Source organism: Lepidochelys kempii, chromosome 1 (assembly GCF_965140285.1).
Source record: "Lepidochelys kempii isolate rLepKem1 chromosome 1, rLepKem1.hap1, whole genome shotgun sequence".
In the NCBI taxonomy this organism is placed as follows: Eukaryota; Metazoa; Chordata; order Testudines; family Cheloniidae; genus Lepidochelys; species Lepidochelys kempii.
In genome coordinates, this window is record NC_136380.1 from 31,102,424 (window position 1) to 31,174,512 (window position 72,089).

The window sequence follows — 72,089 nt, forward strand, 5'->3', positions numbered from 1 at the left end:
CACATCTTGTATGTATGTAAACTACATTTTCTGTTGCTACATATGACCTCGTAGTTGGCTGTATTAAATGCATCTAACTCATCTGAGCCCCTTTTACCAAGTGATCCAGACAGATCTGTATAACTGACCTGTCCTCATTATTTATCATTTCACCAATTTTCGTTTTCCCTACAAATTTCTCAAGCAATCATTTTATAGTTTTTTCCAGATCATTGACAAAGATATTCAATAGCACTGGGCCAAGAGCAGATCCCTGTGGGACACTACTAAAACCACTCCCATTAAGGTGATGCTTCCTAATTTGCAACTATTGTTCAGGCCAATATGTTTGTAATTCATACTAAATGGATTAAACACTTTTTTTTTTGCATAGTGCTAATTTTTATCAGAATGGCATGCAGGACCGCATCAAATGCTTTATAGAAGCCTAAGTATGTTATGGTAACAGTTACCTTTATCAGACTTCTGATCTCATCACAAAATGATATCCAGTTGGTTTGACAATACCTATTTTCCATAAAATTATGTTGATTGACATTAATTTTGCCACTGACTGCATCCTAGATCAGCCTCTCCATGACTTTGCTTGAGATCAATCTCAAACTAACCAGCCTATAGTTACCTGGATCATTCAGTTTACCTTGTTTAAATTTGGTGTTTTCTCTGTATTAACCTCCTTTCCTTCCACTCCTCTAATACCAGGCTCCACCATGCTTCATTGTGTAATCTCACCTCTTTCGGTTTATTTTTCCACCTTGTCCATTCCTGCCATCTGCATCCTCCTTCCCACAGCTCTCTACACCTCAACAGTTCTACATTTCACTTCAAATCTCAGCTAAAAACCTTTCTTGTATGTCTACACTTCTAATTTTGCCCTTGCTCTGCTATTTTTTCCCCTCTGAGATGGTGGTGGTGTTCAACTCAGCAAGGTTCTTTGGGATACATTTGTATTGTATATTGCTGCTAGAGTTCATAATATACAGTACACTTATCTGCACACCAGGAAACTGATTTAGTTGTAGGGATTATTCATGAAGTCTGCGTTTTGGGAAGCCAGGAAGAATGCAAGTTAACAGAATTCCTGTTATGTATGCATTAGATATTTTTGGCCTGTTAGGCCAAGTTGTAGCCTGTCCTTTTCCTCTAAGCTTCAATCTTCCATTTTCTGGACTTCAACTCCACCTTGTGAGTCTCTTCTAGAGGAGGAAAGAGGTGGATTGATATTTAATTGAGGGTTGTGGTACTCAGGATCACTCTTGTAGAGTAATTCCATAATACAAGGAACACAAGTTGTTGCCTTTCCATTACATGTTGACCTCTTCCTCTGATTAGGTTCTGCCAATCATGGAACCATGGCCTGGGATATTTTAGATTTTTTTCAAGTCCTGGATTGTCATGGTTTCTTTTTGATTAGAATAAGCTTCCAAGGCCAAAATCTTACCTTACTGAAATCACAGGGATGCAAGTAATGTGCAGACACAATCTGGCTTTTCAACATTAGTATCTTGCTGTACTTATCTATGGGGGGGGGGGAGCACACAAAAACCCCCCAAGTTGACTAACTGTAACTCCATTTCTAGAAAGCCAGAATTTTGTTCTATTTTTTTTCTCATGTCAGATATAATTGGTCCCTTACTTAGTGTAGGATCATGAGAACCTTACTGGGAAATGTGTGTATATATTTTGATATTAAAATAACTCCAGCTCACTGCCTAGCTTCAGATTTCCCCAACCCCAGAGATCTTTGTTAGCTGGCACAGCGTTAAAAGTATAGCTTCAGGTCTGTCTCCTACTTAAAAAGACTTGCATAAAGAAGGATCTTTTACATGATTTAGTTTAGACTAAGCAAGTCATTTTTTTGGTAAACATCAATACTGGTATTTAAATGAACTGACTTCACTAACATTTTTTACACTCTCATAGACATGGCCTGAAAAAAAACCACCTTCATGAATTGGTTGGAAATATGTGATGTGAGGGTTTTGCTTGTGGCAAAAAGGAGAAGATAATTCCAATGCATATTGAAATGCCATTGGTTTTAGGGAAACAAATTTTATTCAGATAAAGTGTGCTTGGGGGAGGGGGGAACTAGAGTGCTCATACTGTTCTTGCATACAGTTATTTAATCAGATTCTGATTTTAATTACAATGGTGCAAATCCAAAGTAGTTCTATTGAATTTGACTTGGTGATTCAAAGATATTGGACCAATACTGGAAAACCTAGCATTTCCTGTATAAAAAGTCTCCTCTCATTCCTCTTGCCTGTAGACATTAAGAGGAGTGAATACCATGGGCTGGGGATCAACCTGTAATTGAAGTTTTCTTACATGCATTACTCTTATAGAAACAGTACAGTATATATTGTAGGAGCAATTAATATTAGAGCTGGTATTAAAACTATTATTTCTAAATATTTCTCAGACGTGGCCAGTTAACTGTGCTATTATTCATAGTTTGTGCATTTTGACCAGTCATCTAGTGGGTATATTTCCAGTGGGGTCCACAGGGATTGGTTCTTGGACCTACGCTATTTAACATTTTTATCAATGACCTGGAAGAAAGCAGTCATCACTGATAAAGTTTGCAGATGACACCACAGTTGGGGGGAGTGATAAATAATGAAGAGGACAAGTCACTGATTCAGAGCAATTTGGATCACTTGGTAAACTGGGTGCAAACAAACAATATGCATTTAAATACCGCTAAATGCAAATGTATACATTTAGGAACAAAGAATGTAGGTCGGCCTTACAGGAGGGGGCACTCTCTCGTGAAGTAGCAACCTGAAAAAAAACCTTGGGTTTCATGGTAGATAATCAGTTGAACATGAGCTCCCAATATGATACTGTGAGCAAAAGAGCTAATGCTATCCTGGGATGCATAAACAGGGAAATCTTGAGTAGGAGTAGAGGGGTTATTTTACCTCTGTTTGGCATTAGTATGACCACTGCCTTAATAGTGTGTCCAGTTCTGGGTCCCACAATTCAAAAAGGATGTTGATAAACTGTAGAGAATTCAGAGAAGCACATGAAAATGATTAAAGGATTAGAAAACTTGGCTTATAGTGAGACTCAAGGAGTTCACTCTATTTAGCTTAACAAAGCAAAGGTTAAGAGGGTGACTTGATTAGTGTCTAAATATCATCCACATGGGGAGCAAACAATAATTGGCATCAAGCAGAGAAAGGTATTACTCTAGCCAATGGCTGGAAGCTGAAGCTAGACAAATGCAGACTAGAAACAAGGTGTAAAGTTTTGACAGTGAGGCTAATTAACTATTGGAACAATTTACCAAGGTTTGGTGGATTCTCCTTCACTGGAAATTTCTAATCAAGATTGGCTATCTTTTAAAAATATGCTCTGTGGAATCATGTGGGGAAGTTCTATGGCCTTTGTTAGACAGGAGGTCAGACTAAATGATCACAATGGCCCCTTCTGGCCTTGGAATCCATGAATTTGTGAAAATGAGCAAGTCTCTCAATTGCACGTGTGTTAGTCCCAGCTACAGGAATCATGACATTGCATGACATATGTCTTTTTTAAATTTAATTTCAAGCCCTAATGATTACAAAGAAACTCAAACGTGAAGCAAGCGCACCCTAAAGGTTCAAACAAGAAAGGAACTAAATCTTGCTATTAAGTGTTGGGTTCTTTATTTTTTTGAACCAGCCAGATTGTGAGGGGACAGTTAATGTTTTCTGAACATTTGAAGTTGGCAATAATGAGTCCACAAGTCCCAAAAAGCTTAATCACAAATGGTTGGTCCAAAACCTCATACTATGGATTATTCCCTATGTGTAAGGGGACTGTTGCCCCCTTACTAACATTCAGTGGGGGTGTTTTGGTTGGCTAGCTCCCAGTTCTAAAAGGGGAAGGGTCTATGGGAAACCAGGACCCTGAGACTGAGAGTCCCCAGGAACAATGAAGGGAGGCCAATGCTCCAGGGCAGCCTGAATGACAAGGCAGGCAGGCTAATCAGAGAGTCAGGAGGCTAGGGAGGTCCCGTCCTCCTTGTGAGCTAGATTTGCCTGGGTCAGACAGAGTGGGGCCAAGCTAAAGAGAAAGCAGGGGCTCAAGCTGAGCTGGGGAGCAGAGCTGTGCCAGATCCAGAGAGAGCAGACCCTGTCCTGGGAGCAGAGCTGCAGCCCCAAAGCCAGAGGCACAGCCCAGAGAGAGCAGACTCTCCCTGGGAGGAGAGCTGCAGCAACCAGAGGGGCCAGAAAAGCAGCCCAGGAAGCTGGAGGCAGAGCAGCAGCAGTGCAGAGATGGAGTAGTGGAGCTGGGGCTGGAGCAGTCTGGAGATGGTTGCGGTGAGCAGCTGGGGAGACCAAGGGAGACCCTGGGCAGCAGGCCCAGCATAGGGAGATGCCTCAGCCAAGAGGCTCTGCAGGCCAGGCTTGGATCATAACCCCGACAGGGTGAGGGCAACACTGGGAGGAAGGGTCCTACCACTTTGAGCCTGGAGTGTGTGGCCACCACCAGAGCAAGTGTCCAATCCACAGCATCGCTGCAGCACAGCCAGGGCCTGAGAAGGAGGCCTGGGACTTACAAGAAACAGACTGTGAACTGCCCTGACATTCCAGAGACACTGTTTGTGATGTTCCCTGCCACAGAGCAGGTTGATGTTTCCTTTAACCTTTTTCCATTATTCCTTTTTAAAATTAATTGTTGATTAAATAACTTGCTTTTGCTTTAACTTGTATATAATGGTCAGAGAAGTTCCCAGTGCAGAGAGAGTACCCCAGAGTGGGGACACCCTAGCCCCTGTCCTAGGTGACCACAGCAGGGTTGGGGGTCAAGCCCCCCAGGAATCCTGGGCCCAGCCTTGTTGGGGTTACGAGGACTCTGCCAGACAGGAGAGTGGAAGGGGAGCCCTCAAGGGCAGGGAGGCCACTGGGTAAAGGAAGCAAGGACTCAGATCCTTTCGCTAGCCCACTTCACTGGGGTAGTGCAGAAGCCAGGAAAGTTTCCCAAAATATCGGGACTATTCCAGGCCTTTGCGTAGGTGTGAATTTCACACATATGTAAGAGGGGGAACAAGACTTGGGTTGTATTTTAAGGCCTTAAGTGATACATAAGTCATGTTTCAGCCCTCTGTACAGGGGTTATTGTATTGTCCTCCCGCTACTGTAGTCACTTGGATACTACACTGATGTGTGCTAATATAAGCACTGGATAGCCTTAATCTTTTATCCAGCCAGGGAGCAAAATCAAGACCATTCATGTTCATCCAGAGATCTGAGTTTGACTCTCTCTCAATTTTCACTTTGTTGAACAGAAGATTCAGGCAGCCAACTTATGCTGTCTACCTTGAACAAGAGATAACATCGCTTTTAATGTAGGATATTACAGCTCTTTCCTCCCAGTCATTTTTGGGACAGGATACACAGCTTTCAGTTGCAACAAGCCTACACCATAAGACTAGTGAACTAGACTAATACAATTGGATGTAAATTTTAAATTCGACATGCTACAGATATTGTGAACACGAGTAAATGCTTCCACTGATCATTAAAAAGTAACCATAATAGTTCCTCAATGTCTTGTCAACATCAGAGCAATATTCTGAAAAATTGTTTTTAATAGCATACCACTGGCGATAGAAGTATCAGATAAAAGGGTCTAATATGACAGATAAATGCTGGATGAGCTTGGTCTTAAAATGTTTTTTTTTTTAATTCTCTGTTGCATAGGAGTCTGATTCATGGTTTTGTTTTGTATTAGATTTTAGTTTTTGGTCTCTGCTTCTAAAATGGAAATCTTCTCTCCTCCCCCCCCGCCCATTGTCTCTTGGATCTGTTCCAGCAGCCTGTCCTGTGGTCTTCTGCAATTGCAGATAGTGATAAAGACCCCTTTCAAGAGGACAAAGTATCTGTTCTCTGGATATAATTGCTACCAACATCAATGGAAGTTTATCTTCTTGGTACAAGTTTGGATTAGAATTGGGACAGAGCCATAAAGTTTAAATTTAGATCCACCTCTTCTAAAGTTCCAGGATGTTCACATGTCTGGTTCAGGGGCAGCTGCAAACAATGACACCAGACTGGAGGGCAGAAGTGGAATGTGTGGTGGGTGTGAGTGGGTGGAATGGTCAGCTTCTTCCCTAAGAAGGGAGAGGAGGAATCTTGCATCCTCTTCAGTGGGGAAATATTAGTAGGAAACAGAGTTTTAAATTAGGCTTCTCTTACCTGATTTGCCTGAACACAGGATCATAGACTATCAGGGTTGGAAGGGACCTCAGGAGGTCATCTAGTCCAACCCCCTGCTCAAAGCAGGACCGATTCCCGACTAAATCATCCAAGCCAGGGCTTTGTCAAGCCTGACCATAAAAATATCTAGGGAAGGAGATTCCACCACCTCCCTAGGTAACGCATTCCAGTTTTTCACCACCCTCCTAGTGAAAAAGTTTTTCCTAATATCCAACCTAAATCTCCCCCACTGCAACTTGAGACCATTACTCCTTGTTCTGTCATCTGCTACCGCTGAGAACAGTCTAGATCCATCCTCTTTGGAACCCCCTTTCAGGTAGTTGAAAGCAGCTATCAAATCCCCCCTCATTCTTCTCTTCTGAAGACTAAACAATCCCAGTTCCCTCAGCCTCTCCTCATAAGTCATGTGTTCCAGTCCCCTAATCATTTTTGTTGCCCTCCGCTGGACTCTTTCCAATTGCTCCACATCCTTCTTGTAGCGTGGGGCCCAAAACTGGACACAGTACTCCAGATGAGGCCTCACCAATGTCGAATAGAGGGGAGTCATCACATCCCTCGATCTGCTGGCTATGCCAATAGTTATACATTCCAAAATGCCATTGGCCTTCTTGGCAACAAGGGAACACTGACTCATATCCAACTTATCGTCCACTGTAACCCCTAGGTCCTTTTCTGCAGAACTGATGCCGAGCCATTCGGTCCCTAGTCTGTAGCTGTGCATTGGGTTCTTCCGTCCTAAGTGCAGGACCCTGCACTTATCCTTATTGAACCTCATCAGATTTCTTTTGGCCCAATCCTCCAATTTGTCTAGGTCCCTCTGTATCCTATCCCTACCCTCCAGCGTATCTACCACTCCTCCCAGTTTAGTGTCATCTGCAAACTTGCTGAGGGTGCAATCCACACCATCCTCCAGATCATTTATAAAGATATTGAACAAAACCGGCCCCAGGACCGACCCCGGGGCACTCCACTTGACACCGGCTGCCAACTAGACATGGAGCCATTGATCACTACCCATTGAGCCCAACAATCTAGCCAGCTTTCTATCCACCTTATAGTGCGTTCATCCAGCCCATACTTCCTTAACTTGCTGACAAGAATACTGTGGGAGACCGTGTCAAAAGCTTTGCTAAAGTCAAGGAACAACATGTCCACTGCTTTCCCTTCATCCACAGAGCCAGTTATCTCATCATAGAAGGCAATTAGATTAGTCAGGCATGACTTGCCCTTGGTGAATCTATGCTGACTGTTCCTGATCACTTTCCTCTCATGTAAGTGCTTCAGAATTGATTCCTTGAGGACCTGCTCCATGAGTTTTCCAGGGACTGAGGTGAGCCTGACTGGCCTGTAGTTCCCAGGATCCTCCTCCTTCCCTTTTTTAAAGATGGGCACTACATTAACCTTTTTCCAGTCATCTGGGACCTCCCCCGATCACCATGAGTTTTGAAAGATAATGGCCAATGGCTCTGCAATCACATCCGCCAGCTCCTTTAGCACTCTCGGATGCAATGCATCTGGCCCATGGACTTGTGCTCGTCCAGCTTTTCTAAATAGTCCCGAACCACTTCTTTCTCCACAGAGGGCTGGTCACCTCCTCCCCATGCTGTGCTGCCCACTGCAGTAGTCTGGGAGCTGACCTTGTTTGTGAAGACAGAGGCAAAAAAAGCATTGAGTACATTAGCTTTTTCTACATCCCCTGTCACTAGGTTGCCTCCCTCATCAGTAAGGAGCCCACACTTTCCTTGACCACCTTGTTGCTAACATACCTGAAGAAACCCTTCTTGTTACTCTTAACATCTCTTGCTGGTTGTAACTCCAGGTGTGATTTGGCCTTCCTGATTTCACTCCTGCAAGCCCGAGCAATATTTTTATACTCATCCCTGGTCATTTGTCCAATCTTCCACTTCTTGTAAGCTTCTTTCTTGTGTTTTAAGAGCAGCAAGGATTTCACTGTTAAGCCAAGCTGGTCGCCTGCCATATTTACTATTCTTTCTACACATCGGGATGGTTTGTCCCTATAACCCTTAATAAGGATTCTTTAAAATATAGCCAGCTCTCCTGGACTCCTTTCCCCCTCATGTTGTTCTCCCAGGGGATTTTGCCCATCAGTTCCCTGAGGGAGTCAAAGTCTGCTTTTCTGAAGTCCAGGGTCTGTTTTCTGCTGCTCTCCATTCTTCCTTGTGTTAGGATCCTGAACTCGACCATTTCATGGTCACTGCCTCTTAGGTTCCCATCCACTTTTGCTTCCCCTACTAATTCTTCCTGGTTTGTGAGCAGCAGGTCAAGAAGAGCTCTGCCCCTAGTTGGTTCCTCCAGCACTTGCACCAGGAAATTGTCCCCTACATTTTCCAAAAACTTCCTGGATTGCCTGTGCACCGCTGTATTGCTCTCCCAGCAGATATCAGGGTGATTGAAGTCTCCCGTGAGAACCAGGGCCTGCAATCTCGTAACTTCTGCAAGTTGCTGGAAGAAAGCCTCGTCCACCTCATCCCCCTGGTCTGGTGGTCTATAGCAGACTCCCACCACGACATCACCTTTGTTGCTCACACTTCTAAACTTAATCCAGAGACTCTCAGGTTTTTCTGCAGTTTCATACTTGAGCTCTGAGCAGTCATACTGCTCCCTTACATACAGTGCAACTCCCCCACCTTTTCTGCCCTTCCTGTCCTTCCTGAACAGCTTATATCCATCCATGACAGTACTCCAGTCATGTGAGTTATCCCACCAAGTCTCTGTTATTCCAATCACATCATAATTCCTTGACTGTGCCAGGACTTCTAGTTCTCCCTGCTTGTTTCCCACCTTCGTGCATTTGTATATAGGCACTTGAGGTAACATACTGAGAAAGAGGGGCGATCAGCAGGAGGCAGGAGCCCTCCCCTCTCACATGCTTCTGCTCATGCCTCCTCCTGGTATCCCACTTACCTCAGGGCTTTGGTCTCCTTCCCCCGGTGAACCTAGTTTAAAGCCCTCCTCACTACGTTAGCCAGCCTGCTTGCAAAGATGCTCTTCCCTCTCTTCATTAGGTGGAGCCCGTCTCTGCCTAGCACTCCTTCTTGGAACACCATCCCATGGTCAAAGAATCCAAAGCCTTCTCTCTGACACCACCTGCGTAGCCATTTGTTGACTTCCACGATTCAACGGTCTCTACCCAGGCCTTTTCCTTCCACGGGAAGGATGGACGAAAACACCACTTGCACCTCAAACTCCTTTATCCTTCTTCCCAGAGCCACGTAGTCCGCAGTGATCCACTCAAGGTCATTCTTGGCAGTATCATTGGTGTCCACAGGAAGGGGTAGCGATCTGAGGGCTTGATGAGTCTCGGCAGTCTCTCCGTCACATCGTGAATCTTAGCTCCTGGCAAGCAGCAGACTTCTCGGTTTTCCCGGTCGGAGCGGCAGATAGATGACTCAGTCCCCCTGGGGAGAGAGTCCCCGACCACCACCTGCCGCCTCCTCTTGGGAGCGGTGGTCGTGGAACCCCCAACTGTAGGACAGTGCATCTCATGCCTTCCAATCGGCAGAGTCTCCCTGCTCCCTTCCCTCAGACATATCATCTGGTCCACTCTCCGCATTAGTACCTGTGGAGAGAACATGAAAACTGTTACTTACCTGTATCTGCCCTGCTGGTACATGGACATTCCCCTTTTTTTTCTTCTGGAGGTTACATGATGCCAAATTTCTTCACCATCCTTCTGTCCCCGATGTGCAGCCTGCTCTGAATCTTCAGAACCTTGTGCCCGTAGAAGCCTATCCTGACATCCGTCCAGGAAATCTTCAGTTTCTCTTATGCAACACAGGGTCGATACCTGTTGCTCCAGACCTTGAACCTTCTCTTCCAGTATGGAGACCAGCTTGCACTTTGTACAGACAAAGTCGCATCTGTCCTGTGGAAGAAAGACAAACATAGCACATCCAGTGAAGGTCACAACAGCTGAACACCCCCCATCCATATTACCTTCCTTCTACAAGCTTCCTCAAGAGTTGTAGTAATTACTCAGAGAATCCAGCAAGATGTAAGCCTCAGTGGGCTCTCCCCAGGCGAACTCCCAGGCAAACTCCTTTTGTTAGCTGCTCTGCTGTTCACTGCTCAGCTGGTTTGCAACTGACTGATGCATGTGGCAGATGTATGCTATCAATATATATAATCTCCACTTTCTTCCTCTAGTGCCTGGAGTACAAAATCCTTGCTGAGAACTACTGGAGCTTTTCCTCTACCACAAGTGTTAAAGCCTCCTTTATTTTAGAGCAGATGACTGTGGGTACTTGCCTTGCCCTGATTGCATCTGGCTACCTGATGATAACCATGGTATTTATCTAGGTACTACATACAGCATTACACCAATAAGTCAACCTTCTCATAAAAAGGAATCCTAAGGCAAGCATAAGCTTTTAATAAATCATATCACTCTTGGCTAATTCATTTCTCCTTTAATAAGTTTGCCTAGCCTCTAGATTTATCAACAACTTAAAAACTAGGTGAATTCGGGCATGAAGAAATAACTCTAGCTGGATTTCAACGGTTTATCTGCCAAAATATGCACACAGGTGAGTAATGTTTTGTAAAGGTCTTTGGTTTTGAGTCTCTCCTTTTTCAACAAAAGTCATTACAGGCCAGTAAGTAACCTGTCTGGATAAAGATTCCCAGGTCCGTACTATAGCAAGGATAGGAAGCAGGAAACCATTTGGGAATTCCAAGAAAACACTAGTGTATCTTACTGGAAATGTTAGTATACAGGATTAACTCTTAAGAGTTCACACAACTTTCTGCAAGTCAATGATAAAATGTCTTTGTAAAAGCACATGAACAAGTACATCATCTAATGAAATACATGCTATAGAATGCAAGCTTTCTGCTTATGGCAATATATTCATTGCTTGAGGAAACTATTTGGCCTAATGTGTTGATCACTATAGGACTTCAGCATCTTGAACAGCTTTAAAAAGACAAGTTTGTCTTAAATATGATTATTATTAACACAAACACTAATAGGCTCTGTAACAGCAAATGGTGCTTAGTGGCATTACATACTTGAGTGTGAAGATTAAGCGCTGCATGAACATATCGGGGTACTGAGGAAGACCATATTTGTGGATGATACTGGAAATTCTTATGGGAAACCTAACTTTTTTCATTCAGGCACAATAATGGTAAATGCAGTGCACCTTCTAGATTTTTGTGGATCTAGAATTCAAAGTAACATTCAGGGGACCTATAAATATGAGAAAACAAATCTTTGGGATCTGTCCTCAAGGAATGAGCAGAGCCATCTTAGTGCTCAATTAGTTTCTGCTGTGCCTTGAAGATAAACAAGTAGTACCATGTGACTTAATGGCCAAATGATTGAGTGTCGTCCTCTGTTCATGGCCATAAATAACTAATCTATCAGTCACCCATGCTCCTCGTACTTGATGGTACAGGTTAGCTGTTGAAATTTGTCCACTACCACCTATTCAATATTTTTTTTCCTCCTCCACGAGGAGGTGGAACATTGACATACAGTTAATGTCTTTGGCAACAAGGGTTAGGTTTTGGGGACTGGATGAATTATTACGAGATTTAGTTTGTCTTGGTGACTGCTTTCTATGAAACACTGATGGCATTTGAAAGGCAGTGAAATCTCTTCTAAATTTCAATATAGCTTGTTACTTTGACGCCAGAAGAAACAGCCACTGGTAGCAAATCAGTCTCCTTTAGACTACTTTACAATTCAGTCCTTTCATGTGACATTCTAACACTTGCTGGCATTTTTTCTTGCCATCTTCACACTTAATAGATATTAGAAACTGTCAAGGTTCCTTCCCCACTCTGAACTCTAGGGTACAGATGTGGGGACCTGCATGAAAAACCTCCTAAGCTTATCTTTACCAGCTTAGGTCAAAACTTCCCCAAGGTACAAAATATTCCACCCGTTGTCCTTGGACTGGCCGCTACCACCACCAAACTAATACTGGTTACTGGGGAAGAGCTGTTTGGACGCGTCTTTCCCCCCCAAAATACTTCCTGGACAAGGTTTGGTAAAAAGCCTCACCAATTTGCCTAGGTGACTACAGACCCAGACCCTTGGATCTTAAGAACAATGAACAATCCTCCCAACACTTGCACCCCCCCTTTCCTGGGAAATGTTGGATAAAAAGCCTCACCAATTTGCATAGGTGACCACAGACCCAAACCCTTGGATCTGAGAACAATGAAAAAGCATTCAGTTTTTTACAAGAAGACTTTTAATAGAAATAGAAGTAAATAGAAATAAAGAAATCCCCCCTGTAAAATCAGGATGGTAGATACCTTACAGGGTAATTAGATTCAAAACATAGAGAACCCCTCTAGGCAAAACCTTAAGTTACAAAAAAGACAGAAATAGTTATTCTATTCAGCACAGTTCTTTTCTCAGCCATTTAAAGAAATCATAATCTAACACGTACCTAGCTAGATTTCTTAATAAAAGTTCTAAGACTCCATTCCTGGTCTATCCCCGGCAAAGACAGACTATAGACAGACACACAGACCCTTTGTTTCTCTCTCTCCCTCCCAGCTTTTGAAAGTATCTTGTCTCCTCATTGGTCATTTTGGTCAGGTGCCAGCGAGGTTACCTTTAGCTTCTTAACCTTTTACAGGTGAGAGGAGCTTCCCCTGGCCAGGAGGGATTTCCCTTTATATTTATGACAGAAACAAACCCCGATATAAACATAATTTGAGATCAGATTTAATCCTCATTTTATGTATTCTCTCACCATGTTCTTTCACCCCACTACAGCAAAGAAAATAGCACCGCAAAGCTGACATTGACCTGCCTAATTTTTTTCCCTTTTGCTTTTGCTCTGCCCTTTCACTTCTGATGCGATGTTAACTCATATCGATGCTACTGTAAACTCTTCATGATGGGGACCTTGTCTTCTATCTGTAAAAGTTAATCCACCCCCATGGCATGACATAATGAGAACTTACATTGTTCTCATTAGGTATAAGGACACGTGTTTACCTCTAAACAATCATGTGTAATGTCGTCTTTTCCTTAACCTATGCTCAGTCTCTTTTAATGTGTACCAATAAGACATTAAGGAGATGAGTCTTTTCAAAGCAAACAGATTTATGCATGCAGGCCTCTCCTATATACAGTTGAAAGGAAAAAGTCTGGTACCATAGTTTACCTGCAGGAGGAGCTAATGAAGTTTAGTTGACAGCCATCCTGACTGCCAGCTAAACTCTTACAATTGGGAACACACAAAATTAAGACTCCAGAAGACACTAGTAAATATACAACTCAGAAGCATCTTGCATTGGTATATTGATGGAATTAGATGACTTAGTACATCTCTTCCATCTCTCACTTCTCTGAATCTGTTTGTTTGATATCAACCTCACTGAAAGGTCTCCGCTCCTATTTCAATCCCCAGAGAATGTAGTTCTTGGTATAAGCCTACAGTTTGAGGTGGAGGTATAAATGCCAACCTGGGGAGACAACCTATGCTAGCTCTCATCAGGCACAAAAAATCCAGTAACTGTAGCTGCACGAGGCACTAGTCGCCCTGTGTACATATGACACATCTTGGATATGTATGTATGTGGGGCAGCTAGCCACCCTTGCTAATAGCACTGTTGTGGCTCCACTATTTTCAGCATGCTTGCCCAATCAGAGCTAGCATGGTATGTCTCCTCAAGCTGGAATTTAAACCTCCAGCTTGAAGTATGGATATACTCTTGAAAATGTACCTTGGGTAAGTATGCATACTGTAAGGCAAAGCTGACTAATGCTTTATCACTTAATGAATGTGACAGGCTGCATATATAAAGGCTGAAATCTTCACAGGCCTCTTTGGAAGAAGTATGATTTATCAGACTGGAAACAGTGACACTTGAAATGAAGAATAATCATAAACATTATAGGTCTCTAGTTCTTTCCACACTAGGCCAAGAACACTTAATTTTCTGGCACTGCTCTTCTTGCACACATGCTGATTCTGTTCTTGCATCTTTGGATTGGGAATTGCTTTTAAAAAGAGAGCCATATGCTTGGATGTCTGACTGTGACACCTAGACCTTAGGTGCCCTGCTGCAAAGGGAAATCCACAGCCATGGAACCCAAGCTCCTATACAATGCAGGGGGAGAGTTAGGTACCCAAAGAATGGGAGTCAAAAAGACAGCAAATTGAGCAGGGAGCGACCTAAGCTAGCTAGTAGGAAATGCTGAGAAGGGTATGGCCTAAAACCCATCTCTCAAGGGGAAGTAGGCACCTGATGTGAAGTGCTTCCTTCCATGTCAGTATAATAAATCTATAGCTCAGCAGTTAGACCACTCACCCATGATTTGGGAAACCTGGGTTCAAGCAGACTGGGGATTTGAACGAAGATCTCCCACATCCTGGGTGAGTGGTCTAACCAGAAGGCCATTGGATAAAAATGGTGTTTAATTTACTAGGAGTGTCCTGAGCATGCTTTCTGGAGTGGGAGCCTCTTGTCTGAGGATCTCACTGGAGTTTAGGTATGAGCTGTGCATTGGGACTAAGGCAACTCTTAAAACTTAAGCACCGAAGGTGTGATTCACAAAGCAATGGAGGCAACTAAGTTCCTGTGTGCGGCACCACTGTGATCCACAAAACTCCCACCTGGCTTCCGCCTATCCCTGTAGGCACCTAATTTACTGTTGTAAAAGTTCCCTAGGCACTGCCTAAGATTTAGACCTTGGGTGTGCACACTGCTGCCTCTCCTGTAGGCACCAGGGCACCTATCTCCACCTAAGCCCCAAAGCCATTCACAAACCAGGAGAAGATAAGCATTTATCACCCAAGTTGCATGCAGGGCGTGACTTAGTAGGCAAGTGTTAGGATATAGATATTCAGGCCTGTCTGTAAAGGCCTATACTCTAAGAATTTAGGTGTATTCTTATCGCTTGGCTAGTTCTAGAGGTATAAAAGAGAGAAACCACTGTCTGCTGGTGTAAGGGCCTTCTCTTACTGTGACAGTCTGAGGCCCTGTTCTTAGGCTAAGGCCTTTGGCTAAGCAGCAGAGGCAGCCATAAGCTGGGAAGCGAACAGTCACATCCTCACATTCCAAACTAGTCACATTGAAATAAGGTGCTATTGGGCTGTTAGGCACTATCAGGACAGGATTGTATTCCTATCATCTCCAGAGAAAGGGAAGTGCCTAGAAAATGTAAAAGGAAACTTAGTTTGATAGCATCCTGTCTGGCAAGAACTCAAATACCTGGGATGTGAAATCCTCGCTTCTGTGTTGTCTTGTCATTGTAGTTCCCACTTTGCTGTTGTTTGTCTGTATAATCTCTGTCTGGTTCTGTGATTGTTCCTGTCTGCTGTATAATTAATTTTGCTGGGTGTAAACTAATTTGAGGTGGTGGGATATAATTGGTTACATAATGTTACAATATGTTAGGATTGGTTAGTTAAATTTCAGGAAAATTGATTGGTTAAGGTATAGCTAAGCAGAACTCAAGTTGTACTATATAATCTGTAGTCAATGAGGAAGTGACTGGGTGGGGGTGGGCGTGGGCATGTGGGTGTGTGAGATGGGAACAGGGAATGGGGGTAAGGAAGTTGGAATCATGTTTGGCTAAGGGTAAGAATGGGAACAGGGACACAGGCGTAAGGATCTGGGAAGGAGGATACTAAGGAAGGAAACTGGAATCATGCTTGCTGGAAGTTCACCCCAATAAACATCGAATTGTTTGCACCTTTGGACTTCGGGTATTGTTGCTCTCTGTTCATGTGAGAAGGACCAGGGAAGTAAGTGGGTGAAGGAATAAGCCCTCTAACAGCATGCTAAGAGGCTAGCTACTGGATTGGCTCCCATTCAAAATCCAGCTGGAGGAGATGGATGAAATGGTCCAAGTACTACATTCAAGAAGTCAACGTACCTGGTTCTACAGCTTCTGGTTTACTTTTGGGTGTTAGTAAAAATGGATACTGATCTGTTGATCCATATGTTTTGGGCTATAGATACCAGAGATATCACTCTTATCTCAGTGTGCCATTAGGTCAGTTCAGCTTAGCAGTTTAGCTGATGTGCCTTCATTTTCTCAGTTCTTAAATCTAGGTGATGGGAGCAGGGTGTTACTCCAACAAATTACCCTTGACTCTGGAATTTATTTCCCTGCCCTTGTTGGGACAGAGCCTCAGTTTGTCTGACCTCCAGGCCAGGGTATGAAGCCCATATGCTTGATAAAATTTGTCCTTTGATCAGGTGATGGTGGAATATAGTTACTGTGTGCTTTCAATGTGTGTCAGTCAGGGAGGGAAATTGGGGGAAGTTGACTTGGTTTTAGGATGGAGCTGAGTATTTATTTATCAACTACACTTTATAATGTGGCTTTAAAACTTAGGCCCATGACATGTCTCTACATGCATATACCCATTTGAAAAAAAAATGTAAAAAAAAATTATATAGGGAATTGCTTTTCCTACTACTGACATTCACCCATCTCTCATATGGGGATGTTTTTAAGAGCATCCCTGTGCTATTGTTGCCCCAGTTGGCCTGAGTAGTTAGTTATTTCCATTAACAGGAGACAGTTTTCTTGCTCACAATTCCCATTTTTCCAGCCAGTACTCTGCCCAGCAGTTTTCTTGGCTTACTCACAGGGCCATGCTGTCCGTGATTCTCTCAGTCTCCTGCTTTCTGACTGCTTTCTCTTGGCGCTTTTGCTACTCCTGCTGTCTGCTCTCTGGTTTCTGTTTTCATTCGCACATGGATGGCTGCACCCAAATCAGTTCTGAGCTCATGTATTTGCATTCATTGTAGTCTTCCATTGTTTCAGATGTCACTAAAAAGGGGGGCATTTAATTGTTCCTCATTTTAACTGAAATGGAAGGTGGCTAGTACTTGAAAAATCAAGTTTTTTGTTCAATCTGAAGCCCATTTCTCCTTTTTCTTTTCAATTCTCAGTGACTCAAGTCAGAAAACAATAATTTGGGGTTGAACAAAATGTTTGGCTCAACCTGAAATGAGAACATCATTTTTGGTCCTCTTGAACTTTTTTGTATAAAAGCAAAGGAAATGAAGGGCTAGATTCACAAAAATGACATCCTTAAAACTAAGGAAGACAAGGGAAACTGCCATCCTGCCCCTTATAGCCAACAATCCAGTACTTAGGACAATCCCCTAGGATACTGGAGACCTGCATTGAAGCCCCTACTGTAGAGGAGGGATTTGAACACAGGTCTCTGGAATTAAAAGTGAAGGCCCTAATCACCAGGCTACTGTCTATTGAGGGACTGCCTTGGCTCAATCTCTCCTTTTTGAAGCTATTCCACTTTTTACAAATTAATATTCATTTGGCCAGAGAGTGAGAATTATTCTGTTGCATTGTAGTTAAAGCATTGACCTGGTGGGATCCAGATTCCAATCCATTTTTGTATAAAAATACTTCAATAGTAATTTGAGCAGGAACAGCTTCAATAGGAAAGCTTGATTGTCCCAGGTCAGGTATCGCAATCACCCAGTGGGTAGGGCAGGCACGTGAATATGACTCTTCTGTTGGTCAGATGAAAACCCTAACCCCTGGGCTATTGGGTATGACTGGGAATGGGGTAGACGTAAGGAGGGGATGGTAGCAGCACCACCACCTCCTTGGTTTTGTGAATGGCACTTAAGTCCCCTTGTGAATCTAGCTTAAAAAAATCAAAATGGTTAGTTTCAGAAATGTCATAATGGACCATTCCAATATTTCTGAATTTCTTTGATTGAAACAATTAGATCAAATGAATATCAATTCATGAAATGTTGAAAACTGGAATCCATTTTTGTGGGGGGGGAGAAAAAATGGTTGAATAGCTCAGACACCCACCCTCCAGTGTAGAACTATTATGAAAATTTAAGTCTGTGTTTTGCATCAAGTATTTTAAATGCTAAATTAATAATGGACAGGCATAGAGGCTCTTATGTTTTGGACCGTCAAAAACTTTACATCTGATAGTGTCAAGTCCACCCTCTGTGAGCTGGACTGTGTAACTTTACAATGTATCCCTGCACTAGGGGAAGTGTAGAACTGAACTGCTTTAGCTTATTGCACACGCTTCACTGTCCTTATAGCCACTGCATGATTCCCTTTGTTCAATGTCTGTCTGGAGGTGCATGCAAGCAGCTAGGGCTACTTGCATGGCACTTGTGAAGGTGGGATTGGTGGGAGGATTCTTATTAGTGTAGGGGAGGACAGCCCTCTGCCAGAGTGATTCTGTGTTCACTTTGACCATTCGCTCTGGTGAGAGAGTCTTTTATATTCAAAAGGCCATTGCTGGATTACAACAGCAAAATGAGGTAAATGCTCTCAAAAGGAGAAATACTTAGAGTGGTTGTTATTGGCTAGGGCAGGCTTGGGGCACGGCATTTCTAACCCTGAGTGGTTAGATGTATGAGGCTGTTTCCTTTGGTCCCAGTCTAGTAAATTAACTTGGAGACTGAGCAAAAGGTCACAGCTAGGGTCAGTTGCTTGTCTTGTAATAGGATCCAATAAAACATTTTTATTAATATTCTGCCTACTTCCCTGTTGCTAAAACATCTCAACTACAGCAGGCCTAATAGCTTCAGTATAATGCTGCAGACGCTGTTGATTCATCTTTCAAGTACAGCTTGTTCAACTCATTTGCACAGGAGTGGCAAATTAGTAATGCTCCACTACAGTAGTTTACTATTGGTATTTAATGTACTAGTTCCCCTACAGTGGTTTAGTGAAACTTTCAGATAATGCTTAGCAATATTGTTGCTTATGCAAATATCAATCACTTTGCATCTGTTACACACTTCAGCATATAATTTCAACAGAAGTGATTTATAGAAGTGCCATAATGGTCTGTTTAAAATCTACTGAAGTGACCTTATTTTTCTCCTGTTTTTTAATGATGAAACTCATTGTACTAGGGACAAAAACAGCCGTGCTAATGCATATTCACATGAACTGATAAAATATCTGTATGATTATGTGACTGGCTTTAATATCAAATTACTAGAGATTGTGATGTCCAGTGGCTGCAGAGTGAGTAAGGATCATAGATGTGCCTGAGCTACAAAGGTCTTTCTATGGATTGGAACTTGTCCAGAGTTCAAGGCTGTTCAGAAAGAGGGTAGTTGCTTGCCTCTACTCTAATAAAAACTAGCTCAACTCCTGTTAGGGGTATAAAGTAGCCCATCTTTGGCTTATGTTCAGACTTCATCCGTCATGCAGTAATAGTTTGATCATGATCACAAACCTGTCCATGAAAGCCATTTGAATTGTGGGGTTTCTTTTTATTGCTTTACCTGAAAATCTGTCAGCTCCCACAGGCTGATCTTTGTGGTTTGTTCCAGTCTTGTTAGGATAGCTAGCATGATTAGTTTCATGCCATTTTTCTTATGTCTCAGATTACATTAAACTACCCCATGTGGGCAGGAAAGTCAGTCCAGCTCAGCAAGAGCCATTTTAATTGGGGAAGTAGTAATTGGTTAGGTTATCAATGAGTCCACAGGAAACAGACATGAATAGGCACAATCTGGAACATGCATTCAGAGTATCTGGCTGAATACTCATGGTGAACATGTCACAGCTGAGCCGTAGTTCAGATACCATCTTTAACAGCATTTAAGCAATTTAATTTAATAAATAAGTATGCTAAATTTGTGACTATTTGCAATATAGAGGCTGGCCAGCTCTGACTTTTAACCATGAAGATCAGTACATGAATAGCCAATCTGTTGGCTGTAACTAACTCTCTTAATTTAGAAGTACAATTAAGCTGTAAACTATAATAAAGAGCTGATGTTGCTACATTATCCTGACTTGATATCTTGCCTTTATTGTAAAGGGAAAACAGTTGTATTAAACAGTGAGAAAGGGCTCAAGAAAAATCTAAAAGATAAGACACTTGGAAAAATACCGTATTTTCAATAATTAAACTGAATGCTCACTGTTCAAAGCCTGCTTCCCAGCCAACACTCTGCTCAAAGAGCAAACCAAAGAAAAGTTCCTCATACTTTCCCAACTCCACATCTTGGACAAACCTAGCACATCAAATTTTTGCTCTTTTGCACATTGTGTCTGTATTTCTAATTGTTTTTTTTCTGGGAAGTGGGCAACTCATGCCTATGTGTAAAAGGCTGCAAATATTCTCAAAATAGAGCTCCTTTTCTTTTGTAGTTCAATTAGAAAATGATTTTCCTCTTATATACTCCTTTTTGATGGTCTGAATGGCTCTCCAAGGAATCTTGCATGCTCCCTAGCACTACACTTTGTAAGAAGAAATTCACAATTCAAACTTACTTGATATCTTAATGTATCAAAGTCAGCAATTCAAAGTGTGTCTACAGAATATATATACAGCATATGGGTTCAACTCTAATAACCTCTGACTTGAAAGCAGGTTAACTGGTATGATGCCTCTAGCCTGATAGCCTATCTTTGCAAGTATGTTCAGCTGGGACATTCTTGTTGCCAGCTTCTTCCTAAGATTATCAGTAACCTCTTCCTCAGCAGAAAGTTCTTCCTTCTGGAACTTCCTTACTCTGATCTGTAGATGCCTTGGTGTGCTGCTCTTCAGAACAGTAGATCATTTCCCTGGAAATCTCAATACTTCCCCTGATCCAGCAAAGCACTACAGCATGTATATAGTCCCATTGAAGTTAATGAGATTGCATAAATCTAAGCACAGAAGCATATACTTAAGTGGCTTACTGAATTGTGGTAATATGAAGTCAGTTTGATTATGGAGGCTCTCCTAGGTACAGCAGTTGTTTTTAGAGCTGCCTAGGGTTAGCTTATGTATAACGTTGTGCCTTTATCTTTTATAAATAGAATGGAGATTTTTACATTATATTTAAGACAAGCAGTTGGTAATACTCTGCCACTAGTTTACTGGTCTTTCAAATGGTGGTACCTCTTCTCTTCTTTGGAAGAGAATTAAGGACTTGAATTCCAGGTTTGAAAGATATTCTTGCTACACTAGCAGCCAGAGCCATTCATGACTCACCTCGCAAGCCATTCTACTTAGAGCTTTTTATACACTTAGATTGCTGATTTAAGAAGCAGAGTAGCTGGGGGAGGAAATTACTTAATCTATTCAAGAAGAATTTTTTGTTAAAAGTTTGAAGGAAACTTCACATTGTGATTGGCACTTTCCCTGTTTGATTTGAATGCTCCGTATTTTAGAAAAACCTTGCTTCCTCATTTAAACCTCACTTTGTCTCCATTTTTAGAAAGCAATTAAACTTCTCTGTGAAGGTGTTAATTTTTTTTTAAAGTAGCCCTTTGACCCCATTTTCCTTTTTGTCTGTGCATCCAATGCCTTCAGACTTGTTTAACTGTGGGATTTTTTGTTTTGTTTAAGAATGGTGAATGTTTAAGTATTAGTGTATTCAGGAATGTTCTGATGTGCCATGACTTCAGCTTCTTGATCAGAATGCGAGAAGAGATTTAGAAGCAAAAATATATTATGTGCTTGCTTCTGGGTGTTGCCATATGCCTTTTTATCCTTAATGAGCCATAACATCACCATCCAAAACAGTATAGAATTAAACTCAGGTTTTAAATCTTGTCTTTCATATTCAGTGAAACAATGTTTTCTATAAAAGTTATGGGGAGTGTAATGACTGGGTAAGGAAAGAGTTCACATACGCTCTGGAAAATATAATGGAACTTGTCTTTACCACCAGGGGGAAAATGTTGGCCAAGACGCCTGCATTAATCCAGGCTATTTTTGAAAAGTGCCACAAGATCTTTAACTTCCATAAAGGCCAAATGGAAGATGAGTTTAAAATACCCCCCTGGAGTTCTGTCTAGTACTGTTCTGCATTGGACTTCTCAAACGGAAATAAAATAGGTTGGGTATATGCAGTGATTAAACTCATTTCAGATTCCAAACCATGCTCTAGAGGAGGGCTCGGCAACTTTTCAGAAGTGGTGTGCCAAGGCTTTATTTATTCACTGGCATGCGAAATCTTAAATTAGAGTAATACATTTTAATGTTTTTAGAAGGTCTTTCTATAAGTCTATAATAACTAAACTATCGTTTGTAAAGTAAATACTGTTTTTAAAATGTTTAAGAAGCTTCATTTAAAATTAAAGTGCAGAGGCCCCCGGACCAGTGGCCAGGACCCAGGCAGTGTGAGCGCAACTGAAAATCAGCTAGCGTGCCACAGGTTACCTACCCCTGCTCTAGAGCAGTGTTTCTCAATGACTGGTTCATGGATTGGCACCAGTTGATGAGATCTCCGTGACAGTTTAGGAAGATAGCAAGCCAGTCCCTGGTATCAAAGTTGAGAACACGGAGCTAGAGCATCCCCTCCAGCAGGGAATCCCACGGAGGAGGGAAAGAGAGAAATCTGTGATCATGTGACTTTGTCACAAATGTCCCATCAGGTGAGATGCATAGTGGCTATCAAGAGGGCTTCACAAACACTCAGGACCTGTAAATCTATAGGGAAGACAAGCTCAATTAAGTGCAGTGTGGCAAGTGGAAGGCTGCTCTGTTGGTCTCCATTCTCTCTGGCATGACAGAATCCACAGTAACAGCATGGACTCCTCATATGACTTCTAAAAGTGGGTCGGGGAAAAAGTGATTTCACAACAAAATTAAAATTTATACTTAATTTTCCAGAATTTAAATTTTTATGGAAAAGCTGGTTTTATACTAGGAAAGATTGGGAGAATAAAAAAAAAATTCCCACTGAAACAACTTTTCCAAGAAACTGACTTTTGGGGGTTAAAGTTTATGAAGAAAGAGAAATTTGAACCAAAATAAGAACTTTGTTTGTTTTTTTTTAGTTAAGCAGCCAAACAAAATTCATTGGGCAAACAATTTGACTTAAACATTTCTAGTTAGCCCTGACTTTTGACATTGCTGATGGTCTGTAAATGGGCACTCTCCTCTTGAGCAGCTCCTAGCAGCTGGGTCCTTTTCTTACCTATGGTCCCTTCCTGCAGGCTGCCAGCCAACACTGGTAGGCCTTCAGTGGTTTGGCCCTCTGGTCCAAAGGAACCCCTTCCAGGGCTTTTAAAGAGTTCAATAAATCAACAGTCTATTTGCCATCACTAGGTTCTTCAGCCCTGGGTCTGGGCCCTTTAAACTCAGCCTTTTGCTCAGGCTCCCAGCAAAGCCTTATCCACTTCTTGGGGCTTATACCACCCTAGCTGTGGCTGGTAGGGGAACCCAGGCACTTTCAATGCTCCAGATTCCAACCCAGGGACCCTATTAACAGAAGCCACATAGTGCTTAACTTTAATCCTTTGCTGCTATTTCCTTGAGCCTCTTCCTACTAGATCCTTTTGTCTCTAACCTTATCTTAGGGCTAGTGTCCTAAGGTCCTTCTCTCTCTGCACTCCCAGCTACATAAGTTCAGCCAGCCATTTGTCTGATTGTCTGGCTCATTTCCTTTGGCTGGAAAGGAGCAGCCTTCTTCACTCCTCTGATCTCAGACATAACTGAACTACTAAGCCCCTGCAGCTCCTTTTATCTGAGCATGCTGGGCTCTAATTGGCTGTAGTTAGCCCTTCTTGCCCTTCGAGGGCCAGGGTCTCTCTAGCTTTCCAGATGGCTGATCCAGACAGACCTCTCTAGTATAGCCTTTTATTTTAAGTGAATTTTGTAATGTGGTATTACACCACCATGGGTTCGGCTCTGGCAGCTACAGTTTCAAACTTAACAGAGTGAAAGTCACCTCTGGTTTAGCGTTAGTCTCTAGGAACAGATAAAGACCATGGGTAGTGACCACGCAGACATTCACAAGTACAAGGTCTAGGTTTGTTTTTACAAGTTTTAATAAAATGATAGTTATGATTACCTAAGCATACAGAAATTCTATACAGACCTATGTACAAGTTACAAATATAGTTGTACTCATACATTTAACAATAGTGTTAGGGTCTGATGGGTCTCATGGCTTGATCACAGTAGAGGGATGGTTCCTGCTGGAGTTTCGCATAGGGAGCTCAATTTTCCTGTTCTGGGCATCCCCTTTTTATGTGATTCTGTCTATACATTCTGCACATGTCCCATAAAGGTGTCAACCCTCTTTTCTTTTATTGGTCTGTGTCCCCTGGAAACTTAATGGACCCCAATTTTCTATAGGCTGTGTAGTTCCTTTTTTTTCTCATTAGCACTGACGCACAACCTGTATCCTGTGGTTAAGGCGCATGTCAGAAACAGATGCACCTCTACAGTATTTTTATGATCTAATATTAATCTTCTGGGTAATTTTTCACAATATTACCATTTGGTAGCTCTTTTCCCATAACCTTAGGGCATCTGGCTATTTTCTGGTCACTTATGTCGTCATTTCTTGTCTCCAAGGCCTAAAATCACTAAGCTAAACTCTTGCAGGCCTCAATCTACAGGTTTTTGTATTTCAGCTCATCCTACTCATGTCTAATATTTGGTTCCTCTAAATAGTGATCAATCTTCTACTTTGTTAATCCTACAAATTAACTCTAATATATGTAATATAACATTGATTAATCATAACCATAAAATAAATGCACAATAAACTAAAATCATTGCCTACACTAGGCAGGCCTGGAGGACCCACCTTTGCTGCTTTTTTTCCTCCTACCTCCTCTTCCTGGTGTTGGGTGTAGCAGAGAAGCAGAGCCACCACCCATCTCATGCTGCTTCCCCACTCTGTCTCCTCTCACAACTTCCCTGTGGAGCTGGCTCTCCAGAGAGGCTTTTGCTGGAGAAGGGAATGGAAAAAGATGATACCAAACCTTGGCTTCCCCTCTTCAAGTGCTGTGGAAGAAATGCCAGAAGAGATCTTGCATCTCTTCACTCTAGAAGCAGAAGAAATTTGTCTGTAATTATCTCCTCTGAATCTAGATTTTGAATAATGAAGCTTCTGCCCCCAAGATTCTCATCTCATGTAGACTAACTTTTTTTAATTGCAAAGGATTCAAAGTAACAAACTGCATTGAATCATATTTACCTTCAAAATTTAAATATACAAAAAAATCATGGGTGGAAGAACAAAGAGTATTGTGCATCATTTCTGGAGTGTACAAATATACATTTATATCACTTAGGATTAGATAATATAGATACATAACATCAAATTTAAAGCGATGAAATGTACAATCAGTTTTGCATTCATTTTTTCTTTTTCAGCTTCCTTTTCCAATTTATCTGTTCAATTTTCCATGGGTAGGCATTTTGAAATCTAGCAAATGATGGAACTTCTACTTATCAAACTTCATATAACTGTACAAGTGAGAAATAAGAATGATGATGATCCAAAGTTAAGACCTAATCCAACAGGTACTGAATGACAAAACTATTGACTTCAGTGAGGCAAGATTTGATCTTGAATGTACAAATAGCTGATCAAGGGAAACTGCCCAACTTGTTCACCTATCTCTTCTCAAGCATCATGCTGGCAGGGCATGTTATTTTGTTTTAATTATGAAGGGCTACAGAGTACTCTTACCCTGCTGTTACATTCATGGCATACAAACAGAGGCTAAATAAAAGCATAAAATACTCTTGCTGCAAGGTTGCAACTTAACACTACTTTAATTCCTAGAATTCAGAACACACAATCCAAAAGCAGAGTGAGACAAAGCAATCTGCTTCCTAAATCGAGACACTATTTACAACTGATGTGGCAACTTCCTGCCGTATCCTTGGGAGACCTTATTGAATTAAACTTAAGTATCTTTGAGGCATTACATCCTTGGTCAGGAGGAGGTGAGACACAGGTCTCTAGCCAAAAAGGTGATGGCTGGGAGCCAGAAATCTAAAGTGGGTGCCCTTAGTGCAGGGGTGGGCAAACTTTTTTTGGCCTGAGGGCCACATCTGCAAATAGAAATTGTATGGCAGGACATGAATGCTCACAAAATTGGGGTTGGGGTGAGGGCTCTGGCTGGGGGTGCAGACTCTGGGGTGGGGCCAAAAATGAGGAGTTCAGGGTACAGCAGGGGGCTCCAGGCTGGGACGGGGAGGTAGAGTGCGGTGGGGGGGGGTGAGGGCTCTGGCTGGGGAAGAGAGGTTTGGGGTATAGGAGGGTGCTCTGGGCTGGGACAGGGGTTTGGAGGCTGGGAGGGGAACTAGGGTTGGGGTGCAGGGTGGTGGCTCGGGGTGCAGGCTCCAGGCAGCACTTACCTCAAGCAGAACCCGGAAGTAGGGGCATGTCTCCCCTCCAGCTCCTATGCAGAGGTGTGGCTAGGTCGCTCTGCTGCATGCTGCCCCATCCACAGGCACTGCCCCCGCAGCTCCCATTGGCCATGGTTCCTGGCTAATGGGAGCTGCGGGGGCAGGGCTTGGGCTGGGAGTAGCACGCGGAGCCCCCTGGCTGCCCCTACACATAGGAGCCAGAGGGGAGACATGCTGCTGCTTCCAGGAGCTGTGCGGAGCAGCCCCCAACCCTGCTCCCTGGCTGGAGTACTAGAGCGGGGCAAGCCCCAGACCCCTCTCCCCTGCAGGAGCTTGAGGGCTGGATTAAAATGGCTGGTGGGCTGGATCCAGCCTGCGGGCTGTAGTTTGCCCACTCCTGCCTTAGTGGAACACAGAATGGGAATACAAGTGCAGTTGCCTTGAAACTGTAATATATACAGTGGCACTGTGTGCAGGATCTATGACAGTGTGAATTGTCAAATGTACAAACAGCAGTGATTAGCAAATACCGTTGAAGGGAAAAGTACAGAGAAAAATGCATCCGTCCCTTTCAGGAAAGGAATAGCAAAAAGAGATTTGGGGAAAGGGAGTTTTGTGCAGCTGAAGAAAAAGCAGCTGTTTAATTTATGCAGGGAAAAGCAACTCAAAAATTGAGGAGCAGACAAAGGCACAGCAAGTCAGCTTGTTATACTTGAAGGACCAGAAAAAGAATGATGGTCCAGCATCACATGGATCATCTAGTCCCCTGGAAAAGAGCCCAGCAGGCACTGGAAATCTTGGAGCCAACTTCCTGGAGCGAAACAGAGAGGAGGCTGACAAAGGCAGCATAGGTGCACGTCGAGACTGGGTGCACTGTCCAGACTGGATGTATCACTGCAACAGGAATAGTTGACACATCTGCAGGTAAACCAAGAGAGAATACATCTGGAGAAGGACAGACTGCATCTGGAAACCCAGCTGCTTGAAGACTGAGAGGGACAGCACCAGCACAACTGAGAAGATAGGAGAAGGACTGTCAACATCAGCTCAAGATGGGGAAACTGCACCAGCAAAACCTTAATCCAGTAAGTGGAGCCAGACCCTGTGTATCTGTCTTGCTTATGGGTAGCATAGACTCCAACATGTTTACTCCCTTTTAGGGAAGGGGATGACATGGATGTGTTTTTCTAAATGGCTTTGAAATGGGGTATGAACTGAACCAGATGTAGAAGGAGGACATGGTACGGTATCAGGCTCTGTTGCTGTCAGGGATAAAAGCCTTGTACATTTTCACCCATCTGGACAGAAAAGATTAACAAGCTTTGCTGCAAAAATTTAAACTGACCCCCTGAAGCATATAGGTGAAAGCTTTGAGGAGTTCAGGAAAAAAGGGGATATGATCTGTGCTAAGGTTTCATTAAAAAATGGAGGGGTTACATAAAAACTAGGGAACTTATTGACGGCAGTTACCATGCTCAGTGGGCCCTATGAATTAATTGGTATAGAACAAATGTTTAAACTCTCCCGGCCTGTACTAAAATCATGGTTAATAGACAAAGATCCTAGAGATGTAACTATAGCTCAGAGATGGGCAAATGATTATGTGGATAGTTGGCTTGGGTTTGATAGAAAACCTAATCTGGAAGGAAGAGGATCAGAGTACAGGAATCAGGCCCAAGTCAAGACACACGCCCATTGGGGTTTCTCAAAAGTGGCTTCCCTCCTCAAGTTAGGTGGGGAAAACAGTGTTCTATATGTGGCCAGTGGGGTCTTTTGACCAGGATTGCACAATCTGTTTTAAAAGCAGAAGGGGTGAATCAGACTCCTTCAGTTAACTCCAGACATGCAAGGGACTGAGTAAACAAAAGTCAAATGAAGAAGAAGCTGAAAGGAAGGTGTGAGGTGTATTCCCCCTCCCCCCCAATTTAAGAAAAATCAAGTTACCTTCCCATCATATGCAAACAAATACCTGAGCTGGGCTGGGGAAGCTTCACACTCCATAGGAATGGAGAGTCGTACGGACCTGAAGGGAAAGTCTGTGCCCTGAAGCCTGGGCAGGGAACTAAGCTGTCTACCCATCCTTATCAGGGAACCAGAGAGCATGGTGACAGCAATGTCTCCAGCCAAAAATAGGGACAATGAGGCAGCTATGTTGTGCTGCCAGAGCTGGAACACACACCCAAGGCCAAAGGCAGGAAATGCCCAAGTAAAGTATATGACCACTGCTTGAAAGATGACAGTGGTAACTACAGCTTGGAAGCAGGGGCAACTTGTTCCCACAGTTTGACTGCCTCATGGTCTGTGAAAATGTAAAATAATCTGAGCTGTGTGGAAGAGGAAAGTCTCCTGACTTTTTTTCTCTCCATATATGGCAAACAAAAGGCCACCCTAATGGTTTGGGAGAATCAATACTCCTCCCCCCTCCTTCAGAGAAGGTGAGGTTAGGTCACAGGTGATGTTCCCTGGCCCCAACCTCTGAAGAGGTAGGGCAGGGAAGGGAATTTTGGCTGTGGGGTAGATTTGAAGAATCTTCCTTGCCCGACCCTGCTGCTGTTAGCTGCTTCAGAGAGGTGGCTCTGCCTTACTTCTCCCTTTTGATCCAAAGACTTGCTGCTTGTGATACTTCTGGGGGACCTCAACCCACTGTCAGGGTAACTGACACCTTAGGGGGCAAAGGGGCATGTCACACACTCCCTAGAAACCAGATGGAAGTCGGGAGTGGGAGCACCAGGTCTCAAGTTCACAGCCAAATGTTTTGGAGTGGCAAGGTTCAGAGGGGGAGTGTGAGAGCTCTCACTTCAAATCCACCCATAGGTCCTTAAAAAAAAATATCCAGGATGGTTGTCAAACGATGCAATGGATTTATTAATGATGTATGTTGGCTTGTTAGCAGCAAGTTTATTATATGAATATTTGAAATGTGAAACTAGTAAATGTATTGGCTGTCATGCCACACAGGGAATAAACATGTGGGCTCCCCTAGGATGCCAGTCCAACACCCTAGTGACACCCATTTCTTCAGGGGGGAGATATGGCAGGAAGATACCATATCTGTCACATCCTTAGAAGTTCATATTGAATTAAGTTTAGGTATGTTTGGGGTCCATTCCTCCTGGAACCGAAAACAGTGAGTGGTGACTAAGGCAAATCAGCCAGGCTGTTAATCCCCCAACCCCCACCACCACGTACCACCGCCTACAGATACTCACATATACTACTTCAAGCTGGATTCACCAGAGACTAACAGACAAAGAGAGAACTTTTGAATAATAACGTGAGTTTAAACTGACTCAGGATATGTCTACACAGCAAATAAACCACGTGGCTCACCTGTGTCAGCTGACTCCAGCGTGGGTGACGGGGCTGTTTCATGGCTGTGTAGCCCAGGCTCCAGGACCCTCTAACCTCGCAGAGTTCTAGAGCTTGGTCTCCAGCCTGAGTCCAGAAATCTACACAGCAATGAAAGTGCCCCGCAGCCTGAGTCCCATGAGCCCAAGTTGGCTGGCACGGGCCAGTTACAGGGTGTAGTTGCTGTGTAGACATAGACATACCCAATAGACCTTCTTTCTGGTCCAGCAAATAGACATGACCTGCTATCCAAGAGTGAGGGGGGGGGCAATACTTGCATAAAGGTCGGAAAGACTTTTATCTACTGTGGTCCTATAAGACTGATGGGTGACCTCTGGTAAGCTGTTAGCATGTATATAGGAACGTTTTTTATTTTATGATTTCTCTAACGCTTTTACCTGAAGAATAAATGTGTTTACTTAGAAAGACCTGTGTGGTAACTGCTGTCAATTACACGGTTCTTATTTCTTGGAGAGAATACACAGCTCAAGGACTGGCTTCTTTACACAGTCTGGCTTGCCGGGGCTATTGCAGTATAGATCAGGGAACTGTACAGCCTTAAAACCCCTGGTTAGCAGGCAGTGACGCAGCTCTCAACCCAGGAGTTGTAATGGCTGGAAGCCAGAAACTTTTAAGTGGGTGACCTCGAGGAACTCTGGAGGGGGAATACAGATGCAGTTTCCGTGAAATTTGTGATGCAACCCACCCCAACTTACTAAAGGCTGGCTTTCTTCCAACTGACTGCTGCTCGACCCAGATCTCACACTTCCGACAGAGCTCCTTAGCTTGCAAGTAGGCCCAGGGAAAACCTCCTGAAATTTAAAATGACAGCCTACAACTTTAACAATATTTTTAATTGAAAGGTGGGGGAGTAGCCCTGTATGTAAGGGAGCAGTATGACTGCTCAGAGCTCCGGTATGAAACTGCAGAAAAACCTGAGTGTGTCTGGATTAAGTTTAGAAGTATGAGCAACAAGGGTGATGTAATGGTGGGAGTCTGCTATAGACCACCGGACCAGGTGGATGAGGCTTTCTTCCGGCAACTCGCAGAAGCTACTAGATCACACGCCCTGGTTCTCATGGGTGACTTTAATCTTCCTGATATCTGCTGGGAGAGCACTACAGTGGTGCATAGACAATCCAGGAAGTTTTTGGAAAATGTAGGGGACAATTTTCTGGTGCAAGTGCTAGAGGAGCCAAGTAGGGCAGGAGCTTTTCTTGACCTGCTGCTCACAAACCAGGTAGAATTAGTGGGAGAAGCAAAAGTGGATGGGAATCTGGGAGGCAGTGACCATGAGTTGGTTGAGTTCAGGATCCTGACGCAGGGAAGAAAGGTAAGCAGCAGGATACGGACCCTGGACTTCAGGAAAGCAGACTTCGACTCCCTCAGGGAACGGATGGCCAGGATCCCCTGGGGGACTAACTTGAACGGGAAAGGAGTCCAGGAGAGCTGGCTGTATTTCAAGGAATTCCTGTTGAGGTTACAGGGACAAACCATCCCAATGAGTCGAAAGAATAGTAAATATGGCAGGCGACCAGCTTGGCTTAACGGTGAAATCCTAGCGGATCTTAAACATAAAAAAGAAGCTTACAAGAAGTGGAAGGTTGGACATATGACCAGGGAAGAGTATAAAAATATTGCTCGGGCATGTAGGAATGTTATCAGGAGGGCCAAATCGCACCTGGAGCTGCAGCTAGCCAGAGATGTCAAGAGTAACAAGAAGGGTTTCTTCAGGTATGTTGGCAACAAGAAGAAAGCCAAGGAATGTGTGGGCCCCTTACTGAATGAGGGAGGCAACCTAGTGACCGAGGATGTGGAGAAAGCTAATGTACTCAATGCTTTTTTTGCCTCTGTTTTCACTAACAAGGTCAGCTCCCAGACTGCTGCGCTGGGCATCACAAAATGGGGAAGAGATGGCCAGCCCTCTGTGGAGATAGAGGTGGTTAGGGACTATTTAGAAAGGCTGGACGTGCACAAGTCCATGGGGCCGGACGAGTTGCATCCGAGAGTGCTGAAGGAGTTGGCGGCTGTGATTGCAGAGCCATTGGCCATTATCTTTGAAAACTCGTGGCGAACCAGGGAAGTCCCGGATGACTGGAAAAAGGCTAATGTAGTGCCAATCTTTAAAAAAGGGAAGAAGGAGGATCCTGGGAACTACAGGCCAGTCAGCCTCACTTCAGTCCCTGGAAAAATCATGGAGCAGGTCCTCAAAGAATCAATCCTGAAGCACTTGCATGAGAGGAAAGTGATCAGGAACAGCCAGCATGGATTCACCAAGGGAAGGTCATGCCTGACTAATCTAATCGCCTTTTATGATGAGATTACTGGTTCTGTGGATGAAGGGAAAGCAGTGGATGTATTGTTTCTTGACTTTAGCAAAGCTTTTGACACGGTCTCCCACAGTATTCTTGTCAGCAAGTTAAGGAAGTATGGGCTGGATGAATGCACTATAAGGTGGGTAGAAAGCTGGCTAGATTGTCGGGCTCAACGGGTAGTGATCAATGGCTCCATGTCTAGTTGGCAGCCGGTATCAAGTGGAGTACCCCAAGGGTCGGTCCTGGGGCCGGTTTTGTTCAATATCTTCATAAATGATCTGGAGGATGGTGTGGATTGTACTCTCAGCAAATTTGCGGATGATACTAAACTGGGAGGAGTGGTAGATACGCTGGAGGGGAGGGGTAGGATACAGAAAGACCTAGACAAATTGGAGGATTGGGCCAAAAGAAATCTGATGAGGTTCAATAAGGATAAGTGCAGGGTCCTGCACTTAGGATGGAAGAACCCAATGCACAGCTACAGACTAGGGACCGAATGGCTAGGCAGCAGTTCTGCGGAAAAGGACCTAGGGGTGACAGTGGACGAGAAGCTGGATATGAGTCAGCAGTGTGCCCTTGTTGCCAAGAAGGCCAATGGCATTTTGGGATGTATAAGTAGGGGCATAGCGAGCAGATCGAGGGACGTGATCGTTCCCCTCTATTCGACATTGGTGAGGCCTCATCTGGAGTACTGTGTCCAGTTTTGGGCACCACACTTCAAGAAGGATGTGGATAAATTGGAGAGAGTCCAGAGAAAGGCAACAAAAATGATTAGGGGACTGGAACACATGAGTTATGAGGAGAGGCTGAGGGAGCTGGGATTGTTTAGCCTGCAGAAGAGAAGAATGAGGGGGGATTTGATAGCTGCTTTCAACTACCTGAAAGGGGGTTCCAAAGAGGATGGCTCTAGACTGTTCTCAGTGGTAGCAGATGACAGAACGAGGAGTAATGGTCTCAAGTTGCAGTGGGGGAGATTTAGATTGGATATTAGGAAAAACTTTTTCACTAAGAGGGTGGTGAAACACTGGAATGCGTTACCTAGGGAGGTGGTAGAATCTCCTTCCTTAGAAGTTTTTAAGGTCAGGCTTGACAAAGCCCTGGCTGGGATGATTTAACTGGGAATTGGTCCTGCTTTGAGCAGGGGGTTGGACTAGATGACCTCCTGAGGTCCCTTCCAACCCTGATATTCTATGAATACACCACACCTGCTCTGAGCAGAGAATGGATTGTGATGCAATCACAATTGCTTCCCTTACTGGGGATGGGAAAGAATATATTACTTTACCATTTCTTGTGGAGCAGCTTCCTCTCCTCTCCCCAATATGCCTGGTTGTCTACTCTGGCAGGGGAGAGGAAGGCAAATCAGGGGAGAACCCCATCATGCGGGTGCAGCATTTTTCAACAAAAGGAGTTTTTCAGCCCGTATAGTGACGGCTTCCCTGAATGATATTGGCTACGCCAACAGAAGCACTTTTCTGTCAGCATAGCTGCATCTACACTGGGAGGTTTGCTGGCATAGCTGCTTTAGCTCAGAGGTTTTTTTCTCGCCTCTGACCAACATAGCTATGCTGACAAAACTTTGTAGTGTAGACCAGGCCTAAAAAAGCATGCAAGATAGTAAAATAGCACTTTTTTATTCACTACACTCTCAAACCTTGTAGTCTAGACTGGTAGGCCACACTGGTTCTTATGGCTTCAGTGTCAGTGTGTGACGAGAAAGTCCATTCAGTCTCTGACTTACAGGGAGGGCACCCAGTGCCTATTAGAACACTATTCTCTACAGCAGAATTTACATGTGCACTTTGACAATCGCAGTAGCATTTAAAAAGGAGGTGTTGGGATCAGAGCTATGACTACAGAAAAGGCAGATGAGAAGAAAATAAAATGCAAATGTATGATGGGTCAGGAGGTAAGGATGTGCTGCCAGGAATGAAAAGGTTCTTGTCTGTCTGAATTACACACCTTTGGGATGGAGTCAACTTACTGAATGAGAAATGGTGTGTCATCAAACTTGTGAACTGCTGAATTTTGGACCCCATCCATGTACCAACCTGAGGGGTAGAGTATAACAAGGTCAATTCTGTAGACAATATTGTATTCCCAAGGCTTTAAAAAACTTGCCTCTGTAGTTTCACTGTCTAACTCTGTTGGAGTCAGTAAGGGGACTGTACTTTTTGGTCAGAGTAGGTATTATCCAGTGTTGTTGAGTCATGTCGGTCCCAGGATATTAGAGACCAGATGAGTGAGGAAATATCTTTTATGGACCAACTTCTGTTGGTGAGAGAGACAAGATGTTGAGCTACACAGAGCTCTTCTTCAGAATAGGTATGAGTTAACTGGTATGTGAATAATCATTAGGGCTGGCTGGAAAATAAGAATACAGTTCCCCAAAAAGTATCTTTTTTGACAGTTGGGTTTTGTTCCACACCAGAATGAAATCAAGACCTTTTCATATTTTTTTTTGTGTGTGTGGGTTTCTGCTGCCCAGAATAGTCCTGTGGTTGGGGGTCTCATTTGGGATGTGGGAGACACAGGTTCAAGTTGCTGTTCTGCTGAATTTGGAGCAGAGGTTTGAATTCGGGTTTCCCACATCTGAGGTGAATGCCCTAGCTACTTGGCTGTTCTGTGGTGAGGGGTTCTGATTTTGACCAGAAATTCCATCCTGGACCTGAAACCTTTCCATCAAAACCAAAACACTTTCCTGAAAAGTTTTGGTTTTGACAAATCAGCCTTTTCCTGACCGGTTTAGGTAATCATGTAATTGAGAAGTTGTACTTTTAGCATAGCCACTCGCATACTAAAATTTATGTAATTCTATAGGTATTTGCTTTAGTGCTGACAGTGTGTTCAGACGCTATCTTTCTCCACTACAGCACTGCTATTTTAAATGCTGTTAAGTGCCTGAGCATGCTCAGTGTAAACCATGTTTCCAGAAGCTTAAGTGGTCTCTGGGCTGAGTGTTTGTGTGGTTAATAAAAAGGCCAAGCTCTTTCTGCAACCAGTCAACTTCCTGAATGCTAAACTTTGCAGTCTAGGGGGAAATCATTTTATTTCTCTGAGGCTCTTCACCCCCATTTTAAAGATAACACTTGCTCTGTAAGCTGCTTTGGGAAGAAATGCACTAATATTTTACAAGTGATATTAATAATTCTCTTCCGTGTGCCTATAAAAAGTGGTTAGTGAGAAGTGAAATACTTTTGGAGGCTAGATTATTTTTTTGCATGGTTTATCTATGTACAATTGCTTTCTCTCATAGCTTTTTCTATTCTATGTAGGTGTAACACCGACAGACCGTGATTGTCAGTGTGTGGGATCGAACTGGGGACCTCTGTAGTTTAGTGCATGAGCCTCTACAGAATGAGCTAAAAGCCAACTGCTTGTTAGCTAAGGCTGTAGAGCAGACTCCTTTCATCTCTCTTTAAGGGGGTCTCACTGCCACTAGTGAGACAAACACCACACCCAGAAGGTGTTGGTTACACATTTATTCTGTGCTCATCACATAGTATCTGAGCATCTTCTAAGGGTCCAGATTGGTGGGTAGTGATCCATATATCAGGGATCGATTTAGTGCATCTCATCTAGAGATGATAAATTGATCCCCAATTGCTCTGCCGTCGACTCCTGTACTCCACCGCGGTGAGAGGCAGAAGCGGAGTCGATGGGGGAGCGTCGGCAGTCGACCCTGTGCTGTGAGGACGTGAGGTAAGTCGACCTAAGATACGTCGACTTCAGCTACACTATTCTTGTAGCTGAAGTTGCGTATCTTAGGTCAATTTCCCCCCCCCCCCCGCCCCCATGCAGACCAGGCCTAAGTCACATTTCAATGCACTATCTGTCACATGTTGATTGTTCCCTCATCCTCTCCTCAGTGGAACAAGTGTGTAGAACAGTGTCTTGGTTTAGTAAGGTTTTTTGTTTTGTGTGTGGTATTTAAAAATGTTACTATGTATTTATGCAGAAGACAAGATCAAAATATATTTTTACGCTTGACATGGAAGGTGGTGAGGTTTGTGATGGTCTTTAGCTCCTGGGGGAGTTCATTCCAGTGTCTAACCAGCCCACTTAGAAAATTCTGTCTCCGGCACAGATGAGCTTTACCCTTATTGTAAGAGTTCATTGTGTCAGAGGAGTCAAGGTCTTCACCCTGGAACTCTGGGTGGTCTTTTAGACATCCTAGATCCAAGGCATGGAGTACTTTAGAGACAAGGACAGAGACCTCTAACACCCCTTAATATTATCTCAAAGCCAGTGTACAGAGCTGAGGACAGGTTTGATATGTTTGTGCTAGCAGGGCTTCATCAGAGAGATTTCCAGTTGGGGGAAAGCATTCAGCAAGATGTCTGTTGGCTGAAAGCACCCTGCTGGAGTGGAGGGAAAGGAGAAGCTCCCAGTGACAGTGGCGGCAGCAGCAGCACTAGCAGATGGGAAGGGTACTGAGGGATAGACTGGGTGCATCTTGTCTTTTTAATATAACAATTATTACTAAGCCTACATATAGCAAAGGTTCTGCTGAAGAAGATGATTTTAATAAAGTTAAAATGAAATGGAAGTAAATGGTACAATGATAGTTTGTGTCTCAATATTACTGCGCAAAGTCCACAGCCTAAATATGTCATGTGTTTTCAAGCATTAGTAAGTGAAAGTATGAGGCCAGGGAAACAACAACAGACTTTTAGAAACCAAACTCCCCAAAATCATAATTGAGCTGTGACATTTCCCTCTCTCCCACTTCGGAAATAAAAATTAAAATGGCAAAAAAAAAATTGTAGCTCACGAGGCAACTGTTTCTCAGAAACATTAGAAGCATTTTATTTTGTGGACATGCAAAGTGCAAACAAGCACACGCCTTTCTATTTCCAGCAGCAATGGACACGTGTAGAATTATGACAGGGGAACAAGCAGCTATGATACCAAAAGACATTGCTGTGTCAACAATAGCATCTGTTGATGTACTGATGACCTTCCAGAAAACATCCAGGACTAGTTGACAGAAGAAGTTAACAGTCAGTATTTAGCAATGCAGATTGATCGATCCACGGACATAACCAATATGGCTCAGCTTCTGTTATAAGAAAAGGAGCACTTGTGGCACCTTAAAGACTAACCAATTTATTTGAGCATAAGCTTTCGTGAGCTACAGCTCACTTCATCAGATGCTGTAGCTCACGAAAGCTTATGCTCAAATAAATTGGTTAGTCTCTAAGGTGCCACAAGTACTCCTTTTCCTTTTGCGAATACAGACTAACACGGCTGCTACTCTGAAACCTTCTGTTGTGAGATTTGTCACAATACATGAAATAGTTGAACTTTTACTTGTTTGCCAGGATAGAATCCCCTATCTTATAAGTATAGCCTACATTCTTTTTTCTTAGATGTATACATTTACACTTAGCTATATTAAAACACATGTGGTTTGCTTGCACCCAGTTTACCAAGTGATCCAGCTCACTCTGTATCAGTGACCTATCCTCTTCATTATTACCACCACACCAATTTTGATATCATCTGGAACATATATAAATGATTATTTTAGGTTTCCTTCCAGGTCAATGATAAAAATGTTAAATAGCATCGTAGAAAACTAATCCCTGTGGGACCCCACTAGACACATATCCACTTCATGATTCCCCATCTACAGTTCTATTTTGAAAACTATCAGCCACTTTTTAAATCCTTTAATGTGCACCACATTAATTTTCTATCATTCTAAGCTTTCAAAATCAAAATGTTATGTGGTACCAAGTCAAATGCCTTACAGAAGTATAATTTTATTACATCTACACTATTATCTTTATCAAACCAAATGTGTAAACACACCGACATCAATAGCTAGTTAGACAGTCTATTTTGCATAAACTTACGTTGATTGTCAAAGAATTAAAGGAGGGTAATAAAATTAATGCCAAAGTCCCTTATTAGCAGCTCAATTATCATGTCCAGGATCAATGTCAGCTTGACAGACTTATAATTACCCAGGTCATCCCATTTATCCTTCTCAATATTGGCTCAACAATAGCTTTTCCTCCAGTCTTATGTATCTTCCCCAGTGTTCCAAGACTTATGGAAAATCAACATTGACAGCCCAGTGACCTCCTCAGCCAGCTCTTTTAAATTCTTGGATGTAAGTTATCTGGACCTGCTGATTTTAAAATGTCTGACTTCAGCAGTTTCTGTTTAACATCCTTTGGAGATACTAGTGGAATGGAAAGATCATTATCACCATATTAGGAGACCATATCTTTGATTTCCCCAAATTCAGAACAGAATATTTATTGAACATTTCTGCCTTTTCTGCATTGTTAACAATTCTACCGTTTCCATCTAATGCCATTTTTTTTAGGATTCTTTTTGTTCCTAATACACTTAATTAAAAATCCTTCCCTTTTTCCTTAACTCTGGTGGCCATATACTTCTTATGTCCCTTTGTTTCCCTTATCAATTTTCTAAAATTCCTAGCTTCTGATTTATATTCATTACTATCAACTTCCCCTTTCTTCCATTTGTTTGTAAAAAATCTCTTCCCTTCCTTCATCACTAACCCAGGTTGGCGTTTTAACCCATATAGTCACTTTCCTGAATTTTGGGATTGTTTCTAGTTAACAGTCACACTTTTATGACTGAATTCTTTCTCCCAGCTGATTTGGCTCATAATTGTTTTCAGCTTTGTGAAACTGGCCCTTTTAAAGCACCGTGTGTGTGTGTGTGTTTCTGGTCTGCACTTTATTCTGTTTGAACATTATAAATAAGTTGCAATCACTTGTCCTTAAGTTATCATTAACTTTTAATTCTGTCATCAGTTCTTTTATCTGTCAAGATCAGATCTAATAGAGAATGCCTCCATGTTGGATGCATCACTCTTTGAGTTAAGGAATTGTCACATAATATTTAGAAATTCCTGGTATGGTTTTAATACCGGCAGCATGAGACCTCCAGGACATGGTACCAAAACTGAACTCTCCCAAGAGCAGCTTTTTTTCCCTACACGTTGCAGAGAAGAGTGTAAGAAGCTGGTCATCCTGTTGCCTAGTGTGATTTGATGGTCTGTAGAAGACTCCAACTAATACCCCAAATTGTGCTTTTATAAATTAGGACATTAATGTATAAGCATTCAAGATCATTTTCTTCTGAGTTGTCGGTGACTCGGAAACAGGTAATGCCATTTTTGATAGTGAGTGTTACTTCCCCTCCCATTTTGCTCATTTGATCCCAGGGCTGTGGGGGGGGGGCAAGTGGGGCAATTTGTCCTGGGCCCCGCAGGGGACCCCAGGAGAATATAGTACACTTTTTTTTTTTTTTAATGGAAGGGCCAGTGGCGTAGAGTAGCGAACAGGGGGAGTGATCACAAAAAAGGAGCCACCTGCTGCGGTGCTTTTAATGACGGGGCGTTGAACTTAACATCGCAAGATGGAATACAAATATACTCAGTTCAAGAGAGAAAATCAGAGGCTTCATGAAGTAGCTTTGTCCTTGAAGATGCCACACTAAAAATTTTGTTAACAAGATGTTTTCAGTGTTTCAGACATTTTTAAGAGAACAGCGTGAAAGTGATCAAAACAATTAAAGACTAAATATTAACTCATTTGTCTGCACTGTATTCCCAGTTTGATGAATATTTTCCTGGAGTTGAATGTGACTCTCCAGATACCAATTGGCTTCAAAACCCATTCTTGGTAACTGTAAATTCCATTCCAACCTTAAATAGCTCAAGAAAATCTTAAATTGTTGAATGATCACACACACCTAAAGATCATTTTTTTCAAATCTAACAAAACAGAAATTCTGAATTCCTATTAAAGGCACGTGCGAAGAGCTCTGTGATGAAGCAATGAAAATATGGCTTCCATTTGCATCCAGTTATCTCTCTGAGTCTCGATTTCAAGCAATGATTTATAGAAATGATTTCTATGTTTATTTTTCAAACTTGGAAAACTACTTACGTCTGGCACTAGAAGAGATTCAACCAAATATGGTGCAGTTGCAACAGGCACATTTATCTCACTAAAACCTTGTCCAAGCATGCTAAAAGAAATCCATATTTCAAAATATATTTGTAAAAAAAAAAAAAAGGATTAGATTGAATTATATAATTAAACAAACTGTATGCAGTTGAATTAAGTTGCAAAAATGTCAACTCTAGTGTCACCCTTGAATTTAGTGTCCTGAAATCTTGAATCTAGTGTCTGGAGGTTTTTGTTTTGTTTTTTAATGGTATTTGGTCGTGGGAAGCCACCAAGTTTTAAAATACAGGGAGCTGCAGGACTAAAGTTTGGGAACCATAGATTTACACCAATTCAAAATCGGTGTTCAATGCTATTCTGATTTGGTTGTGGGTTTTAGTCTCACTTTGTACAAGTAAGTGTGAATGAACAAGGTGCAAGGCACTGGAGAATCAGAGGCTGCTTTTTCATAAGACTGGTTAGTTTTGTGTTTTGTTTTTTTACAGGCATATATTTTCACCATGAAAAGTAATCTCTGGCTGAAAGATGGAAGCTGAAATAAAGAGGGGAATGTAAGATTTCTTTCTACTATGTTGTCTATCTCTAAGAAACATTAAATAAATCAGGATGTACTTCAGGATTTAAAACCCAGTGAAAGCCTAAAGCCTTTGGTAGCATTCATAATGTCAGTTTAAATGCAAACCACTCTGACTCTGCAGGCAGTCCTTTTGAAGTTGTTGAATCTTGAGGAGAACCCAGAACTCTTGTAAAAGCTGTCTTTCCAATTAAGCAATTTTTTATCTAACAAGTCAAGTTTAAAGGCTTATAAACTTGGCTCTAGTTAGGGTTTTTTTGGCTGGGTTTTCTAAGGTAACTGTTTGAAATATAGGACCAAATTCTACACTGGTGTAAACAGCTCACACTCTACTGAAGTAAATGGGACTGCAGCTCTACTGGCACCAGTAGAGAATTTGTCCTCTAGGTGTTTTTCTAAACTGTATTCTTCTTTCTTGTTTACATTTGTGCTCTAAAGGCAGCTCACACTAACAATGTTTGTTTGTGTCAAGGGAGCTACTGCAGGATACTGTGAGTGTGTGTGTGTGTGTGTGTGTGTATATATATATATATATATATATACACACACACATATATTCTCAAACTTTACTTGTACCTGAGAATTCATCAGTTTTTGTTTACATTTTTACTCTATGAGCAAGTGACACTAATAATGTCTGTGTCAAAGAAACTCCCGCAGGGTACAGGGTGTATTCTCAAAAAACCTTACTTGTACCTGAGAATTTATAAGCTTCTTTAATTTTGTTTCAGTAGGAACACTTTGGTACCTTTCAAACAAAACACTTTATAAATATTCCTTAATCCTGACAATATCCTTGTCAATAAAGTGCTTCATATGTGATAAAATTGAGGCACAGAGAGGTTAAGGGTGCCTTTCCCAAGATCACAAGTAAATGGAAAGCTGGGATTATAACCCAGGAATTTTAAATATCTGCACTCGCATGGAGCTATTCTATATCAGACAATTTAAAGGGGTGTGTCCTTTGTGCTTTATAGAAAGTGTGTTAAGAATTGATCACCTTGGTAGAAAGAACAAGGGAGCAAAACAAGCACCTTGGACCAAAGGCATACAGATCATTAATGAGAAGTTACCCTGCACTTGGCGTCAAGCAAAGATTAATGCCATTCTTAAGTTGGGCAAAGTCCCCTATAATGTGTTGAGTTACTGCCCAATACCCTTGCTGTCAGTGTGTTTTTCAAGGTGATTTTAGTGTTTGGTCCTCCAATTAATCACTCCAGATTCGGGTGATGTTTTGCAGGTCAAGCAGATAGGATTCAGGAAAGGATGCAGCACCTGTGAACATGTGGCCTTGTCCATCTCCGAAATTGACAAGGTCTTGAATGATGATATGACGCTCATGGCAGACTATTGTATTTCATGGCACCTGCAGCCGAGCTTTCCCAACATGGCTTCATCTGCATAATGCAAGTGCAAGCCATGACTTAAACATTTTACTCAATGGCCAATGCCTGCAGCATGATCCAAACCCGGTTTACCTCTGTGTGATATTGGACAGGTCATTAACATACCGCAAGCACTTGAGGCCAAAAGTCAGCACTCTGAACGGCCTGCTCAGAAAATTGGCCAGTTCAACTTGGAGTGTGAACACCTGGAAGCTTAGAACATCAGCCCTTGCCCTCTGCTATCAACCACAGAGTACTATACTTCTCTCTGATGTCACTCATCTCACACAAGGCTGGTTGATGTAGAGCTTAAGAAATCTATGCATATTGTTATCAGGACTTTACGGGCAACTCCGTTGCCATGGCTTCTGATACTTAGTAATGTAGCACCACCCCATATTTGCTGTGAGAAGGCCTCTGTCATGCTGCTGGCCAAGATCCATGAGAATAGCAACCTGCCTTTGTACACACGCATCTTCAACCACCCACCAGCTTGCCTATCTTCCAGATGCCGTTTATGGTCATTTAGGTCACCACAGGATATGAGAGTGGAATCTTCTTGGTGCAACGAGTGGTTGGCGATAAGTCGTTAATCACTCTCTTGTCACTGACCCAACCATCTGTCAACCAGGTTTTGATCTGCCAAGGCACCTATCGTCATTTTTTAATCAGTTTTGAATAGGACAGCCAATCTCTTTAAATGTTTTTTTCTAATGACCCAGGATGCAGATGTGGTCAACTTCAGACTGTCACATCTTTGAGCGTCCACTGACTTATTTTGACAGTGGGCTACCGACTCTCCAAGTGGCTCATGATGATGCCATCCAAAGACTGGGAACATTGTGTATACGTTTAATAAAGAACAGAGATTCAAAGATTCAAGTGAGTATTGAGTAAGGATGACGGTTACAGATAAAAAGTATAAAACTCTGAGACTGATCATAACTTTGACAGACTAACCTCCCATGTCTCAAATAGTTTCCCACTCTGAGACCTCTTGCAGAGCTTGATGGTTTTTTCAGTGATATCAAGATCCAGATTTTCTTGACCCCCTCCCCCTCCCCCCATGCCCTTCAGTGGGTTTCCTCAGGAAATGCAAAGCAAAAGGTTCTCCTCCTTCTCCTTATATATCCCAAAATGTATTGTCTTTGTTTCCAGAGTCAAGATGAGCCCTGGAGTTCAGACTCCAATGTACTCTTACCTGTTGGTTTCATCTCCCCTGGTCAACCTGTTTTTTCCTGTTGACTTTAATATGCAAAGGTGGTTTCTTTTGTGTTTGGTTCTACAATGCTTAATTTACAGTAAAGACAAGACTTGGTGAATAAACATGCTTCTGTCTGGCAGAAGACCCGTTTGTGTACTCTGCCTTCTTACAGACTTGAAAACATAATTTCAGTTTATATACACTGTTCCTTATATAGTGTCCGTACATACCTTTCACCACAATATTAATTACCATCCTGTCACCAGCTTTCATTTGATACCTCACACAACATTCTACATCGATAAATACTAGGACACCAGTATGTGAGGTGTAATGAGTTTGTCAAGTCTGGCAGGAGTTGCTGACAGAGCAGTGAGCTCTATGCCAGTTGACACTGAGGGTTCTTAAGGTCACAACAAGGAAGTACAATGACCTCGTAGTAATGCAATTGCTGAAATTCTGTGGCCTGCATTATACAGGAAGTCAGACTAGATCTGTAAAATGGAGTTAATAGCACCTCCCAGAGATATTGTGAGAATAAGTATATTCATGATTGTGAGATGCTCAGATACTATGGTAATGAGGCCATGCTAGTACCTAAAATAGAGCTATTGGTCCTTTTCTGGACTTACGTTGCTATTTTAACAGTGCAACACTCTAAACACTTAGGAAGTTTGATAAATTATCATAGCTTTAGAAGTAGGAGAGAATAAATATACAACAGTAAGAAGTTAGGATATCTATAAATGGGATGCTAAAAACGCAGGTGTTGTCAAGGTAGCAGAGCACCTTGATGCTACCTGGTTCCAGGATGCAAAGGGTTACTCTGAAATAAGTCATGACTGCTATGAAAAGTAACTAAGGAAGGATTTGAGGTGGTTCAATGTGGAACACGTGTGATGTTCTTGTTTATGAACGAAGGCTGTGAATGCTGCTCATTCATGAAGTGCAAACTGTTTTCCTCTGTGGTAGGAAGAAGGTAGACCTAAACACCAGGTGAAGGAAGCCAAACTGAACACACACTAAAAGGAAGAATCATCAGCTGAACAAAAGCAGGTTGACACCCCAGGGGGTGGAGAAATGCAAAATAGTAATAGTGGCATAAGAAAAGGTTAGAAGCTGTAGGAAGAGCAGAAGGGAACAGCTTATGCAGCCGTTTAACACTAATAACCACAATAGGTGTCCTATCCTGTCAAAATCAGATTAAAACTACATGGTGGAAAAGGGAAGTAACTAGAATAATTCAAAAGTGCCAGGGCAGGTACCTTGTCAGAGTAGCGAACAAGGTTGAGGATCTTAATTTCACAGACAAGATTCACCAACATTTTCATAAATACCTAGTCTTGTCTGTGAATATTCCTAGACAATTTGTAGATAATAGGATCCTAAAGAAATGCTTATGTTTGTTTACCTAGCTGTGAGGTGGGCATAAGTGACTTGTTCAAGGGAGAATATTAACAGTAACAGAAGTGGGACTGGATTCCTACTATTCCAGTCTATCCACTCTGCTATACTACACCATGTTTGCTAAATTTCAGCTGAAATGGAAGTCTTAGAGTAGAAACCCTTAAATTATAAAAAAAAAAAAAAAAAAAAAAAATCCTGTGCTATGTTGGAGATTGAACACTGAAAGATAAATGTTGCATACAGACAGCTTATAGTACTTACACTGACATACTCGGCTATAACTAAGTTTTCACTGTACCGTCAAATGTGAAGATAAATGTTGTACCAGAACTGTGATATTATATAGTCTATGCAATCTGATCATGTAAAAAAGAAAGTCAAGTTGGAAAAACAAAATAATCAGTCAAATAATAATAAACAAAGCTGTATTTGAGTTAAACAAGAACCATGGGTCAAACTCATTTTTTGTGTAAAATCCACTGGTGTTTAAATTAGGGACAAATTCATTCTGTGGAATTAATTGGACCCCCAAATATTGTTCCAGTAGTTGGTCCTGTCAACTACTCCCTTCATTATGGTATATAGTGGTAAGGCTATTTTCACACAGAGTTCTAATCTCTGCTCTGATTTACTCTTTGGCCTTGGATTTAGGCAGAATGTTCTTTTTTTTTTTTTTGCACAGTTGAAGAAAAAAGTGTACCATGTTTACCTACTTAATGGGGCTATTGTCAGGATTGATTAGTTAGGGTTTGTAAACGGCTTTGACGATTAAAAGTATGATACAAAGCAAGAGCTGCTATCATTTCTAATGTGTCTTACTCATAATGGCCCCAAGTCAGCAAAGTTCTTAGTCACATGCCTAATGTTATGCATATGAGAAGTCACATAGTCTTCTGTGGGATTTGTCACATGTTTGAATACTTTGCTGGATTGGGGTCAATATTAGGTCTGATTAAGATTTTCTGTGGGAAAATTTCAATTTTGGGGCTTACAAATCCAGTTTTGATGGAAAATTTTCTACAAGCCCTAGGCCATATGTTCTATTATATAATTTCTCACCTATTCATTTACGACAAAGTGCTAAAAACTTCATAAGTAACATTTTGAAAGAAATTTCTTTTTTAATGGAGTGTTTTGCTGTAGACGTTGTTGTGTGTGTTTGCGCTTTATTAGACTCTAGGTTTTCTTCTAAAATCTACCATAATTGAAGACTGACAACTTGAGAGTAACTACTGTGCTTTAGCTCTTAAGTAGCTATCCAATAGGTAGAATGAATTGGATTGAAATAGAAAACTATAGAAATAAAAAATCAGAGGACAATGACAGCAACAGCACTAGCTTTAATGAAACAGTGCATTTAATGCAGCTTTACTCTAAATGTGAGGGAAATGCTTGTGGTATAATGCATTTATACCTACATATTCCATAGAAGTGGAACATGGCTTACTTCTATTCCTGTTTTAATTGCATTCCTGAGAGGAAAATATACTGAAGAAGAAAAGGGGGAAAATATTAAGGGGCAGAGGCATCAGTGATTGGCAGTCCAATAGTGTAAAAGATTAAATCTAGTAATGAAAGGGAATAGGGAACAATATGAATAGAAACAAAACCAGGGTTCAGTATATCATCTTTGCTGTAAATCTATTGAATTTTTATTTTTTTATCTCCCTTTTATTTGTAAAAGAGAACGCCAGGGAATATTGCTGAGAAATAACCTACTTGGAGAGCAGCTGCAGATATTTGGTAACTTATTGCATTATTAATCCCAACAAAAAGCTTTTTATACCTGTGGATTTTCCCCCCATATACTTCAAAAGCTATTCAAATAAATAAATGTAAAATAAATCTACTTTTCTCCCACTCCCACAGAGTGAGTGATATCAGTGGTGAGACAGGGCTGCCTGATCTTGGAGAAGACCGCACAAACATTTGTCTTCATAATCTCCCTCAATCCCACAACCAGATAGACTTTGGGAAAACATGCTTCTGACATTAGTCCCTAAAAGGTCCCAAACATTTAATTTTTTTCACACGGTAGAGAATCTGAATCTGGGCTGAGCAGAAATTGAGCACAGCAGTGCATATATAGGGGTATGCTGGGGTCTATGAAGCCCCACACTGGGCTGACAAGGTTAAAGGACAATACTTGGCCCAGGTAGCTCCACCCCTCCAGACCTGCAGAGCATGCTCCAACTGGAGAGGAAGCTTAAAAGGGAGCAACCCAACTGAGTCCTAGGGAGGCTGGGGAAGAAGATAGCCCTACCTTGAGAGCTCCTCGACCAGGATACTAAAGAAGCCTCTCAGTGGGGAGTAGGACTGCATGCTGAGCGCAGTTAGGGCTGAAGGTTTTGGTCTCATTTCTTTTTCTTTTGTTATCTTGAATTGGACTTGTACCCATGGGGGGGAGGGAGATGGTAGGAAGTGATCCAGAGGGCGCTCCAGGGTGCCGGACGTTGCTGAATCTCATAGGCCCTTAGGTTGGAGCTAGGGTTGTCAACCCTCCTGGTTTTGCTGCGAGTTTCCTGGAATCAAGCCCTATCTCCCAGAGGCTACTGCAACCAAACTGGGAGATTTTGGGCACTAACAGTCAGGCAGGTCAGCGGGGCTAAGGCAGGCTTCCTGCCTGCCCTCACTTCATGCCACTCCCGGAAGTGGCCAGCACCCTTCCTGGGGCCCCTGGGAGGCCTCCGTGTGCTGCCCCTGCCCTGAGCGCTGATGCTGCCCACCCCACCCCGCCCCCCACTTAGGAGCTGCTGTCAGAGGGATGTGCCAGTCACTTTTGGGAGCTGCCTGAGGTAAGCGCCGCTCCCTCACACCCTCTCCTGCACTCCAACTCCCTGCCCCAGACTCAGCCTGGAGCCACCTCCTACACTCCGAACCCTTCAGCCCCAGCCTGGTGAAACTGAGTGAGGCTGGTGGAGAGTGAGCAACAGAAGCCCCGGAAAGGGTGGGGGACTGGAGTGAGCAGGGGGGCCTCAGAAGGGGCAGGGCCTTGGGGAAGCGGGTGGGGTAAAGGTTTTTAGGTTTGTGTTATTAGACAGTTAGCAACCCTAGTTGGAGCCTGGTGGAGTGGGAGGGCCTGAGCTCCCTTACCAACCACTTCAGGAGGGGCATAAGCCACATTCCAAATTCAGTTCCCCTCTGAGAAGAAAAAGCAAAGACATTGAAACCCAAGGGGAAGCTAAAGCCATCCTCAGGGGAGGAACTGTACAGAAAGGCTTTCCTGCTGAGAGGTGGTGCTGGGTGCACTCCCCACTGGGCCACATGGCCCTCTGAGGGCTCTATTACAATAGGGTTGTAAGGCAGTTGCTTATGGCTCCCTAGTTTTTGCCCCAGCCCAGATTAGAGGAGTGTAAGGGCTGGCTGCTCTAACTTGCACATGTTGGCCTTGGTCTCCATTGGACCAGCTCACAGCAAGTGATAGCTCTGGATCCCATTGCATTATGGCTATTCTTCCTCTTCACCCTCAAGATGCCTCTTTGCATGCCTCTTATACCAGGTGTTGTGGAGATGAAATGTATGAGATGGCTATTCTTGCTCTGCCCTCTGGAGACTCCTTCCACACCTAGGCAGTCCTTACATGTGGAGTTACAGGAAGGTTCCAGTCCCTTTGATTCATCTGAATGCACAAAGGGCACAGAGTGAGCTAGAGAATCTGGCTCTCTGAGTATGTGAAAGAGAAATCAGCTTCTGTCATACGCTTGGTCATGGCTACAGAGCAAACTGTTCCTTTGGACATTTTTTTCAATACCTCTCAAACTCACCTATTAAGTGACAGGCCTGGCTCCCTGCACCTCCCTTTGGGTATCTCAGACTGGATCTCTGGCCCTCTCTCGTTCCCAGCCATGTTAACAAGACAGTGCCAAATGTGTTTTGATACCTCTAAGAATTTCCTTTCAGGAGCCTGTGGCTGCATACATTTGTAGTGACACAGAAAGAGCATCTTCAGAACAAAGCATTATTTTAAGTCTCCATGGCACAAAGAGCAAAGGCATATACCTGGCTATTACCTACACTTTTTTGTAAATTCTTGTCCTGTTTGCAACATCTGTCTGGGTCAGTCTGACAGCTTTTTACTGTCACCATCAGCTGTCCCTACTAGCTCACCCAAGCCCCCTCCCTTTTCTAGGGTCTTTGAGGTTGTAGTTCCCCTTTGATCGCAGAATCTTGCTTTGAGGAAGAGTAAACTGTTCTAGCCTGGATGGAGTCAGATAGTTTCTTCCCCATTGGTGGCCCACCCTTTGTTTTCTCAATGAGCCTCATCTTCATTGTTTTTGTTTCTTGTGGCTTCCCCCTTTACAGTCTCCTCTGGTTTTACTCCAGGCAGTCACACAGTTTAATATCAAACAGACAACTTGAGGGCATATTAGACCCTAAGCATCACATAGTCACACCCCACACACTATTGTAGTAATCATTGTACAAAATTTGCCGTGTGAGATCATTTGAAAGCTAATAATTCTCCCTGATCAACCGTATTCTTGTGTGATGTATGCATGTAGTGTGTATTAAGAGTTATGGATATATGTTGAGATTATGACTAAAGTGTGTTTTAAGACAGGTTTGTAAGGGATCATTGATAAACAGGTCTGCCCTAGACAAAGGAATGTGTATTTGCTTCTCTAACCATCCTGGTCATCGGGTAGAGGCAATGGAAGCCTATTTATTTTACAGATCAGGTAAACAAAACTAAAAAGTGGGGGAGGAGATGACCTGGCATCTTTACCCCAGCAGAAGAGAGAAAGTTGATCTAGGTTTTACTTTTCAAAGAATATTTTGCAAAAGTTTACTGGTCTATAAAGATGGGGAGCGGGTGCTGAACCTCAGGTGTTGAGCAGTTCAATCAAGTGATTGTATATAATATTACTGTATTATAGAAGTGTACAGAGTGAGATTATTTTATGAAAGCCTGTGACACATTGGTGATTGATTATCCTTGTAAAATGTATGTATTCTGGATAGTCATTGATATTAGGCTTTAAAGTCTGTGTCCAAACAAAGAGAGAAACGGGTCTCTCTTAGACAGGAGAGAACATCACCTGTCTCCAATGAAATTAAGCAAGGTCTGACCAAAAAACAATGGAAGCTCTATTTACATGTAAGGGGATGTGAAGTTCACAGGAAGGGAAGAACAGCATGTGGCTATCCTCTCTTGAAACCAGGTAATTGAACTTTGGAAGATATAAGCAAGAACAGAAGCCATCTTTGGCATCCATCAACCAACAGACACAAGGGATCAGAGCTCTTGCAAGCTGAGAAAGTTGGGTACTTCAGACCTTCCCCCACCTCTTAGTTGAAGTTTCTGGGAACTGAATGTAGATGAGTGAGGAACCTGCTTAGGCAAAGATCTTTCACCTAGGAAGATGAGGGGACCCAGCATCTTTTTTACTTCTGTAAAAGGTCCTGATTGAGGAAAAGTGAGCCCAGTCTGGGAAGAATGACTGGTGAGAGAAACCATCTGAACAGAACTTGTATCTTGCTAGATTGTTTTAGACTTCTAGATGTTTGTTTTTCACTTTTATTTCTAACTTTATTCCTTTGGCTTGGCATCACTTAACCTATGTCCATTTAATACATTTGTTGTATTTTTACTGTAAGCCAACTCAGTGCTCTGTTTGCAGGGAAGGGTGTATTTACCCCAGTTAAGTTAATAATCTGGGATCTGCTTTTGTCTTCAGAGAAATGATACAGTCAGTTTTTTCCTCTAAACTGTCCTGCAGATGACTGGATCAAGCAGAGCACATGGTTTTGGGAAAATTCAGAACTGTGAATGTGTTGGGGTCCCTTTGCTAGTTATAACCAAGGCTGCTGGAAGCTTCTGTGGTGCTGTAGACAGGCTGCTGGGGATCAAAGTTGCTGAATCAGAGCTATCCTCACACAAACGCTTGAAGAATGCAGCTTCTATCCTATAGGCTGCCTATAAGCATCCCAGTCTGGGAGTTACAGCAACAAAGCATTGTGGGACACCCAGTGTTGCAGAGCAAGTACTGACAAACCCTTTACTTGTCTGGATTGCACCCCAAACTGTAAAAGCATATAATATTTATATACAAAAATATACCTAATGCCCTCACTATCCACATCCTCACAGAAAGAGAAGTTGCTGCTTACAGTCAGAATGTAGTTGCTTGATATAAAAGTTCTATGAAGAGAGATTCATGGGGAGGAAGGGAGAATGGAGTGGGCACAGTAGGAACAAAACTTGGAGGAACGTCTGATACTGTTATGCAAATGGATAAGAATGAAGCTGGATGGGAAAAAATTCTACTAATTTGTACAAGTGACTGCCATATAACTCAGCAGAGCCCATGAGGACCATCTTGTTGCAGACTTCTCTTAATATGGCAGAGATGAGTACAAAATGCTATTTTCTTCTGTTTGGTGTGGGATGGAAGTAAAATGAATTCACTCACAATGTATCCCTGGAGGTTGGAATTCAGACTTGGAAAACTGTGGTCCATGGCACTGTTTAAGGAAAGCCACAGTGATGAGACCTTTTATCTTCAGACCCAGGTGTCACTGGTCCTAGAAATGAGAAGTAGAGCTTCTACAACTGTAGGAAAATAGTAGATGGATACAAGGTAGGTTACTCATCTTCACATAGGACAAATGCTATTCCTTCTTAAGGCCTTATGGTCATTCTGTGATACTCCTAATTATTTTTATGACCTACCCAGGGTAGGACCATGACACTCTCTCAGGTTTGTTCCTGGTGCCTTATTAGAGAACCATGACTTCACGCATCCTTTGATACGATGACATGCAAAGACTGGGACTGTAGAATTATTAATAACTGCCAGAGGTAGCAGCCTACCAGCTTTCATGCAATCAGTAGGGGATGCTCTGAAGTCACAGGCTGAATGCAGGACCCCTATGGGACAACAATAGGTTTATTAGGGATAGACACTTGACAGCAATATACAAAAAGAGCGACAAATATTCTTATTCGGCTGCTCAGAGAATAAACCTTGGCACTTCAATCTCTAGATGGAGAGAGACTCTTTTGATAGGTTCAAATGGACAATGTTGACTACACTGGGAATAGGCTAGGAATTTATGAAATGGGTGAAAGCTCTTTTACTGCTATTCAGACTGCAGTGTGAATGAATGACTAGGTCTAAAACATTTGCACTCTTGTACTTCTTGAAATATTAATCTGTCATCTAGAATGATTCCCCGAGAAGATGCCAACATTCTTGGATAGGACTGTGGTAAACCCACCTGCAAGAATTAGACAGGGGGATTAGTGTTAAACACAGAATGGAACACTTACATTGTGCTAATTGATAAGTCAGTAACTGCATGGTTAGAATTGAAATGTACGTTAGTTGGGGCTGTCCATCTCTCAAGTGACACATTTTTAATCAAGAAATGACCTTTTTGAAAGTTTTTTGATTTGTTTTGAGGGGTTGTTTTGGTTTTGTGTTTTGTTTTTTTCCAAAAAGTTGTTGACCCTGTCAAATCTTTCATGGAAAAATGTCATCCTTTTTGATATTTTAAAAATGTTTATAAAAATTACAAAAATATCTAAATGGCAATTGGCAGCTCTAGTTTACTAACACCCCCCCCCCCAAGTTCTTTTACTTTAAAAAAAAAAATTGCAAAAAATCTTAATCCAGTGATTCTGCAATAAATATTTTGAAACAAAAATGTTTGAAGCTTTCCTGTAAAGCAATCTGGGATTTTTTGTTTTTGACCAGTTCTAACTCTTCTAAAATCAGCTACTTCTAAACAATCACACAGAGGTAAGGATGGCAGCTCTCCCGAGAAGGTGTTTTAAAATCTAATGAAAAACAAGTAAACGAACAAAATACATGAGAATCACCGCCAAAAACAGACTAAAGTGGGAGATGATGAAAGCCATTACCTCATCTCATTGCAACAGCCAGGTGGCTAGTGAACTACTCAGCATAAATAATATGAAGATAAGAACCTAATATGCATTGAAATACTACTTAGTTAAAGATGACTCAGTCTGTTCTCCAATAATCTCTTGAATTCCTGGGAACAGTTTGGCTCTGCTGGCTTATCCTCTGTAGCCATGTGACACGATTCTATCCTCAGTTATATTTGTTGTCCTGACAAATATATAAATAACATATGAGTGTGTAATACTGGGACAATGGCATCCTTCAAGTACAATGCTACTGTACTATAATATGTGCTATATATTGGGAGAAGCAGAAAATTAGCCTTCCTAATTCTGCTACATATTACAATGACCGTGATGAACAGTATTTATTTTGAGCACTAAAACTGATGTATAGACACTTAATCGGCCAACGGCCATTCACAGAACACTTTTTCTCTTTCTAATTTTCAGCCTTAATCATTTTGACCTTGCATTCCAATGTACTACTTTGCTCTAGAATGTACATGTACTGCATAACATAGAAAAAGATTATTGTGCATCTCTATGGATATATAGGAACAGCTGTAATTTGGCCCTGTACTAAATAGAGTAAGAAGACACGGAGAGCCTCTCCTCTCCAGAATGCTAGTTACAGTCTGGCTGAGGAAGTTAGGTCGGAAGTTCCAAGTACTTTCTGCAATGCATATTTTGTCAGGGAAATTATCAGGGTAAGGAATGGTCGTTTCCTTAGTCCAGACCGCCAGTAGCAGCCTCACAACATTGCAGAGAGCAATGCGGTCTACATCTTAAAACAATAGCAAGAACCATCATGCTTCTGCTAGTGCAAAAGAGATGTGATATCATGCATATGCCTTATGCTACCTTCCTCGGTGCTCAGACAATCCTTTGAACTGATCCTGAGCTGTAATGATAGTCTTTAATTTGTCTTGGTAAAACACCAGCAAAAGAAAATGGCAACTTTGTAAAGCTGCTTCATCTGTATGGGAAGAGTGAAAAATATTAGCAGGCATTTTTTTCCCCACCAGGTGAATAGCACATTTTAATGATGGCATTAAAATGACATTTTTAATGTCTGAAAGAATAATAGAAGCCAAAACTGTTTGGTTTTCTGATTTCTTATCTGAATTAGTTTTTGACCATTGGGTTATTATAGTGATTTGTTGTCATGCATTCTTATTGTGTTCAGGTGCCAGTAATGCTGAGAAAATGCATCCTGTCTACTTACAATGAGCAGGCTCATTGTTCTGTAATGTGGCTCTTGTTGTTTTTCCCTTTTGCCAGTTGAAAGTGTGAAATTTTACACATCTAAGGGAGGCTGAAAGGAACTTTGGTGTGACACTAACTAAACAGCACTAAGTTTTAATGCCCATTACATCAACCATTATTACTGCAACAGGGCAAAAACATAGAACTCTTTTTATTTTTGATTATTTCAGTAGTTCCTAGATGCCTCAACCAAGAGTGGGGTTCCATTGTGCTACCCTAAAGAGCTCCAGAGTCTAGTGGAGAAAAGCATTTCAGGAACCAAGGGCTTTAACTTCCATGATTTCAACAATTTCCATCCCACCATCAACCTCAGCCTGGACCAGTCCACACAAGAGACCCACTTCCTGGACACTACGGTGCTAATAAGCGATGGTCACATAAACACCACCCTAAACCAGAAACCTACGGACCACTACGCCTACCTACATGCCTCCAGCTTTCATCCAGACCACACCACATGATCCATTGTCTACAGCCACGCTCTACGATACAACCGCATTTGCGCCAACCCCTCAGACAAACACCGACAAGATCTCTATCAAGCATTCTTACAACTACAGTAGCCACCTGCTGAAGTGAAGAAACAGATTGACAGAGCCAGAAGAGTACCCAGAGGTCACCTACTACAGGACAGGCCCAACAAAGAAAATAACAGAATGCCACTAGCCATCACCTTCAGCCCCCAACTAAAACCTCTCCAACGCATCAAAAAGGATCTACAACTTATCCTGAAGGACGACCCATCACTCTCACAGATCTTGGGAGACAGGCCAGTCCTTGCTTACAGACAGCCCCCCAACCTGAAGCAAATACCAGCAACCACACAACAGAACCAGGAACCTATCCTTGCAACAAAGCCGTTGCCAACTGTGCCCACATATCATTCAGGGGACACCATCATAGGGCCTAATCACATCAGCCACACTATCAGAGGCTCGTTCACCCGCACATCTACCAATGTGATATGTGCCAGCAATGCCCCTCTGCCATGTACATTGGCCAAATGGGACAGTCTCTACGTAAAAGAATAAATGGAAACAAATCAGACATCAAGAGTTAGAACATTCAAAGACCAGTCGGAGAACACCTCAATCTCTTTGGTCACTCGATTACAGACCTAAAAGTGGCAATTCTTCAACAACAAAAAACTTCAAAAACAGACTCCAAGGAGAGTCTGCTGAATTGGAATTAATTTGCAAACTGGATACAATTAACTTAGGCTTGAATAAAGACTGGGAGTGGATGGGTCATTACACAAAGTAAAACTATTTTCCCATATTTTTCCCGCCTCCACCCCTGGCATTCCTCAGACGTTCTTGTCAACTGCTGGAAATGGCTCATTTTGATTATCACTACAAAAGGTCTTTCCCCCCCGCTCTCCTGCTAGTAATAGCTCACCTTACCTGATCACTCTCGTTACAGTGTGTATGGTAACACCCATTGTTTCATGTTCTCTGTGTATATAAATTTCTCCACTGTATTTTCCACTGAATGCATCCAGTGAAGTGAGCTGTAGCTCACGAAAGCTTATGCTCAAATTTTAGTCTCTAAGTTGCCACAAGTCCTCCTTTTCTTTTTGTGAATACAGACTAACACAGCTGCTACTCTGAAACCTGTCATTAAAATTAGAGGTAAGGAATACATTTAAGTGTCAAATGCATAACTACAAAATGGGGAATAACTGGCTAGGTGGTAGTACTGTTGAAAAGAATCTGAGGTTATCGTAGATCACAAATTGAATAGTAGTCGTCAACATGATGCAGTTGCAAAAAAGGATAATATCATTCTGGTGTGCACGAACAGGATTGTTGTAATTGTCCCTCTCTCATCGGCACTGGTGAGGCCTCCGCTGCAGTACTGTACCGAAAATCTGGGTGTGCCACACTTCAGGAAAGACGTGGACAATGTGGAGAGTCTAGAGGAGAGTAACAAAACTGCAAAATGTGTTAAAAAATCTGACCTATGAGAGAAGTTTAAAAAAAACTGTATGTTTTTAGTTTTGAGGAAAGAAGACTGAGGGGAGAGCTGATGACAGTCTTCAGTCCTTTTTATTACAACCCTTAATATATTTGATCAACTGATCATGTCTACTGAAGATAGGACAAGATGTAATGGGTTTAATTTGCAGCAATGGAGATTTAGGTTAGATAAAACTTTCGAACTATTAGGGTACTTAAGCTCTGGAATAGGCTTCCCAGGGAGCCTATTCCAGAGCTTAAGTACCCTAATAGTACTTGCCCATCATTGGAGATTTTTAAGAACAGGTTGGACAAACACCTGTCAGGTATGTTCTATGTTTACTTGGTCCTGCCTTAGCACAGGGGGGCTGGACTTGGGGACTTGTCAAGGTCCCTTCCAGCCCTACATTTCTGTGATGCTACTGAAGGAAGTTGTGGGTTCTCTGTCTCTTGATCTCAAGACTGGATGCCTTTCTGGAAGATGCGCTTCAGTCAAACACAACTTATTGGGCTCAATATATGGGTACCTGGGTGAGCTTCTGTGGTCTGGTATTTTATACAAAACATCAGATTAAATGATTCAGAGATTTTTAGAGCCAGAAGACACCACTGTGATCTAGTCTCATCTCTTGCATAACACAGCCCATAGGACTTCTGTTACTTTGTGTTTGAACCAATGCATTTTTTTTTTTAGAGAAAACCCTATTTTGATTTTAAAAATTGCCAGTGATGGAGAATTCACCATTTTAGTTGTTCAAGTTGTTAATTATCCTCAGTGTTAAAAAAATGTGCTTTATTTCAAATCTGAATCTATCCACCTTCAGCTTCTAGCCTCTGGATCTTGTTATACCTTTGTCTAGTATAGTGAAGAATCCTCTATTATCAAATTTCTGTTCCCCTGGTAGGAAATTAGACTGTGATCAAGTCACCCCTTCATCTTCTGTTTGATCAGCTAAATAGATAAATTCAGGAAACTCAATCACTATAAGGGATGTTTTCCAATCCTTTAATCATTCCCATGTCTCTTCTGTGAATTTTTTCTAATTCATCAATATCTTTCTCGAACTGGACACAGTATTTCAGCAGTGCTTGCACCAGTACCAAATATAGAGGTAATATAACCTCTCTCATTCTCTATACTGCCCCAGTTTATACATCTGTGGATCACATTAGCTCTTTTGTCCAGTGTTGCACTGGGAGCTCGTCTTCAGCTGATTATACATCATGAACCCCAAGCCATTTTAAGAGTCGCTGCTTTCCAGGATTTAGTCCCCCTGTCCTGTAAATATGGCCTAAATTCTTTGTTCATAAATGTATGATTCCACATCTGTTTACTTGTTACATGACTACCAAGCAAACCAGATCTCTTTGTATCAGTGACTGGTCTTGATTATTTATCTTCAAACTTTCAGTGATTTTTTTTTTCCAGGTCACTGATGGAAATGTTAATGAGCATAGAGCCAAGAACCAATTCCTCTTGGACTCCTCTAGATATACATCCACTCTATGATGATTCCCCTTTTATGTTTTCAGACTTGTCAACTATTTTAATGTGTGCCATCTTGATTTTATATCATTCTACTTTCTTAATCTAAATGGCATGTGATACCAAGTCAAATTCCTTTCAAGAGTCAAAGGTAATAACGATGAAATATACTCAATCAACCAAACTTGTAATCTCATCAAAAATATATCAAGTTAATTTGACAGGATCTATTCTCCATAAAGCCATCTCAATTGGCGATAATTATTTTAGCCTCTATTAATTCTTTATTAAGTCCCATATCAGGCATTTCAATATTTTGCCCAAGATTGATATCAGGCTGACAGGCCTGTATTACCTGAGTCATCTGGTTTACCATTTTGAAATACTGGCACAAGGTTAGCTTTCTTTCAGTGCTGTAGAACTACCATGTTGTTCTAGGACTAATTGAAAATCAACATTCATGTTTCAGAGAGCTCCTCAGGCTGCTCTTTCAAAGCTCTCTTATGCAAACTATCCATACCTGCTGAATTTAAAATGTCTGACTTTAGTAGCTGCTATTTAACTTCCTTCTTAATGTTGGAATGGAAATTTGTCTTGGTATATATGAATACATCATCTGACTTTCCCCAAATACAGAATAGAAAGATTTATTGAACATTTCTTCATTTTATTATTGACAAGTTTACCATTTCCAGCTACTAATGAACCAATATTAGATAGGATTCCTTTTGTTCCTAATATACTTAAAATATTGTCCTTAATTCTGCTGGCCATTGATTTCTCCTTCTGTCCTTTTGTCTCTCTTATCAACTTTCATAATTCCTAGCTTCTAATTTACGTTCATTGATGTCAAATTGTCAGCTACAGTCATTGTCACTCTCTCTGGCGCAGTGCATATTTCATTATTTGTATGCAGTGGAATAGTTTCAATTGGAGAAATTGAGTGACCCACAGCAGTCTATAGTCCAGTGATTAGGACACTCACCTGAGGTGTGGGGAAATCTAAGGTCAAATCCCTGCACCCCATCATGCAGAAGAGGCACTGAACCTGGGTTTCACTCATCTTGGGTGAGCACTCTGATCACTGGGCTAAAGGTGATAAGGGAGGCCTTCCCCTAGCTGTGCTGTGTGGGTTTAGACATGCTCTGAGAACCCCTACTGGGGCAGGCTCCATAGGCGAGATAGCCGGGGAAACCCTACTGGGAGGATCCCACTGGGGCTTACGAGCCCCCTTGCTTACATTGTGGTGGCTGTGTATGATCATAAGCAGAAACTTAGGGGCCCTATGGAATTTTGATAGTTGAAACTTGGGCATCTAGGGATTTTAGGGACCTCCATGGTTAGGAAGCAGCTGAGCAGGAGTTTTGAGGATCTGTCATGCCTGAATATGGGACTTAACTAGGATAAGTCATTTAGGCACTTAACCCAGTGAGTCTGTAGCAGAAGGAATTGAACTTGGGTTCCTGAGTCCCCCAAGGCTATCCTTCCTCTCAGAGCCTGAGACCAGTCCCTTGCATATATGGAAGGGAGGAAATGTTTTTGCAAATATGATGCTTTGAAGTGTACATATTGTAGCATGTATTTTAAAAGTGCTTCAATTCACTTTGAAGCATAAACATATGGTGGTTGTTTGCAAAAATGAGATCTATGTATTTGTATGGCTTTTATACTTGTAGTAGGTCTCTACATCAGCCACACTATCAGAGTGTACATGATATCATGTTATCATGTACACTATGTTGTACATGATCTCTACAACATTCTGGGGATGCACAGGGTTTAACTGATGGACATATGTAGGGTTGGGAAGGAATTTTCCTCCAGGTCAAATTGGCAGTGACATTGTTTTGTTTGTTCACCTTCCTCTGCAGCGTGGGGTGTGAATCACTTGCCAGGATTATCTGGGTATTCCTCACTTCCTCTTTACTTGCCATTGCAGGTGCCTTGGAAACTGGTGCATCTCAGTCCCTCCTATTATCCGCCTTTGGTGCACAATAGTCTAGTATCCTGTGAGTTGCAATATGATGATCTAATTTGGTTTGTTGGGTTTTAGTGTGCAGGTGCTGGATAGAGTTGGTGGCCTGTGATATATACAGGAGGTCAGACTAGATGATCTTGTGCTCACTTCTGGCCTTAAGCTCTAGGATTCTATTATAACAGTGGACTTTTGTTTAAAGAAACATACAGTAATATAGGTTTCAGAGTAGCAGCCGTGTTAGTCTGTATCCGCAAAAAGAACAGGAGTACTTGTGGCACCTTAGAGACTAACAAATTTATTTGAGCATAAGTTTTCGTGAGCTACAGCTCACTTTATCAGATGCATAGAATGGAACATATAGTAAGATAGATCTATACATACAGATAAGTTGGAAGTTACCATACAAACTGTGAGGCTAATTAGTTAAGATGAGCTATTATCAGCAGGAGAAAAAAACTTCTGTGGTGATGATCAAGATGGCCCATTTACACAGTTGACAAGAGTGTGTGAGGATACTTAAGTTAAGGAAATAGATTCAATATGTGTAATGACCCAGCCACTCCCAGTCTCTATTCAAACCCAAGTTAATGGTATCTAGTTTGTATATTAATTCAAGCTCAGCAGTTTCTCGTTAGTCTGTTTTTTTGAAGCTTTTTTGTTGCAAAATTATCACCCTTCAACCTCTGTGGCCACTCAGTAAAAGATTTAAGTGTTCTCCTACCGGTTTTTAAATATTATGATTCCTGATGTCAGATTTGTGTCCATTTATTCTTTTACGTAGAGACTGTCCGGTTTGACCAATGTACATGGCAGAGGGGCATTGCTGGCACATGATGGCATATATCACATTGGTAGATGTGCAGGTAAATGAGCCCCTGATGGCATGGCTAATGTGATTAGGTGCTATGATGGTGTCACTTGAATAAATATGTGGACAGAGTTGGCATCGGGCTTTGTTGCAAGGATAGGTTCCTGGGTTAGTGTTTTTTGGTGTGTGGTTGCTAGAGAGTATTTGCTCCAGGTTGGGGGGCTGTCTGTAAGCAAGGACTGGCCTGTCTCCCAAGATCTGTGAGAGTGAAGGATCATTTTTCAGGATAGGTTGTAAATCTTTGATGCACTGGAAATGTTTTAGTTGGGGGCTGTAGGTGACAGCTAATGGCGTTCTGTTATTTTCTTTGTTGGGCCTGTCCTGTAGTAGGTGACTTCTGGGTACTCTTCTGGCTCTGTCAATCGGTTTCTTCTCTTCAGCAGGTGGCTATTGTAGTTGTAAGAATGCTTGATAGAGATCTTGTTGGTGTGTCTCTGTCTGAGGGTTTGGAGCAAATGCGGTTGTATCTTAGAGCTTGGCTGTAGACAATGGATCATGTCGTGTGTCCTGGATGAAAGCTGGAAGCATGTAGGTAAGTATAGTGGTCGTAGGTTACCAGTATAGGGTGGTGGTTATGTGACCATTGCTTATTAGCTCAGTATTGTCCAGGAAATGGACCGCTCGTGTGGATTGGTCTAGGCTGAGGTTGATGGTGGGATGGAAATTGTTGAAATCATGGTGGAATTCCTCAAGGGCTTCTTTTCCATGGGTCCAGATGATGACCCTTTGAAGGCTACATTGATGACATGCTCATCACTGGAAACCACAGGGCTAATGCCATTGGAGTAATCACATGTAGCACCTGATAAGTTCTGTGAGCAATGGTGTCAGAAAACTTTGGGAGGAAGGAACGTGGGACATCCATCCTAAAGCCTTACAGAACTTTTTTTAAAAAACTCTTTAACAATGCTTAAGTGTTCACCATAAAGCAGACCAAAACAGAGCAGTTAAAGTATAACAAAAACATTGTTCAGTGATGCTCTTAAAGTGCTGAGGAGAGTTTTAATGCACAAAACTATGGCCAGAGATGTTAACCTTGAGGTTGAAGCCCAATCTATAGATTATACATTGATTATAATGATTACTTAAGAATCCCCAGTTATCACTGAGGGTTGATAGGTTCTTGTGCGAAGATCAGGTCCAGTATGATTCAAATTATTATATATTTGGGGACCCCGATGTGCACAGTTGCAACACTCACACTATAGGAACTCCTCTATTTACAAATGGGTTAATAATACATTTAGCACAGTCACAAACACCCCAAACTCAATAAGGTAGACAGAGAAACCACAGAATGGATATCTGCACATCCGTATACTCACTCCATCCGTTGAAGGACAACCTGAAATTTTAGCCATCATCTGCCTCATCACCATAACCTTCCCCCTCATCATCAGTGGCCATCATTCTGGCATCTCCTAAGGACTACATCTCCTTCTTCCATTGCCCCTAGACTGGGATGAAACTTTTATAATATGATATGCTGACACCATGTTTGATGCATATTCAGTAGGAGTATTTTTCCCTTTTCCTTATTTGGCCCTCCCCTAATTTTCAGCTTTCAGTTAGTACAGTGACGTGGGTTGCAAGGGAATTAACCTATCGGAGGGTCTTGCAATAGAAGTATGTAGCAATGCTCTATTGAGCTTTTTCAGCAGCACCATAGCATCACAATAGTATCTGTTGCATGGTCGCAAGTCACCTACTGGCTTCCCATTGTTCCATGGTGTATGACCACAAGCATCACAAATGTCCCTGGCCTGCTAGGAAGCAGGAGATATGTGCACATAGGTGGGATCTGGATGTACAGGCTTTGAGAAACAGGTCTATCGTGCTTGCTCACTGTGGAAGTATTCCCCTTTAGCTTCATATATATTGTTCAAGGCAGAGCACACTGTGATAATCTGAACTGTGTTGGTCACATTGGCATCCAGATAGGTCCAGCGGCATCGCCAGTGGGCTTTCAGCTGCCCAAACGTGCACTCAGTCTCTTGTTGAATTCCCCCTTTCTTGGGTTGGCAATGTCATAATATGGCTTCGTGAGCCACGATGGGAAGGGTCACCCAAAATAAATGTCAGCACAGAAAAACTGTACATAACTCAGTCATTTCAGAGGAATAAAACTCTTTCTTCCCCCCTCCTGAGCACGCTGATGTCATGGACCTTTCCAGTGTTCATGAACCCGTCCCTCTGGTTCACTAAACCTTGGCGAACCAGCAAATAGTAACATTTTCTGTTCAAAAATTCACTGGCCCCTTTGGGTGGGCAAAGTATAGGGATATGTGTTCTGTTGATGGTCCCTGCACAGTTCGGAAACCCTATTCTCTGAAATCCCACAATAATTTCAGCAATTTGAGTTATGGAAACCATTCTTGGGTAGATCACAGTCTTGGTAGCCTGGAAAACCTGTACAACCACTGTCCCGATAGATGACTTTCCAACCTTGAAGTGGTTTGGAACTGACCAGTTACTGTCAGGTATTGCCAGCCTACAAGGGCGATAGTATTTCTATACTCACGAAAGCTTATGCTCAAATAAATTGGTTAGTCTCTAAGGTGCCACAAGTACTCCTTTTCTTTTTGCGAATACAGACTAACAAGGCTGCTACTCTGAAACCTGTCCCCAGAACAGTTTGGCAAAAGTTAGAGGTGACTGGGAGCTCCGTCACCAAATGTGTGAAAGCAGTGTATGGTACCAGCGACAATCAGCAAGGCGGTTCCCAGAATGTTTTCTGCAGTACACAGGTCTCTGAGATACCAACCCTGAAATAGTAGTGCTACCATCATGTACCAAAAAGGAGTAGTGTGGATGTAGGTATGTGCCTGTGCATAGCATGTACCCATGCCCAGTGTGGCATATAACTATGGGGTACATGTCCTAGCAGTATAAGAACAAGTACCCAGGGAAGCACACAAATGTAAACATACCCTAAGTATCTATTTGTCCTCTGCATTTTAATTTTTCCATAATCACAAACTCCCATATTCTTGAATCATTCCTGTTCTGCTGGACTATTTCTGTTTTTTCCAGTAAAAGGTGATCAATAGTCAAGAAGTTATTAGTAGATGAGAGATCAATTCTGCACTTCCTATTCTGTGAACATTTCCCCAAGGAAGCCCCTAGAGGATTACCTAATGATCATTTTGGTAATAAATATCCAACAATTTGTGATACTTGGTCACAGATTGCATCCCAATACTTTCTAAAGACTACATATCCATCCTGTACACACAAAATCTCCTCCTTCACCACAGTTCTCCCACGTTTATCCCCATTCTAACCATTCATCTATCCATCCTGACTTATGTGAGGCACCACTGAAACAGTATCTTAAATAAATTTTATTTTATTGTGTTATAGACTGAGCTTGCCGATCCTCTTTTCCAGATCAAACCCCATTCTTCTGGGGTAATTTGCCTATCCAGGTCCTTTATCCAGTGTGTTTTAGGTGGACACTTTTTGTTAGGAAAGTTGTCTGAAAATATTGATATAAATTAAGGTTGGATGGTTTGTTTCGCAATTGACCAAATGCCATCAATTCTATTAAAGTTAGCTTTCGGTATAAAACAGGCATTGTGTTTCTCAACTTTCTAGAAAAACTTTACTTGAAAGTATGGGTATCATGGAAGAGTAGGCCATGTTAAAGTTCATTTTGATCTCTAAAGTTAGAAAAGTTTCTTTACTGAATAACTGGCCAACTATTTTATTCAATGGCTCTTCCAATCTTGAAAGCACTCTGGTTCATGATATGGGTTAAGATCTGGATTATTTACAGTGGGTGTCATTGGCGAGGGGAAAATAATTTATATAGTCTCTAGTTTTATCCCAAACTGATATACAGTAGTTTTTTACTAAAGGATGTGTGTAAATTTCTTGAAGGTGTGATTTTTTTTTTTATTAAGCCATGGTAGCCTAGCAATGTTTACACTACCAGAATTTTCTTGTTCAATAGAGACTAAGTATTTGGCTGGATTACAGTAACCCCAATCTACTACTGTTTTGAGCTGGCTGTCTTGATAGCTCTATAGAATATTTGGAACCGCTAGTCTCTTGGTCTTTTCTTATTCTGTATAAATTCTAATGAATATTTTCTGTGTGCTGCTAGGGTTTCATTTGGGATGATTACAGGAAGATTGTGAAACAAGAAAGACATTCTTGGCAAAATGTTCCTTTTGACTGTGGCTATTCTTCCCAATCAAGAAATTGCATGTTTCCCCCAGCACTCCAGATCATTCTTCATTTGCTGATATAGGGGTTTGGCACTTAAATCATACCACTCTTCCAGGTTGTTTGAATCTTAGTTAGTTGCCCAGTTGTACCCAAATGTTTTCTGGTGGAGTGACTTTTCAGAATCTGGCAAATTTATAGCTAACCTTTCAGACTTGGTATCCAGACACTTTTTTCCAAAGTCTCAGATTTCTTTAGAAATTATTTTTAGGGAAATATTCAGTTTAGATAAAAACAATATTGCATCTGCATATAAAGCTATTTTCACATGGGCATGTGACTTGCTCATGTGACTCCAAAACTCGATCTTGTAGCTGAGATTCTACACGGGGGAGGGACGGTCTACCCACAAGAGAAAGTCTTTTTAAAGCCCGGGAGCCCCCTCCAGTTTGTCTTCAGCTGGCTCAAGAGACAGCCTCTCCACCCCCAAAGGATACCTGGAAGAAACTGGAACAAAGGACAGTAACCACAGGGTGTAAGTGATTGCTGGACCCAGACTAGAAGGAGCCTAGTCTGTAAAAGAAGCTTACTGGAACATCTCTGAGCCTGACTTCAGTAGCAGGCAAACTGGTTGAAACTAAAATAAAGAATATTGTCAGACATATAGATTCATATAGATATGACCTATAGACATATAGATGGACATAATTTTGTTGAGGAAGAGTCAGCATGGTTTTAGTAAAGGGAAATCATGCTTCACCAATCTACTAGAATTCTTTGCAGGGGTCAACATGTGGACCAAGGGGATCCAGTGGATATAGTGTACTTAGATTTCAGAAAGCCTTTGACAAGGTCCCTCACCAAAGGCTCTTAAGCAAAGTAAGCTGTCATGGGATAAGAGGGAAGGTGCTCTCAGGATTGGTAACTGGTTAGAAGACTGGAAACAAAGGGTAGGTATAAATGGTCAGTTTTCAGAATGGAAAGAAGTAAATAGTGGTGTCCCCCAGGGGTCTGTACATATTCAACATATTCATAAATGATCTGGAAAAAGGGGTAAACAGTGAGGTGGCAAAATTTGCAGATGATACAAAATTACTAAAGATAGTTAAGACCTAGGCAGACACTGAAGAGCTACAAAAGAATCTCTCAAAACTGGGTGACTGGGCAACAAAATGGCAGATAAAATTTAATGTTGATAAATGCAAAGTAATGCACATTGGAAAGCATAATCCCAACTATATATATATAAAATGATGGGGTCTAAATTAGCTGTTACCACTCAGGAAAGAGATCTTGGAGTCATTATGGATAGTTCTCTGAAAGCATCCACTCAATGTGCAGCAGCAGTCAAAAAAGCAAACAGAATGCTGGGAATAATTAAGAAAGGGATAGGTAATAAGACAGAAAATATCATGTTGCCTCTTTATAAATCCATGGTATGCCCACATCTTAAATACTGTATGCAGATGTGGTTGCCCCATATCAAGAAAGATATATTTGAAAGGGAAAAGGTTCAGAAAAGGGCAACAAAAATGATTAGGGGTATGGAACGGCTTCCGTATGAGAAGAGATTAATAAAACTGGGACTTTTCAGCTTGGAAAAGAGATGCTAAGGGGAGATATGATAGAGGTCTATAAAATATGACTGGTGTAGAGAAAGTAGATAAGGAACTGTCGTTTACTACTTCTCATAACACAAGAACTAGGGCTCATCAAATGAAATTAATAGGCATAAGGTTTTAAACAAATGAACTATTTCTTCACACAATGCACTGTCAACCTGTGGAACTCCTTGCCAGAGGATATTGTGAAGGCCAAGACCATAACAGGGTTCAAAAAAGAACTAGATAAAAGCCATTGATGGACCTATCCTCCATGACATTAGCCAGGATGGGCAGGAATGGTGTCCCTAGCCTCAGTTTGACAGAAGCTGGGAATGAGTGACAGGGGATGGATTACTTGATGATCACCTGTTCATTCCCTCTGGGGCATCTGGTACTGGCCACTGTCAGAAGACAGGATACTGGGCTAGATGGACCTTTGGTCTGACCCAGTATGGCAGTTATGTTCTTATAAAAACTGAGATGATAGACTGCATTTGACTAGCTAGTATTTTTGCTAAAATGGTTGTCATGATTCAACAGTGATATGGATCTATTGGGGCTGCATAAGTTAAAGTACTTTCCAACTTTAGGGAGAACAACCACAGTAGCTTTCATAGATTACAGATGTTCCTCCCCTAACACAATAGTATCAGAGGTACCTCTCAAGGGACCTACTAATATCTCTTTAAATACCTGTAAAATTCAGTTGCAAACCCATAAGGTACTGGAGTTTTATCACTTTTCATACATCCTATTGCCTGTAGTTTTCTTTATCCACTTTGCTTATTTTTGGCAAGCCTGCTATGTCCATATATATTTTTTGAGTAACTTCAGTGCTTGGAGTATTGGAGGTATTTTATAATACGCTGCAAAAGTAGCGTGTATTTCACAAGGTGGGTAACTAGCGTTTGCTGATTGTTTGTTTTTTATTTGGAGCAATAACATATTGCCCTTGATTCCTTTTAAGCTTTCAGACCAATAACCTATCACTTTAATTAATTTATTTTTGATAAAACACCTGCTTTTATACCTTAAGGGGGGTATCTGTCATCAACATATTTAATTTCCCCCTAATAACTAATAGTTATACTTTTTTGAACCTGAGTTTTTATGAAAGTCTTGTAACTTTTATCTCTCCTCTTCTAGCTCATTTTTTCCTGAGCTTTTCAGTTGAGAGGCTGTTTATCAACTGCCCCCTAAATACTACTTTACCTGCTTCCCAAAGAAGATTATCAGTATCGTTTATTTGCATATATTGAGCAAGGTCCTCTTCAGTTGCTGCAACAGATCTTTATCTTAGAGAAGCAAGAAGTTCATCTCCCAAAAAAGTGACCTTTGGGACCCATCCCAGCTATTAAATATTGCTTCCAACAGTGCATGATCTGACCATGCAATGGTGCCAACGTCTGCAGATCTAGTCAGTTTCATTAAGACTTTAGAGATTAACATTAAATCTATTCTATATATAACTGATGAGAGTGTGAATGAAATGTGCAATCTCTTTTCCCTGGATGCAGTTCTCTCCAGCAATCTGAGAGACTGAATTATTGGCACAGAGAAGTCAATGCTGCACCTGCTTCTCTATCTCCCTTGTCTTTTTAAATCAGATCTGTCCCAGGATCAGCATGCAATTGACATCTTCTCCAAGTGTAATTTTCCCTTCCCAAAAGTTTTTTAAATAAATCCTTAAATGTGTTTTTGTTTTTTTGTTTTTCCCTTTTGATTGAGCGTGTACACTGAGCCCACTGTTAAGCCTTGACATTTATTGCCACATTGTTATCACCTGATTTCAGGCAGGAAATTAGAAGAAGGTTTCTAACCATCCCAATAGGAGTTGTGGGGGAAAACAACTTAATTAGTTTTAAGAGAGAGATGGATACACTTATGACTGCAACTATATGATAGGGTTATTTATGATGGAAAGGGGCAGGGCTCAACAGCCATAGGGCTCACCACCAGATTGTTTTATGTTCCTAAAAGCTGATGATTCAGGGCTTCATCCAGCCACTTGCTGGGGGTCACGAATGGATTCCCTCACACCGTCAATGTATTTTTTTTTTAATCTTCTTCCTCTGAAGCATCAGGGATGTCCACTGCTGGAGATGAAATGTGGACAGGGAGGGTCACAGCTCTAAGGTGTCACCAAGCATTTTCTCTCCCAGATGCTTGGCTGACTGGTTCATAATCATGTGCTCAGGGTCTAAACGATCACCACATGTGGGATCGGGAAGGCATATTCCCCCAGGTCAGATTGGCAGTGTCCTTGGGTTTTTTTACCATCCTCTGTACCATGTGTTTGTGGGTTACTTGCCAGGATTATTGGTGTATATCTCACTTAATCATTTCCTTGTCTTTGTGGGGGCCTTGGTCTTTGGTGCACTATAGTCTCTGCCTGTGGCACATAATACACTAGTCTCCTGTGGGCTGTAATACTGTGGTCTAATTTCCTTTGTTGGTTTTATTGTGTGGATGCTGGGTGGTGGTGGGGGCCTGTGATACACAGGTCAGACTGAATGATCTGGTGGGCCCAGTTCTGAGCTTAAACTCTATGATTCTGTTTCCCCTGACAACAGAAACTCATTCATTTACTCCTCTAGCAACACTATGGCTCATTGGCACCAGGTGCAAATTCATTTTTACAAGGATCAGTCCCCCAACATTTGTCCTGGAAAGGAAGCTTTAACACTCATGTATAATTGTCCCTTCTGTGTTGAAGACCTATTTGGAGTATATACTAAGGGTACAACTTAGAAATTCAGCAGCCACATGCATGACTGCTGGCTTCCATCCCTACGGTCCCGGCCAATACACATACTATAGTCAGCATTTGAAGACATACCACAGCTGTCCAGCAGCTGAGATGACACATTCTGCATACCCATTACAATTGGAAACGGCATAAGCAGGCACTCGTGTTCATTGCACAGGACATGAGACTGAAGTCTTACAAACTCTTCCACTCATTGTAAAATCATAGTCTGAGAAAATGAGCACAGAAGTCAGTGCAGTTATATTGTTCCTGCTCTCCTGTTCCCTTCTGCTGCTGCTTCTCTGAACCATTTACTAAATGCCAACACCACTCTCTCTGCAGGCACAAAGCTGATCCACATTGACCATAACTGGCTTAGAAGATCTGACAGGATCCCACCATAATGTGATATAGCTATTTTTTGTTATCCTGTATTAATTTTCTACTTTTTTTGGGGGGGGCAAAAATCCCTCAGGTTGTGGACCCCATTTTTTTTTTTAGGTTCTGTACAAACACATACAATACTAGAAGAGCTTAGTCTAATTTAGGACAAGTGTGACACATAGGAGAGAAGTAGGGGTGGAAGGCAAGAACACAAGTAGTAAGATTATGTGATTACAATTGTGTGCACAGCTTGATGATCATGAATCTCTGAAGAATTTTATTTGATAATTAAAGAATTGCTATTGCTGACTGCCCCAACAATGCGCTGTCACTGAATTCCTCAAGGTAACGATTGGTTGTATGTGGGTGACTTATTTTAGCCATTGCAATATAAATGGGTCACAGTGGAACAGCTTCAGTTGGAGAGATGGAAGGGGACCCACATCAGAATAATGCACAGATCAATGATTAGAACATGCTTCTGAGAGGTTGGAGACCCCTCTTCAAAAGCTTTCTCCCCCTAAGGCAGAGGGGAATGAAACCTGGGTCTCCCACATCCCAGGTGAGTTCTCTAATCACTAGGCTAACGTTTATAAGGTGGGTGGCAGCACATCCTCCTCTGGACAGATTTTGAATGGGACCCAATCTGGTAAGTGGCATTTGAGCACACCTACAAGATTGGGCTCAGCAGGCAAGATGGGCAAGTGAGCACCTGCCTTCCCTTATTTTGGATCACTCTAGGATTAGGAGGGAAATAGGGGTCTGGATGCCTAAAGTGAGGCGCCCAGACATAGATACTTAAGTGCCTAGGGAAATTTTACTCTGAAAACTTATGGACCAAGTACAAGTTAGGAGGAACTAGAAAGGGAGTTTTGTGAATCACAGTGGTGCCTAAAATGGGAACTTAGGCACTTAAGTCCAGGGTTTTGGTGGATCAGGGCCATAGAGAGTAAGGTCAAAAGTATCCAATAATTTTGTGTGCCAAATCTAAGATTACTAGGACTTAGCATTATACAACACTTTATATGTTCAAAGCATAGCTCCCATTTAGTTCGCAGTTGTGAGTACTCAGCACTTCTGCAAATCAAATCCCAGGGTCTGAAGTCAAGCATGCAGAAAATAAGGAACACACAATTAGTGACCACCTGTGGAAAGTTTGCTTTAAGTGACTTGTGTGGCATCACAGAGGAACTCTCTGTGGAAATCTAGGGATAGAATCCAGTTCTCCAGGGCAGCATTCAGCTGCTTTAATGAGATCATTCTTTATCTTCCTGTAATATCCTGCCTCATTCACTACAAGTCTTCCAACTTCAGCATCAAATGAGGCAGAAGTTCTACAGACAACAGCCAGTGCAATGAATAAGGTGGGGTTCCATTAAAAAAAAAAGTACACAATCATGTATTTAAAGTCTGTATTGTAATTAGGTTTGGCAGAATTTGAATTAAAACATAAGAATGGCCATACTGGGCCTGACCAATGGTCCATCTAGCCCAGTATCCTGTCTTCCCACAGTGGCCGGTCCGGCTAGATGCTTCACAGGGAGTGAATGGAAGAGGGCAATATATCAAGTGTTCCTTCCTCTGTCATCCAGTTCCAGTGTCTGGCAGTTAGAGACTTAGGGACATCCAGAGCATGGGGTTGAACTGCTGACCATCTTGGCTAATAGCCACGGTTGGACCTATCCTTCATGAACTGATTTAATTCTTTTTTTTTAACCCGGTTATACTTTTACTGGCAATGAGTTTGACAGGTTCATTATATGTTGTGTGAAGAAATACATCCGTTGTCTTTTTAAAAACCTGATGCCTATTAATTTCATTGGGTGACCCCTGATTCTTGTGTTATGTGAAGGGGTAAATAACACTTTTCCACCACACCATTCATGATTTTATAGACCTCTGTCATATCCATTTATTGTCTCTTTTCTAAACTGAACAGTCCCGGCTGTTCCATACCCGTAATCCTTTTTGTTGCCTTTCTCTGTTCTTTTTACAAGTCTAATATTTTTTATTTAGCTGGAGCAACCAGAACTGCACACATTATTGAAGGTGTGGGCATACCACAGATTTACATAGTGGCATTATGATATTTTCTGTCTTATTATCTATCCATTTCCTAATGGTTGCTAACACCGTTAGCTTATTTGACTACTATGTCACATTGAGCAGATATTTTCAGAGACCTAGCCACAATGACTCCAAGATCTTTCTTGAATGGTAACAACTAATTCAGAACCCATAGTTTTGTATGTAGAATTGGGATTGTTTTCCAGTGTGCCTTTCTTTGCATTTATCAACATTGAATTTCAACTACCATTTTGTTACGCAGTCACTCAGTTTTGTGACAGGTTTCAGAGTAACAGCCGTGTTAGTCTGTATTCACAAAAAGAAAAGGAGTACTTGTGGCACCTTAGAGACTAACCAATGTATTTGAGCATGAGCTTTCGTGGCTACAGCTCACTTCATCGGATGCATACCGTGGAAACTGCAGCAGTCTTTATATACACACAGAGATCAAGAAACAATACCTCCTCCCACCCCACTGTCCTGCTGGTAATAGCTTATCTAAAGTGATCATCAAGTTGGGCCATTTCCAGCACAAATCCAGGTTTTCTCACCCTCCACCCCCCACACAAATTCACTCTCCTGCTGGTAATAGCCCATCCAAAGTGACAACTCTCTACACAATGTGCATGATAATCAAGGTGGGCCATTTCCTGCACAAATCCAGGTTCTCTCCCCCCCCTCCAAAAAAACACACACACAAACTCAATATCCTGATGGTAATAGCTCATCCAAAGTGACCACTCTCCCTACAATGTGCATGGTAATCAAGGTGAGCCATGTCCAGCACAAATCCAGGCTTTCTCACACCCCCCTTTTTCCCGGGGACACACACGCACACACAAACTCACTCTCCTGCTGGCAATAGCTCATCCAAACTGACCACTCTCCAAGTTTAAATCCAAGTTTAACCAGAACGTTGGTGGGGGGGGAGGTAGGAAAAAACAAGGGGAAATAGGCTACCTTGCATAATGATTTAGCCACTCCCAGTCTCTATTTAAGCCTAAATTTAATAGTATCCAATTTGCAAATGAATTCCAATTCAGCAGTTTCTCGCTGGAGTCTGGATTTGAAGTGTTTTTGTTTTAAGATAGCGACATTCATGTCTGTGATTGCGTGACCAGAGAGATTGAAGTGTTCTCCGACTGGTATATGAATGTTATAATTCTTGACATCTGATTTGTGTCCATTTATTCTTTTACGTAGAGACTGTCCAGTTTGACCAATGT